Genomic DNA, 65,412 nt, shown 5'->3' with positions numbered 1-65,412 from the left:
AAACACGCTGGGCAGTGCAAGCTCCAGTCCGCACTGTCCGCTTCCCGGTCCATAATAAGCTGCGCGCGCAGAGTCTCCGGCGGGGCTTCCGGGGGCGGAGCTGGGCGCCATCCTTCGAGGGGCGGGGCGAAGAGGGAGCCGAGCCCCGTTCAGGGAACGCCGGGCTGCGGGGCTGGTGATGGGGAGGGAGGGGTAGTTCCCCCTGCCTCGAAACTGCTCATTTTCAGTGTCTGTCCGGAGAAGGGACTGCGAGGCGCAGGTTAAAGCTAGAAAAACAATGTTAACTCACGGCTCCCAGTGTGACCTTCGCTCCGCACTATTCGCTTCCCGGTCTGAAAGAAACTGCGCGTGCGCATCCGGGCTACGGCCGGGACCTGAGCGGAGCACCAGCAACAAGGGGCGGGGCGTGAGGAGCCCAGGCCTGCGCAGCGACTGCGAGAGGGAGGGGCGCGTGCCGGCTAGGGGCGTGGTCTGCGCGTCTCTTAGTTTCCCTCCCAAGCTCTTTTCAAAGTTTAGACATGCTTGAGGATCTTTGTGTCGTGTGAGGTAGCATTGCTTCCAGCTTAGTTTAAGTTATTGTCTTTAATAGTTTTACAGTAAAAGCTTACAGTTGTGTGGGCCACTTATTTTGGAAATTAAGATATTTTCTTTTTAATAAGCTGAAAACGGTTTAAGTCAGAACCTATTTCTGCCAGAGGGTTGAACGCCCGTCCTGAACTGAGAGAACTGGGATCTCAGTGAGGGATTGATGTGGGGTGGTGTTTGGAGCCAGGAACATTTCCTGCAGTTAGAATTAATTTAAGCAGTTTAAATAAACAGCAACTGGAGTTCTCTCTGTAGGGATTACACAAACCTCTCCCTGGGTAGAATGGGCTCTTTAATACTAAAACGCTGTGAACAGCATTTTGTTTCTAGTCTCCATTCACCCAGGAGGCCAAATTTAACTGTGTTCAGTTCCAGAGGCTCTGATGGGGACAAGACCTGGATGTGAGGAGTGGAGGGCTAAGCAGTGACAATTTAGGTCCCTAATCTTTGCTTTAAAAAAGAGCAAAAGTTTTTTATGAACTGTATAAATTTGTCGACAAAAAAAAAAATCAATAGTCAATCTAAGGTAGAAATGGAATATTTTATTTAAGCCAATCTGAGGATCATAACCTGGGAGACAGTCTCTCCGAGAGCTCTGAGGACTGCTCAGAAGAGGTACGGGTGAAGGCCAGTATATATGTGATTTTGGGGAAGAGATACAGTGCAATACAAGCACACGTATTGGAAGAAGGTTACTGCTATTGGTGAGGAACAGCTGTCTTAGTTAATGGTTTTAGTGCTTTTTTTTTTTTTTTTTTTTTGCGGTACGAGGGCCTCTCACTGTTGTGGCCTCTCCCGTTGCGGAGCACAGGCTCCGGACGCGCAGGCTCAGCGGCCATGGCTCACGGGCCCAGCCGCTCCGCGGCATGTGGGATCTTCCCGGACCGGGGCACGAACCCACGCCCCCTGCATCGGCAGGCGGACTCTCAACCACTGCGCCACCAGGGAAGCCCCAGTGCTTTTTTAACTATGGGAAGATGCAAGAAACTGGGTTCATAAAATTGTCTCCTAAAAATATCTATCTGTGGGCCAGTTCTGCCAGTTTTCCCGGAGCAGAGAAGAGAGTGCCTCATGCTGATCTTCGCCCTGAATTCCTGTCAGGGTGGCTGTAGTTCAGTGACTGCGGTGGCTAATGTCTTGTTTCTTGCAGAACTGGATGGTGAGCAACATTCTCTATCTTACAACCCCTTCCCTTTCGGTCTTAAATTCAACCAAGTTTTGGGAGGCATTTCGTGACCAATTTGTCCCACGGTGCTAAGAATGCTCATTCCCAGGTCAGGTGAGGATTTCGTGGATGGGCTCCTTGATGTGCTGTAACTGGACTAAGCCCTGTTAACAGTAGACAAAAGCCTCTGGACCGCCTATCTTACCAGTCTGTTATGGTCCAGGTTCCCTCTTGTTGCTTCTTCCCACATCTAGAGTTACACTATTACAATCATTGATCTTATAGGACTATATTTGGTCAACTGTTTCAAGTCACATAGTCACTATTATTTTTATCGGAGGCTCGGTCACACATTTGGTAATGCAAGAAACAATAATCTTGTAAAATAGGCAGAATACAAGTAGTATAGCTATTATCATTAATAAGGTCCTAAGTGTTTAAGTTACGAACTTCCACTAGGTGCGACCCATTATCTCCCAAGGTTGTCAGACCCAGTCTGTTCTGCACCAATTGTTATCTCTTTTTTTTAACCATTTTTAAAAATTGAAGTATAGTTAATTTACAATGTTGTTAGTTTCAGGTGTACAACAAAGTGATTCAGTGTTATATGTGATTATATGTGTTCTATGTTATATGTGATTATAAGTGTTATATGTGATTCACACATATAACATATAATATTTATATATTATATATATCCTAAAGTATATATATAATATATACTTTTTTCAGATTCTTTTTCATTATAGGTTATTACAAGATACTGAATATACTTCCCTGTGCTATGCAGTAGGTCCTTGTTGTTTATCTATATTACATATAGTAGTGTGTATATATTAATCCCAAACTCCTTATTCCCCCCACCCCCCCTTTCCCCTGTGGTAACCATAAGTTTGTTTTCTATGTCTGTGAGTCTATTTCTGTTGTAAATAAGTTCATTTATATCAATTTTTTTAGATTCCACATATAAGTGATATCATATGATATTTGTCTTTCTGTGTCTAACTTCACTTAACATGATAATCTCTAGATCTATCCATGTTGCTGCAAATGGCACTATTTCATTCTTTTTTATGGCCAAGTAATATACCATTGTGTATATATACCATTTCTTAATCTATTCATCTGTTGATGGACACTCAGGTTGCTTCCATGTCTTGGCTATTGTAAATAGTGCTGCTATGAACATTAGGGTGCATGTATCTTTTTGAATTAGAGTTTTCTTCAGCTACGTGCACAGGAGCAGAATTGCAGGATCATATGGTAACTCTATTTTGAGTTTTTAAAGTAACTTCCATACTGTTCTCTCCATAGTGGCTGCCGCAACTTATATTCCCACTAACAGTGTAGGAAGGTTCCATTTTCTCCACACCCTCTCCCTCATTTATTATATGTAGACTTTTTGATGATGGCCATTCTGACAAGTGTGAGGTGATACCTCATTGTAGTTTTGATTTGCATTTCTCTAATGATTAGTGATATTGAGCATCTTTTCATGTGCTGATTGGACATTTGTATGTCTTCTTTGAAGAAATGTCTTTTGATCTTCTGCCTATTTTTTGAACCAATTGTTATCTTTAAGGGAAATAATAGATTGACATTGTACATAAAGTTCACTACAGATGTCTGCATGTATAACACAGGTGGTGAGTCACCATGACCCCTTACAGGAGTGAGAAAGGAATGTTATCTTTTAAGGAGTTATGTAGCTAGTACCAGAAGAATAAAAGTTGATCTTTAATGTCGAGCAGGTATTTTTCTTGTCTTGCCTTTAAAATATGATCTTTAATTCATCAAATTGCATTTTTAATATAATTGTTATTCTATTCCACACTTGAGATAAACTTGTTCACTTCATCATATACATATCAATAATATCTAAATATAATGTAATTTCAAATTCATTATACATTCATTCTGAAAGTACCTGGAAAGTTTATTTTTTATTTTAAAATTGGAAGGCATTTTAGCTCTTTGTTTTCTATTTCTGAATGTTCAGGTATGGATAACGAAGCTTGTAAAATATGTAGTCTCCAGATGACATTGGGATTATTTTGACCTAAAGAATAATCGATTTTGCATTATTTCTATGGATATTTAGTAGGGAGGTATATTCTCTTTAATATGAACACTAGAGAAAGTAAAACTAGATTACCTGAGGTCTGATAACTTCATTTCCACCCTCAACAATATTTAATGGTGTTCAGGAATTAGTAGAATAGAATGCAGTAAGCTAATGAGGGCCCATTTAGGAAAGAAGCTTGTCTTTCTGACAAACACACATTGGTTCTACGCATATTTTTCCTTTGTCTTCTCTAGAATAGTAATGGTGATACTTTCACAAGTAGGAGACTTGAGGAACAAAGCGGTTTGTCTGCCCCTTGCCTACGTTTCCTCCCTCAAGTCTTCCAGCTTCCCGTCTACTGTTCGGTTCAGACACCAGCTTCCTGCTGTTCTACCTTCTACTGTTGGTTTACACAATCTCAACAAACCCAATCAAGTCAGCATTCGAGGCTGTGAATATTTAAGCCAATGTCATTGCAAACAACCAAGAACTTTTCTCCATCGAAGGGTCTAGGCACCCGGAAGGCCTCTCCTTTTTCTGCTGATTTTAGGCTCTTTAATTTCCGAAATGGGTCTTGCTCAGCCTGAGGGCTACCCCTTGGTTGAGGTCACTGCCGTCCCGGTTGAGCTTACACTTGCCCTTTGCACTTGTTGAGGGTAAGGGGCATTGTCTGGATGGAGGACCCTCGGCTAGACCCACTTCTGCTGTTCCTGGTCAGCTCCTTCCTCACTCTTTCCAAGGCAAAGGATCCCTGCATACATCTGTCCCCCAAAGTGAAGACCATGCCGGAGGGTGTACGAGTTTCACTCTGTGTTCTTCTCATTAATTTGCTGACTACATACGGAGTATGTACTATAGTCCAGGCTTGTTTTCTCTGCATCGAGTAAAATGATAAGCCAGTGGGATACACTCCCCCACCTTATCCAGGCTGTTTTTCCATAATGGAGACAAGCACACCCTGTCACTTACTTAGAGCCGTGCAAGTCAGATGCCCCAAAGCAAAGGACGTGTGCACTCATTCTCCTGTGGCCCTCTACTTCCTTGCCCTCCCTGGCATCCCCATCACATCCAGCTGTGCCTCCTCTGTGCTGTCCCCGTGTGGCTCATCACAGCTGGAGAAAAGCACAGCCCCAGACTGACTGGTCTCACTTCAGATTCCTGGCTCTGTTCCCTCACATCCCCTATGTGTCTGCTCCATGCCCTTCCTTTACAGGCCCTCATAGGTCCAATTCATCCTCTCCCATCTTTTCTCTCAAAGGCCCTGTTTCTTCTTCGTTGAGCCCCTGGAGCGAAGGGAAGAGATCTCCTCTAACTGGCTCACCCATCTGCCTCAGGGTCTGTGTTGTCTCCTCAGTATCGACTGTGAAGAGTCTGTCCCTGCTCCTGGCTGCGGCTGACCCTGCGATTGTGCCCTTGTTGCCAACTTCACTCTGTGTCAGGACCGCATGGCATCCTTCCTCCACTGCATCATGTATTTGACTTTTAGGGGGTTATTTTCATCAGCATACACAAATGGTGGTGTTGCCCATCTTACACACAAGGACCAACACACACACACGCCGAAACCTTTTTATGCACTCTACCATCTTTAAAACAAAGCATTCTTAATTAACTACATTTTCCCACTACTAAGTACCTTTTTTCTATGCTCCATTTCAGAGCACAATATACTACAAACTTGTTTATGTTCTTTGTCTTCAATTCTTGCCTCTAGTTCTCCCGTGAACCCCACCCAATCAAGCTTTCACATCCACCATCCACTGATACTTTCTTTACCAGAGTCACCAATGACCTCCTCTTCTCTCAATCCAATAATTTATTTCCCCTTCTCATCTGGGCATTTCCAGAACACATTGTTTATATTAGGACACCCTGTCACTCTATTATTATACATGTACACCTTCATTCTACTTTTTTTTTTTTTGGCGGTACGCGGGGCTCTCACTGTTGTGGTCTCTCCCGTTGAGGAGCACAGGCTCCGGACGCGCAGGCTCGGCGGCCATGGCTCACGGGCCCAGCCGCTCTGCAGCATGTGGGATCTTCCCGGACCGCGGCACGAACCCACGTCCCCTGCATCGGCAGGCGGACTCTCAACCACCGCAGCCCCTGCATTTGAAGCGTGGAGTCTTAACCACTGGACTGCCAGGGAAGTCCCAGAATCACTTCTTACTGATAGCATGAATGAATGCATTTTATCAGTGCAAAGAAAGTTTCTGTAATGGGTACAATCACAGATTAGTAGGTCAAACGGTCAAGTAAAATATATTTGTGACACTGAATTCCTCACTTCCATAACTTTCCAACATAGTGTACTAAGCATCTGTCGTAAACGGTCACGCTGCGTTTTGTTCACACATTGTGAATTTTAGGCAACATGGGCTAAACGGATCTAACTCATCAGGGAAGTAATGTTTTCATGGAATTTTTCCAAACCACCAAATATTAATTTCAGGATTCCCTCTCCAATGCTCCACTCTACTCCCAAAACAAAATAATAATCTTATTTGTCACGTAGAACAGGTTTGTGTTTTTGTTTTTGTAAGTGACCGACTGCCTAGAAAACAGTAAATGAAACAAGTAGGAGGTTTATCATTCTTGCCTAACAGGAAGTCCAGAGGGTGCCGTGGGTGGTGTGATAGGTCCTCTACCCTTCTACCACCATGAGCACTTAAGTCTTCGGTGTCCTAATAGCAACCTGGCCGAGGGATGACAAAGAAGGGTGAAGGCTGAGGGGTAAAACCCTTTTCATTATTAGATTTTATCCTGTTTTCATGGAAACAATAATCCCAGACATTTTTTCACCCAAATATTATTAGCTAGTTGTGTTAAATGGCCACCATAATTGATAAGGGATTGGAATTTTGGAATTTCATATTCCCACCTCCAAAACAGAGGAAGGTAAAGGAAAAAGATGTTCAAGAAAACATTTTTCAAAGTAAAATACCCCTTTTATTAATGATATTAAATGACAAGGTAGCCAAGGATAATTGTGGGAAGAGATATATCAACTGACTTTGTTCTAAGGCCTGAGAGTATAATATTCCATGCAACTCATGGCCAGTCTATGAGGTGTTCCAAATGAGGCAAAAGTTATTAGAGGGCTTAGTGTTGTCTAAATTACAGATTTATTTCCTTTCAGCTTCATCTCAATCTAAACAAACTAAAATAATTCTTCAGGGACTCCCCGGGTGGCGCAGTGGTTAAGAACCTGCCTGCCAATGCAGGGGACACAGATTCGAGCCCTGGTCCGAGAAGATCCCACATGCCACGGAGCAACTAAGCCCGTGCGCCACAACTACTGAGTCTGCGCTCTAGAGCCTGCGAACCACAACTACTGAGCCCGTGTGCCACAACTACTGAAGCCCGAGCGCCTAGAGCCTGTGCTCCGCAACAAGAGAAGCCACCGCTATGAGAAGCCCGCACACCACAACGAAGAGTAGACCCCACTCAGCACAACTAGAGAAAGCCCGCGCACAACGAAGACCCAACGCAGCCAACAATAAATTAAAAAATAAAATAATAATTCTTCAAGTTTTAATACAGATATTCTGATTCTAGTTTAGAATAGTTATAGTTTAATGTCATCTCTAAATGTATTTTCATATTGGACTACAACTTAATGGAAATATAACTGTTATATCATAACTCAGTGATGTTCAGAATTGGGAAAGCTACAATAAATATTTCCCATGAAGCAGCAGAGATGTCAACAGGATTTCCCTGGAAATGGTAAACATACTCAATTGAGGGTGAACTTAAAATGTTATTTTAAAGTTATGTTTGTTCTGAAAGACATGAAATAATTCTTACATTATACTTCTCAATTATATTTTTCACTTTTATTCATTTTAATTTCCACATATAGTTGCATGGTAATTACACCAACATAATGACTTTCTTCACTCTTTTAATTGCTCCACATCAAGAGCTACGCGTTCCCCTAATTTCTCAGCCACTGTGCAGCTAGGCAAGACCGTGAGAACAGTTTCACCAAATAGAGTGTGAGTGGAAGTAATGCATTACTCATCTGAATGACCAAATCTATATGTCATAAATTACAATATCACAATCAGAGCTTCCTCTTATACAAATATACCTGAGAGAAGGGAAAGCACATATCCACAAAGACTTCCTGTAAAAGATGTCCATAGAAGCATTTTTCTTAACAGCCAAAATGTGTAAAGAACCCCTCCAATGAGTGACGACTGGGTAATCAAACTGTGGATATTACTACTCAGCAATAAAAAGTTATGAGGCACTAATAAATGTTACAATATGGATGACGCTTGTAGAGAGTAAACTAACTGAAAGAAGGGAGAAATAAGGCCACGTTATATGACTTAATTTATATGAAATGCCCCAAAGAGCCACATTCAGACCGAAGGTAACTTAATGTTTCCTTGTGGCTGGGGATGGAATATGGAATAACTGCTAATGTGTGCAGGTTTGTTTGTTTTTTTTTAAAGGGGAGTGATGAATGACGAAAATACTGTGGCTGGACATTGTAAATATACAAGTCCTACCATACTGTGCACTTAAAAATTGTGAATTTTATCATATGCAAATTACACCTCAACAAAACAAACATAATCTGGTATCTCCATAGCAAACTCAGGAAAGCAATCTGCTCTATCATACTAACCACGGCCTACAAGGTGCTGGGGACATGAGTTCCAGTTTCCATTGTACTAATGGAAGGAAAAGACGATGACAGGAATAAGGGCAAGACGGGGAGGAACTGAAGAGATACACTGTGAGATAAAATTAACATATCGAGTTTCCAAAAATTCCAGTGATGCACCTGCACATTAGCAACAAGTCTCCTGCTTCCACATTCTGAGACTTTGGTTCATTATCTCGTATCATTTCAATTCTCTCAACCTAAATGAAAAAAGGGAGAGGCCTCTTTGTGTTTAATATAACACGTGCTTTGTACCTGTCATTGCTCTACGTACACTTTCATACCACACAAAACTGACAATAACTTTGATTTATGCATCCTCCAGATTCTTCACTGAATCCATAAAAAGGAAATACAAATTAAATATACAAATTGGGCTAAACAGTGTTTTAAAAAGACGATAAATATGACTAACAAAATGGAATGTTACTACAGTTTAGAAACTATGAAACATATTACTTATTACTGTAACTTCAGATAGACTTTTATAGCCTTTCAAAATGGCTATTATGGGGCTTCCCTGGTGGTGCAGTGGTTGAGAGTCCGCCTGCTGATGCAGGGGACACGGGTTCGTGCCCCGGTCCGGGAAGACCCCACATGCCGCGGAGCGGCTGGGCCCGTAAGCCATGGCCGCTGAGCCTGTGCATCCGGAGCCTGTGCTCCGCAACGGGAGAGGCCACAATGGTGAGAGGCCTGTGTACCGCAAAAAAAAAAAAAAAAAAAAAGGAAACTCATGAACACCGATCCTTTCAAATTATTTCCCTGAGTGCTCCAATTACAAAAAATAGGCTGTTATATTTCTTTACTTCTGAAATTTCTTCTATTTTCTTATATTTTTCGTATCCTTACTATATTTCTATTTTCACTTCATGTAAAGGTGCAATCCATGGGTCTAATTTTGGCCTCCATGCACAAAAAGGCAGGCAAAACTATAATCATATCGTGTATACCCATGAATGTTGGGAGGCAGGTATTAGGGTGTGAGAATCTGAAATTTCACTGTATTTTTATTATAGGCACAGAAATAATCTAGGATACACCATGGAGTGAATAGCTAAATGCAAATTATGAATATACATTTTCAAAACTGTAAGTTGTTTGAGTCTAACATGGAAAGAGATTGTTATATATGCCATTCAACCCAAACAGCCAAATAGTGTGTTATTAGTGTTCATCTATTCTGTCACTCCCCAGGCTCTCAAATTTATATCATATTGTATCTTAAAATTGTGTCCTAGTTTTTCTAGGTTACACGGATATGAATAAACCCCGCCTAAAGAAGTAGGTTCTTTTTTTTTTTTTTTTTGGGCCGTGCAGCGCAGCTTGTGGGATCTTAGTTCCCTGACCAGGGACTGAACCTGGGTCCCTGGCAGCGGGAGTGCGGAGTCCTAACCACTGGACTGCCAGGGAATTCCCAAGGAGTAGGTCCTTTCATCTTACTGATCCCTTTCCTGAGACCATCATGGTGACAAATGAAAAGCATGTAATGAAACTATGACATCAACAGGTTTCTAACTTCAGGTTGCAGGTCATCAACAATAATGCAGCCTTTTCAAGAAACCTCAAATAACTAAATAAAAAAATTTCACAAACTGAAGATAATTAAACTTTCCCACAGATGTCCTTTCTCCACTGGCAGATTTAGTTTCCCCAGTATAAATTCTCTTATGTGTAAGTCGATTGACAGCGCTGGCTGAACACTTTATCACCTTTGTTACATTCGTAATGTTTCTTTCCGGTATGAATTCTTTGTGGTGGATCCTGAGGTCACTGCTTAAAGGCCTTGACACACTTGTACAGCTTCTATCTTATGTGAATTCATTCATGACCACAAAGGTCCACATTTCTGACAAAGCTGGTCACTGTCATTACGTTTGGAAGGTTTCTCTCTGGTAAGAATTCTGTTATGTTCCACAAGCCTGGTTGCAAGCTTTGCCACATACTTAAGGTTTTATATGATTTCTCTCCTTGATGGAGTCTCTGATCTTAAGGCTTGACCACCTGCATAAGTTTTATCTCAATCCTTATATTCTTTCTACTATGAATTCTCCAATGATCCCCAAAGCTTCAGCTTTTAATAAAAGCACTGCCACGCGTATCAGCTTTATGATGTTTCTTTTCCGTATGTATTTTCTGATGCCTAGCGAGGTTTGTAAATTGGGTAAATGCTCTGCCACACTCACGACACTCGTAAGGCTTCTCACCAGTGTGTATTATCTTATGTCGATTAAGATGTGAGCTATCTGTAAAGGCTTTGCCACACTCATTACATTTATGAGATTTCTCTCCAATATGAGTTCTCTTGTGACGCCAAAGCTGTGAATTCTGGACAAAAGCCTTATCGCATTTATTACATTTATAAGGTCTTTCTCCCCTATGGATCCTCTGATGTGCCGCAAGGTTTGAGTGCTGGGTGAAAGCCTTGCCACATAAGTTGCACTGGAGTTCTCCAGCGTGAGTTCTCTCGTGACCCCAAAGCTGGGAACGCTGCATCGAAGCCTTGACGCACACACTACATTTACTGGTCTCCTTCCCGGTGTGCCTTCTCTGGTGCCTACTAAGACTTGAAATTTGGGTAAAAGCTCTGCCACACTCCTCACATTTGTACGGTTTCTCTCCAGTATGGATTGTCTTATGCTGAGTAAGGTTTGAATGTTTTGTAAAGGCTTTGCCGCACTCAACACATATATAAGGTTTCTCTCCAGTATGGATTCTCATGTGCTGGGTGAGGATTGACCGCACGGGAAAGGCTTTGCCGCACTCATTACATTTGTAAGGTTTCTCGCCAGTGTGAATTTTCTCATGAATCCAAAGGAGTGAACGTTGAATGAATGACCTCCCACACTCTTGACACTTGTAAGGCTTCTCCCCAGTGTGCAGCCTCTGATGACTTGCAAGGACTGAATTGCGACTAAAGACCTTGCCACACACATCACATTTGTATGGTTTCTCTCCTGTGTGGATTATCCGATGGTTCCTCAGGGCTGAGTGCACACTGAAGGCTTTGCCACACTCATTACATCTGTAAGGTTTCTCTCCAGTGTGGATTGTCTTATGTTGCGTAAGATTTGAATGCTTCCTAAAGGCCTTTCCACACTCAACGCATAGGTAAGGCTTCTCTCCAGTGTGGATCCTCTTATGCTGAGTAAGGCTTGAATGCTTCCTAAAGGCTTTGCCACACTCATTACATGTGTAAGATTTCTCTCCAAAATGCACCGTCTGATGACTTCCAAGGATTGATTTTCGACTGAAGACCTTGCCACACACGTCACATTCATATGCCTTCTCTCTTGTATGGATGACCTGATGTCGAGTGAGGTTTGAGCGCTGATTAAAGGCTTTGCCACACTCTTTACATGTGTAAGGTCTCTCTCCAGTATGAATTCTCTGATGACACGCAAGGTGCGAATTTCGACTAAACACCTTACCACATACATCACAATTATATGGTTTCTCTCCTGTGTGGATTAACTGATGTCTACTGAGGTTTGAGCCATAAGGAAAGGTTTTGCCGCACTCATTACATTTGTAAGGTTTTTCCTTGTATGCTTTCTGGTCTTGTGTCAGTACTGAAGGATGCATAAAGTCACTCTTATATGTACTAGAAATGTTGGTTTGGACAATAGAAGAAATTGTCTGAAGTGGTAAAAATGAGGTACTACTGTTGATACTCTTGTCAGCCTGATTAAATTGATCAAATTTCTCTTCACTTTTAAATATATGCAGTTCATCCCGAAAGCTTAATGTAAGCTTGTTTTCAATAAGTTTGTTTCCAGTATCCCTTCCACCATGTTGATTTTTTCTGTCAGTGAGATTTTCACTATGGGTTATAGGCATTCCTTTGTAATTTCTTTCATCATCTCTCCACTGACACTCAAACACATGCATGTCTTCCTGGATCTCCCTGAAGTAAAAATCTCTGATTTCATGGCTTTCATGTCTTCCCAACATCACTGTTTGGAATACTTCTCCTGTGTCACTGTTCGCTTTTGGTTTTAATTTCTTGATCACATGTATATGAGAGACAGCTACAAGATATAAAGAAACATAGGTATCCTATTAATTACAGATCGTAAATAAATGTTTCATGTTGAAAACGTGATATGACGCCAAAGGTAATACTTATCCTGAACAGAGTTATAAAACTTCCCAACCATGATCTTCAAAATTTTTGACACACTGAAGAAATAGGATCCTTTATTAATGAAAGAATAATCACATGTAATTCAAAGCCTAGTCAAACACCCTATGACAAAAACACTCACATTGTGGAAACTTAGCTCTCAAAGAAAGGTATTTTCCACCATGACCACAAAGATCACATACCTGTTGGCAGTAAACATACTGCTGTCTCATAACTGAGGAGAAAAAACCATAATATATATTTTATGCATAATTGTTGTACATAAATAAGTACTAAAGGACAATGTACTGTAATGGTAAATAATCCAAAACAAGCTTATCTAATGAATAATCTAAATAACTCGCCGTTTAGAATCACAAAACCATTGCAGCATTGAGAAAATAAATCAATAAAACAATTTATAAGAAAACAAAATATTTATCTTAATACACATTATAAATCCACATGTCCCCATTGAGAATAGGCATTTTACAGCATTAATAAGTGGTGCGTGTCAAATATATTGCATAATACAGGCTGAAAAAACATCATCTATAAATCACAATATAAATTGATAAATATTCTAGTAAATCATGATAAAGCCAGCATAAATAATAAGTCACCATTTTATAGAAAATTTTACTCTGTGGAACTCTTTTTTTTTTTTTTTTGCAGTACTCGGGCCCCTCACTGTTGTGGCCTCTCCTGTTGCGGAGCACAGGCTCTGGATGCGCAGGCCCAGTGGCCATGGCTCATGGGCCCAGCCGCTCCGCGGCATGTGGGATTCCCCCGGACTGGGGCATGAACCTGCGTCCCCTGCATCGGCAGGCGGACTCCCAACCGCTGCGCCACCAGGGAAGCCCTACTCTGTGGAACTCTTAACATTCCCCCTTTAGAATAAAGAAAGGACTTCTATTCTAGAAGGAGCACACAATATGAGAACTGGGAGTTATGTTGAAATCACCTACTCATGCAATATCATGTCAGGAAAATACATAACATTATAAAGAAGAGCTGGAGAAAGAAGTCAGAAGTCACAGTTATGATTTCATGACTGCAGTTATATCAGTCAATTAATAGAGGAATTCCCTCTCTATGCAGTGCCCTTTAATTGTCCTGTTCACTGGCACCAAATTGTATGTGATACAGAGTAATGTGCTTTGAAAATTTACTAATTAAGGTCAGAGACAACATTGTTGAGAATATACTGCAAAATAAAAACATACAAGGTGCATTGCAGACAAAGGGATATCTCATAATAAATATGACAGAAAGTTGACATACCTTGTTACAGAAAAGTAACTTTTGAGTCTTTACTGTAAAACATACAATATTCTAAGCCATCTAAAAACACTAATTTGGGGACTTCCCTGGTGGCTCAGTGGATAAGACTTCACGCTCCCAGTGCAGGGGGCCTGGGTTCAACCCCTGGTCAGGGAACTAGATCCCACATGCATGCTGCAACTAAGAGTTCACATGCCACAACTAAGGAGCTGGCGAGCTGCAACTAAGGAGCCTGCCTGCTGCAACTAAGACCCCACACAACCTAATAAAAAAAACCAAAAACCAAAAAACCACTAATTTGTTTTAAGGCTTGAGGTAAAACACCACTATTTTTAAAATAAGGACAGCAGATTCACAGGGTTTATGTACATAACACAAATCTACACAGAAAGTGAGAGAAGCAAGATTTGAACCTGTACCTACAGAATCAGACATGTTCCTAAGCATGACTGGCCACTCAGGCAGTACAGATTACAGAATATTACAATGAATACCAGGAGCTTAGAAAGAAATACTTCAAGGGAGATATAAGAACTCAGCTGTGTCACTGTAACAGTGTGACTCGGCCACTCCTCCTGGAATTTGCTTTTGAGTCCTCAGCCCTGTGCATTCTGATTCAGGTCCTGTCTGGAGAAAGTTGTTCAGTGGATAAATAGGGGTCATTTTTTACAGTGTAAGTAGTGCAGGGGTAGGGTGGGTGGGTAAAGGAGTGTTGTGGAAATCGGGGAGTTCCAGAGTACAGACTTAATAACTCTAGGAAATAACAGTGTATTCCATCCAAGTCAAGATACCTGGTGAGAAAGGTCAGGTCTGAGGAAGGGCAAGAGTGGAGGGCAGGGAGTAGCAAACACGTGGGTGCACAGCTTGTGTTTGCATGTCTGTGGGTCTACAACCGTACGAGGGTGACTAAAATACTGAGCTCGGAGGAAAAGAAGAACTGGCAAGGAGCACAGTGCTGTCCCAGTTTTAACTAATGTAATTATATACAGACTATGGGGCAAAAATGGAAGAGCAGGTTTACACCTATATCAATACATGCCTTGAAATTTGTTAAACTGAGTATCTCATGTGTTCCATCTCCAGGCATGTATTCAACACACAATGATATTCCAGGATATGTGCAAGAATGGGAGAAGAATAAGGAAATGGCCATCAAGAGGAGATGGATGTGTTTACTCTGTACACGCACATGCAGGTACAATAAAATGTTATCAATGGTACAGCAAAATAGGGGGATTTTGATTTCAAAATGATGATCTCCTGGCTGGGTGGGCAGAGAGTTTGTCTGGAGAAACCAAGATAGCAGGAGGTGTTTGCTAAGGTCTGAGCATTTTAAGATGTGATAATGTTAGTTTTTTTTTTTAAAAAAAAGAATTTTATTAAATAAAACACTACTTATATAAAATCTTTTAAAAAAGAAATCTAAGACTCTTTGTTTGGTATTAAAAATAATAGTGTCCCTTTTCCTGGGGTCTCTAATTACTTGAACTCATATCCTGGATCTCTTAACACAATCTCCGCCATATAAAAGGCATGAGTGATGTCAGCAAGATGGTAAGACCAATAAACTCAAGGCAATGATTACCCCATGGAGACACCCAGTTAATAACAATATACAACCAAAGGGGGAAAAAATCCTTTGGGAAAACTCTGGAAACCAGTAATAAAGCTGCAGCACTCAAACAAATGACTACCCCCAAAACACTGAACCAAAAAGTGTCCGAAAGATCATGACGATTTGCTAGCCTTTGACTCACTCACTCCCCAGCACACTGCTGTGAGAATGAACACGAGAAGCCTCCCAAAACCCAGATCTGCCCTCAGGAGGAAATGCAAATCAAAACCCCAGTGAGATATCACCTCCCACCCCTCAGATGGGTTACCATCAAAAAAGACAAGAGATAACAAGTGTTGAGCAGAACGTGGAAAAAAGGGATCGCTGCTGGGAAGAATGTAAACTGGTGCAGCCACTATGGAAAACCGTATATAATTTCCTCAAAATATTAAAAAAAAAAACACCCCACTATCATATAATGCAGCAATTCCACTGCTGGGTATATATCGAACAAAATAAGATCACTGTCTTAAAAAGATACCTGCATTCCCATATTCATTACAGCAGTATTCACTACAGCCAACACATAGAAACAACCTAAGTGTCCAAAAGATGAATGGATAAAAAAAATCTAGTAGACAGACACAATGCAATATTATTTAGCCACAGAAAAGAAGGAAATTCTGCTATTTGTACCAACATGGATGGACGTTGAGAGTATATGCTCAGTAAAATAAGTCACACATAAAAACTAATACTGATGATCTCACTTATAGGTGGAATATATATATATATTCCACCTATAAGTATAATATATATATATAGGTGGAATATATATATATATATATATATATATATATATATATATATATAAGAACAAAAAAGACCAAAGCTAGCAGAAGTAGAAAAAAGTAGATCAGAGATAAATGAAATAGAGAATAAAAACTACAGAAAACCACAACTGGGAGGAAGCTTCCCAAATTCCAGCTCCTTCCTTAGGAGGAAATGCAAATCAAAACCACAGTGAGCTATCATCTCACACCTGGTAGAATGGCTATCATCAAAATGTCAAGAGATAATAAGGGGAGGTGAGGATGTGTTGAAAAGGGAACCCAGTGCAATGCTGGTGGGAATGTAAATTGGTGCAGCCACCATGGAAAAGAGTATGGAGCGTTTCTCAAAATATTAAAAAACAAACAAAAAAAGAATGAAACAGGAGGGAAGGAGGCAGGGCACAACCTTTGAAAGAATGACAAAGCCTGAGGACATGACATAAACTGATTAGAACCAAATGGATCCAAGATGACTGACAAGTCAACTTTTTCCACTAGACCTTGAGCCTCAGTATACGCTCACATCAGCAAGCTAAATGACACACCCACAAGCGCCATGACAGTTCCAACACCGACCATAAGGATCAAAAAGTGGGCAGTGGCCCAATTCCTGGAAATCCCCGCCTCTTCCTAAAATAGCTGGAATACTCCTCCCACTCATTAGCCTATGAAATTACCCACCACTATAAAAACTGACCACCCCAGACCCTGGTGCCTTTTCTCACCTTCTGAGATGGCCCACACTCCGTCTGCAGAGTGTGTTTCTCTCTAAATAAATCCACTTCTTACCAATCACTTTGTCTCTCACTGAATTCTTTCTGCCATGAGACATCAAGAACCTGAGCTTCATTAAGTCCTGAAACCAGGTGTGTGATCTCAGTTGGAAGACTGTGGGTTTTGGCCGGGTTCGAGTCCTGGCACGTGGGTTCAAGTCCCAATCTGAGGTGCATGGTTTCACTCCCATAGGATATAGCAATCCCACTTCTGGATACATACTGAAAGGAAATGAAATCACTACCTCAGATATCTGCCCCCCATGCTGCTGCAGCATGATTTACAATAGCCAAGACATGGAAATAACCTAAGTGTCCAACGGTATGTAAATAAACTTTAAAATGGTACACACACAATGGAATATTATTCAGCAATAAAAAAATTAAGTAGTAAATCCTGCTACCTGTACAGCATGGACAGACCTTCAGGGCATTATTCCAAGTGAAGTAAGTCAGGAGAGAAACACAAATACAGTATGACCTCAATTATATCACACGTAGTGGAATTTTAAAACAAAAACAAAAGCGAAATGATTAGAAAAAGAGTAGAATAGTGGTTGCAGGGGCTGCGGACTGGCAGTTTCAGTTATAAGGCGAGTCAGTTCAGGGGATCTAATACACAGCATGGTGACTGTTGTTAACAATACTGTAATTATATACTTGAATTTGATAAGACAGTAGATGTTGAATGTTCTCACCACACATACACACAAAACTGTAATTATGTGAATTGATGTATGTGTTAACTAAGCTGTGGTAATTATTTAGCAATATATTATATGTATATCAAATCATCACTCTGTACACTTTAAATTTACACCATGTTATGTTTGATTATCTGTCAACAGACCTGGGGAAAAAGAAAATACAAAGGAGTACACAGAAGAGATCCTGGCTTATCATGTGAATAAGTATTTCAAAAAAAAAAAAAAAAAAAGCAGAGAGAGAGAAAGGAAGAAAAGATGGGAAAGAAAAAAAGATCTCAAAAGACCAAAACAGAGCCAAAGCTCCAGAAGGAAAGAAATAAGAGTAAGATTAGAGATAAAGGAACTAGAAAATTTAAAGAACACAATCACAAAAACTAAAAGTTGGTTCTTTGAGAGACAAAATTTACACTCAGCAAGATTAAGAAAAAATCAGAAGACTCATAGCTAAAATCAGAAATGAAAGAGGGAACATTACAACTGATTACAACTGATGCTACAGAAATCGAAAGGATTCTAAGAGAATAGTATACGCAATTCTATGTGTAAATAAAGAGTGGTAAACCAAGGAGAAATGGCTAAATTTTTAGCAACACAACCTCTGAAGACTGAACAATTCAGAAATACAAAAACTGAACAGACCTATACCTAGTAAGGAGACTGAATCACTAATCAAAAAGCATTCAACAAAGGAAAGTCAGATAGCTTCACTGCAGAATTCTACCCAACATTTAAAAACAATGAAAGCAAAAAAAAACAAAAAAAACAAAAAAAAACAATGAATGCCAATCTTCCTCAAACACTTGCAAAAAAACATGAAGTGGAGGAAATACTTCCAAACTCATTCTATGAGGACAGAATTACTCTAATACTAAAACAGACAAAGACACTGCTAGAAAACCACAGACCAATACCTCTGATGAATACTGATGCAAAAATCACAAATAAAACGATAGTAAACCAAATGCAACACCGCATTAAAAGAATTATACACCACGACCAAGGGGGATATATTTTTGGAATGCAAGGGTGGTTCAACATATAAAAACTTTTCCATGTAAACCTGCACATTAAAAGAGTAAAAGGATAAAAAAAAGCTACACAATCATCTCAATTGATGCAGGAAAACTATTTGAAAAAAGTTAACATGATAAAAAACACTCAGTAAAGTGGAATACAAAACAGCTACCTCAACACAGGAAAGGACATGTATTAAATGGCCAAAACATCATACTCCATGTTGAAAGACTGAAAGCTTTTCCTGGAAGATCACGAACAAGACAACGATACATGCTCTCACTATCTGTATAAAACATATTACTGAAAAAAAATTACTAGAAGTCCTAGCCAGAATAGGAAGAAAAAGAAATAAAAGGTATCCAGATAGAAAAAGGGAAGAAAATTATCTGTTTCCAGCCGATATGATCAATTGTGGAGAAAGACCTGAAGATTCTGCAAAAATCCTGCTAGAACTAATGAATGAATTCAGAAAAGTTGCAAGATATATTACCAACATGTAAAAATCAAGTGTGTTTTTATACATTAACGATGAACAATCTGAATGAAAATTGAGAAAACAATTCCACTGACAATAACATCAAAGAATAAAACACACATAACCTTAGCAAAGAAGATTTGTACACTGTAAACTAAAAACATTGCTGAAAAATATTAGGAAAGATACAAATAAATGCAAAAATATTCCAAGTTCATGGACTGGAATAAAATATTGTCAAGATGTCAATATTAACCAAAACAATCAACATCTTCAATGCAAATACCTAGCAAAAATCCCAAGTGTTTCTTGTAGAAATAGATAATTTCATCCTAAAATGCATATAAAATCTCAAGAGACAAAGAACAGCAAAAACAAGCTTGAAGAGAATAAAGTTGGAGGTCTCCCACTTCCTTATTTCAATACTTAACACTGGGTTTCCCTGGTGGCACAGTGGTTAAGAATCTGCCTGTCAAGGCAGGGGACATGGGTTCGAGCCCTGGTCTGAGAAGATCCCACGTGCCGCAAAGCAACAAAGCCCGTGCGCCACAACTACTGAAGCCCATGCACCCTAGAGCCCGTGCTCTGCAACGGGAGAAGCCACTGCAATGAGAAGCCCGCACACTGCAACGAAGAGTAGCCCTTGCTCACTGCAACTAGAGAAAGCCCGCACACAGCAACGAAGACCCAACACAACCAAAAATAGATAAAAATAAAATAAATAAACTTATAAAAAAATACTTAACACAAAGGTACACTCATCAAAAACAGTGTGGTACTGGCATAAGGACAGAGAGACCAGTGGAACAGAATAGAGAAATAAATGTCAGAAAGAAACAATGTGTATATGGTCAAGTGATGTTCCACAAGGGTGTCAAGACCAGTCAGTGGGGGAATGATAGTGTATTCCACAAAAGATGTTGAGAAAACTGAATATCCACATGCAGAAGAATGTAGCTGGACCACTGGCTTACACCACATACGTCTAAACATGAGCTCCAAAAGTATAAGACTCATAGCAGAAAACAGGAGGAAACCTTCATGACATTGAATTCAGCAATGATCTATCAGACATGACATCAAAAGCACAGGCAACAGAAGTAAAAACGGATAAACTGGACTGCATCAAAATTTACCAGGTATTGTGCATTAAAGCACACTCAGTAGAGTGAAAAGACAATCTACGGCATGGGAAGAATATTTGCAAATCATGTATCTGATAATAGGTTAATATTGGGAATATAGCAAGAATTCTAAAAGGGTCTGATCAGCAATTCCATCATGGGGGTGGGGGTGGATCCCCACACCAACAAGCAATGTCCAGGCAGCAGCTGGGTGTCCTACAGTTGAACTCAGTTGGGACACTATCTACCTGGAGATAGTCATATCCGACAGGTTAAGGGCTTGGTGTTATAAAGCTGCCCCCTTCACCTCACACTTTAGATGCCAACCTCAAGTCCAGATGCCACCAGGGCTTCTGACCAGCAGCCTACAGATCAGAGGTTCCAACGATTTATTTGTTAAGAATGTTTCATAGAACTCAGAGAAACATGTTACTTATTAGATCATCAGTTTATTATAAAGGATATAACTCAAGAACAGCCAGCTGGAAGAGATGCATAGGGCAAGGTATGGGGAAAGGGTTCGGGGTTTCCACGCCTTCCCCCAGACCACCATTCTCCCCAAATCTCCACGTGTTCACCAACCTGAAACCTCTCAGAACCCTCTCCTTCTGGGTTTTCATGGAGGCTTCATCACGCAGGCATGACTGATTAAATCAGTGGCTATTGGCAGGCAAACTCAATTTCTAGCCCCTCTCCCCAACCCCTCCAATCAGGGGTGAGACTGAAAGTTCCAACCTTCTAATCACATGGCTGGTTCCCCTGGTGACAGCCCCCCATCTTGAGGGAATTTCCAAAAGTCACCTTATTACCATAAACTCAGCTGTGACTTAAGGGGGTTTGTTATGAATAACAAGACACCCATTCTACCTTCATGGCTCTGAAGTAGTTTTAGAAACTGAGGACAAGACACCTAATATTATACCAAAAGATGCTCCCATTGCTGTTATCACTCAGGAAATTCCAGGAGTTTGGGGAGCTCTGTGCTAGACATGGGGAAGAGGGTCCTCCTCAGAACTGAACCGTGTTGGCATCCAAATCTCAGACTTCCAGCCTCCAGAACGGTGAGAACTAAATTTCTGTTGTTAACAAGCCACCCGGTCTATGGGACTTTGTTAGAGGAGCCAAAACCGACTAAGAGACCTTTGATCTAGCAATTTCATCTCCCTGTATATGTAACAAAGAAACTGAAAGCAGGATCTGGAAGAGATATTTGCATACCCGTGTTCACAGAGGCATTATTCACAATAGCCAAGAGGTGGAAGCAACCCAAGTGTCCACTGACAGATGAATGCACAAAAAGGTGATTATTCAGGCAAAACAACGAAAGACTCAGATCCCGGCATGTGCTACAACATGGATGAACCCTGAGGATGTTACGAAATAAGCCAGTCACAAAAAATACGAGTCCACTTATGAGAGGTTATCAAACACAGTCAACTTCATGGAAACAGAAAGCAGAATGGTGTTTGCTAGGGGCTGCTGAGGGGGGATAATGGGGAGAAATCAAGTGAGTTTAAATACTCATGGTCATCAACTGAATCTATAGTCAAACAACAAGAAAAACGTGGTATATGTTAACTCTTCTAAGCTCAAATGATGTAAAACATTATGAAAGTTATTTGACACAATAAAAAAAAGAACATGTATTAGAAGACACATAATTATTTCGAATCAATCAATAATATGCAATGTGTCTAAAATTAATCAATTAGACTTCATAAATATCATCAGGAGAACAGAAGTAACCTTATGGAGACAACAGTTGAATGGCCCTCATGGGGGAGGACTTGCATTAATGGGCGCTGTAGTAACAGCAGTTCCGTGCAGAAACATTTTCTGGCCGTGGCGTGGAGACTGATGGAAGAGACCCATGTGCACAGAGGTGGTGACCAACACACACAGCAGATAAGCTGGAGGACAAGGGCACAGCACCAGTAGGAGGGACAACGGGGACCAGGTGCACTTTATATGAAGCTAATGAAAGGAAAATGGGGAACAAGACGGTCTTCTAGTGTTCACTCAAGAATGCAATTTCCAGAAGAGGGACTGGGAGTTTGGGATTAGCAGATGCAAACTATTACATATGTGTATGAATGAATCACTTTGCTGTACACCAGAAACTAACACAACATTGTAAATCAATTATACTCCAATATAAAATAAACTAAAAAAAGAAAAGGAATGGAGTTTCCAGAACGTTAGAAGTTTTGCAGGAAATACAGGTGTCAGAAACAACAGTGGAGAAGTTCATAAAGTGCAAGAAATGGGCTAAATTTTCTATAAAACACAACGCATATATAAGCATTAATTCACTATATCAACATGGACATTATGAACCTAGACAGGGAGCATGATTATTAGAATATCACAGTCATGCCCCAAAATAAAAACTCAGTGAAATTTATATAAAATTCAACAAATTATGTACAGAAAATTGAAAACATACAATAGAAAAAGCAATGCATTTTATATAACAAATTATGGCAAGGCAATCAAATGGTATTCCCGGGATTAAGAGAGTGACAATAAAAATACACATATTCTCAAGATATTAAAAATCTCAACTTAAAAATTGTAATAAATTTAATATTTGGTACTCAGGTGAAAAGAAGTAGAAGGAATTAATGAGACTATGTTTTCAAAATATTCTGGACTAAGTGTAGGATTTAGGGAAACAGCTGCTGAGCCATACCCCCAACTCTAAAGGAGGAAATACTGTAATATATAGAAAACAATATCCACTCCCTAATCCCCCCCTCCCACACACTGCAAATATGAAACAGAGAACACAAAGAGTAGCAGCGGCTTAAACACAACAAATTACGGTACTTCACTGAAGGTATCATTCAGCTTCATAAGTTCCCTCACTAAATTGCTTCAAAATAACGTGTTGAGGTAGAATGAACAATGGCACACACAGAGGATAAAAAATGTGGTATGGACAATAGTTTAGTCAACAGCCTCAGAGATATGAGCATATGATCTTCATAACAAATGTTCCCAGCAGAAATTCGTGTGTTATTTATTGTGGCACAAAGGGGATGGTCATTCGCATATGTGAACACCATTGTCACAGTGTCCTTGAGAGATGCTTTCATGACACTCCTCCAAACTGGAAAGATTCCTGAAAACACTTATCAGTCAGGCTCTCCTGATACTTTCCACCTCAGTATCCTGGGACATGCTGACCACTCTACTGAGTAGCTTCAAGTGGTGCTTCTTATGTAGCAGGATAACGTCGCAAGATATGAGTGACAGTATTCTCCATCAAGAATTTTGTTACCAAGGAAACCCGCTCCACAGGAGAATCCACCAAAAATCGTCCGTTACTTAAAGGTGGATGACCACGGCAAAAAAATAGGATAAAATTTCAGACCCTAGGACTGTGTATTTCAGAAGCAAGTTTCAGGGGCAAATTCATGCAAACTTAAGAGAATATGAAATCTGGAAGAGTCTATATTACCCAACTAGATAGAGTAGTGCAAGAGGCAGGAAGATACAAGATGTGGGGTCAGATATTGTAGGATCTTGAGAAGGGACCATGTGCTCTATCCACAGATGCCAAGCTAAGAGCCTGAAAGACTGGCATATGCTCCTCATGTAGGACTGGGGATTAAAAAGATATCTCTGTCCACCGTCTTTACAGTATTCCTAAGTAACAATCACAGATGATCCAACCCACCTCCCGTTACACACCCCCAAGCTGTGTGACAAAAATAGAACAGGGGCTTCCCTGGTGGTGCAGTGGTTGAGAATCTGCCTGCCAATGCAGGGGACACAGGTTCGAGCCCTGGTCTGGGAAGATCCCACACGCCGCGGAGCAACTGGGCCCGTGAGCCACAGCTACTGAGCCTGCGCGTCTGGAGCCTGTGCTCCGCAACAAGAGAGGCCGCGACAGTGAGAGGCCCGCGCACCGCAATGAAGAGTGGCCCCCGCTCACCGCAACTAGAGAAAGCCCTCGCACAGAAATGAAGACCCAACACAGCCAAAATAAATTTAAAAAAAAAAGAACAGGAGGAAGGGTGGAGGGATTTGAACAGGCAGGCAGGGCTTGAGACAGCCCCATGCAGGTTCTGGGGTGACAGATGGAATCGAAGAGCAGCCAGTGTTTTCTCATCTCTTGATTAGGTCTCCTAAGTACAGCAAATGGAGATGGAACTGGGAAAGGTCCAGGGGTTAGGACTGTGGAGGTGTCAGCTCTGATCCATATGGACTAAGAACTAAGCGTCTGATGGAATCAAGAACAGAACGAGAGACCAAGGGGAAAAGAGACCCCTTTCAAACATCCCGTCCCACGCTCCTCAAGGAGCCAAAGAGTTCACAGGAGCCAGATGACGGGGTGTAGATCATGGTAAAAATCTGCCTTTGTCTGTTTTGGAGCTGCAGCACCCCTGAAGGATGAAAAGACACATTTTACATGTTGAAGGACAGAGTGGTAAGTTAGGGAGGAGAAAAATTTCCTCTGAGAGTTCACAAGAAATAAACTTCTGTTTTCCCATAGAACTCTCCCACTTAAGGAAAGTTTCCCAAACACTATTAATGGTGAGGTTTCCTCTCTGCTCTTCTGAGCTCCGACCTGTGTTGGCACCTCTGATACGTTCCCATTCATTTGATTTTTTGCTATTTTTCACTTCACTCTGCAGAGCCCAGAGCTCTTTCCCTTGCTCCAAAATGGAGACAATATTCACAACAGAAACAGAAATTCGTACTCATAAAAAGAACGGAACATGGTGTCCTGTGGTGTTTCCAGAATCCCAGTTCCTTGTTCAGCTGAGGAGTGAGGACATTACACATGGGTCTGGAGAAACATTTCACAAATTCATCCACCGCCTCCTTCTGAATACACAGGCAACAGTATAATATGCAGACATCTAGCTCTCTTCCTAGAACTACTGAATCAAAAGCACAGGGGTAGAAAACAAGAAATTTGATATATTAAGGGTTTGCCATTGGGCTTTGTAAATACTGAAGCTCTGGAACAACTAGTATATCATGAAATGGGCAGATTCCTGAAGAAAAGCAATTTTAAACTCCTGATGTCGAATCATAAAGCTTTTCATGTCTGAGTCAACGGGGCTTTCAGGTCAGTCAAGCAAAACAGGGCCTCCCAAGAGGCACACAAGGGAAAATGCAAATATACACAAGGGCAGATCCCAACTTCTAGAGAGAAGTTATCCTCACCCAGGGAGAGCAGGTTCCCGTAGGTCTCCAACATCACGTCCCTGTACAAGGCCCTCTGAGCAGGGTCCAGGCATTCCCACTCTTCCCGAGAGAACGTGATGGCCACATCCTCAAAGGTCACCTGTCCCTGAAACAAAAGATACATCTCACCAAGGGGCCACGAGGAGAGTTCTTACCGTCACATAAAAGGAGAAGAGAGAGGATCAAGCGGGTTGAAGACTGCGTTCTGACAGATGTGAGTAAAGGCATTTTGAGCAAGTTATATGCCTGAAATTTTAGTTTCTTTGCTTCCACAAAAGATTACGATATCCTCCGAGTCAGTGTGGATTACTGGTTTTTGTGGATGATACACGAAATATACAAGTAAAAATGCAACACGGGTTGTCTACACAGGAGTGTCAGATGTTACGTTCCACACATTGAGGGTATTTGGTATGCAGATGAGCTAGGACATGAGTGGTGTCTTCAGAGGCGACTCCACAGTGGCTTTACCGAGAGATCAGGATCTTAAAATTGTGATGAGGATAACAAAGAACAATGATGAAACGCATGTGAACACGTCCTATGTGCTAAGCATCACGCTTGAGACTTGACATATATTAACTTGTTATCGACATAATAGCTCATTAGAGAAAGACCTGTTCTCACTTTACAGAGGAGAAAACTGTGTCACAGACACTCTAAGAAACTCGCCTCAGATCAAATAGCTAAGAAATGACACAGCGAGCACCTGAACTCAGGTGGTCGGCCCCTAATCAAACCTAAACAATCAAACAGTTAAGTACAGCATGAAAAGTACCCTGACAGAGGGCTCCCTGAAAAACCCTGAAACGTAAAAGGAGAACAACGTGCAAATGCATAAAAAACCATATATAAATACATACGTGTCTACACATAATGTTACCATTTTTGCTACTATTTAAATTATTAATGGGATAGTGTAAAAGAGGATTAGCATGTAATTTCAACTGCTAAAAAAATATAAAATTTATAAAATGACATTTTATAAAAGCCATGGACTTTCACATCCATGCACTAATGCACACACATGTAGACACACCATTCACTAAAATGAGAGCAGCTGTCTCAACATATTTTGGATGGTTTTTTAAATGATCATTTTGATCAATGTATTTCAACATCTCTGGGACAATGAAAATGTACTAAGTGTACTTAATTTAGTTTGTCAACATTATTCTATAGTAGGTTAGTAAAAAACAGATACAAACATGAAGAAATATATAATGCTTTAATGTCTGTAAAATACATATACTCAAAAATACAAATATAATTTTATCCATTTAAATTTAGATATGTAGCTATTAAAAAAAGCCAAACCAAGTTTGTTTATTCCAGTAATAAAATACTGATTCAAAATTGGAAGGGTTATTAGTGGTGCACATTAATTTAACAGATTAAGGAAAGAAATTATCAAAATAGTAGAGTTGAAAAATTCTTGGATAATTAAAAATCATGACAAAAAGAATGCTAAAAAAAAAACAACCAAACTTTTATTGAGCAAACTGAAGCATCAGAGAAGACTGGCAAGTCCGAAGAAGGGCATTTTGGAAGGACAGACAAAATAAGCAATTGACAATACGACTTTACCTGATTCACAGCCATTCCTGACTCCTTTTCTTTCCTCTCCCTCCTCTTCTGGGCTTCTTCCTCAGACAACATGAGTCTTTAGAGGTTGACCTTGAAAGTTGGAAAGATGCTGTTTAATGCTTAGAATCAACACACCCCCTTCCTGAGTCACCACCACACACACAGGGAAGCCCTCAGCATGTGGAACAGACGGTCCTCTGCTGCCCACTGTCCCAGGAGGGACTCAGGACAGTAACTCCCACACAGAGTCCAACAGGTGAGTTTCCCACCCTTTCTTCAGATCAGGCTCCCCTCCTGGTGAGGCCCTCACGTACCCAGCAGCAGCGGGCACCTCAGCTGGACCCGACGATCCCCTGCAGGTCACAGACCAGCCCTGATCCATCCCCACGCAGAGCAGAGCCCTCACCCTCAGCCCAGATCTCAGCCCTCAGGAACGGGGGGACCCAGAGTCCTGATGCTCAGTGACGCATCCAGATTGGAATCACCTGGGGCAACATAAATATTATCGAGCTTTGGTCCCACACTGACTACATGAAGAGGGTACCTGGTCAGAGGGTACCTGGAGCAACATAAATATTATCGAGCTTTGGTCCCACACTGACTACATGAAGAGGGTACCTGGTCAGAGGGTACCTGGAGCAACATAAATATTATCGAGCTTTGGTCCCACACTGACTACATGAAGAGGGCACCTGGTCAGAGGGTACAAAGCACGTCTATGCATAAAGCCGCATCGATCTGATGGGGAGCCTGGGTTGAGCACCACTCACAGGAGGCAGGCCCAGCACAGCCCCCACTTTCTTATTCTTTCCCAGCTTTACTGAGGTGTAACTGACGAATTAAAATGATGTAAATGTAAGGTATACAAAGTGATCCTCTGACAGATGTGTATACTGTGAATAATTATCACAATCAAGTAATTACAGTTCCATCAACCCACAATTACCATTTTGTGTCTGTGTGGTGAGAACACTTATTTATATTTATTTATATTTATTCTCTCTGCAAAGTTCAAGCATATAGAAATACACTACAATTAACTACAGTCAGCATGCTGCACACTAGCTCCCCAGAACTTACTCATTTTACAACTGCAAGTTTACCCCTTTGACCAAAATCTCCCCATTTTCACCAACTCCCAGACCTCGGTAACCACCATTCTACTCTCTGGTTCTATGAGTTTAACTTTTTCAGTTTCCACACATTAGCGAGATCAGACAGTATGTCTTTCTAGGTCTGGCTTAGTTTACTCAGCAGAATGTTCTCCATGTTCATCCACGGTGTCGTAAACGGCAGGACCCTTCATTTTTACGGCTGAATAATAATAGTTCACGGTATGTATGTAACACATTTTTGTTACGCATTTGTCTGCCACCAGACCTTTGTGTTGTTTCTACATCTTAGCTGCTATGACTAATGCAGGAATGCTCACAGGAGTGCAGCTATCTCCTTCCAAATACTGATTTTGTCTCCTTTGCATCAACAGCCAGAATGGCCTTGCTAGGCGGTCTGCCTGACCTATTTTCAAGTTTTGAAGAAACCTCCACACTGAGTTCCACAACTGCTGTACCATTTACATTCCCACCAACAGTGTAGGAGGGTTCCCTTTTATCCTCACCCTTGCCAATACTTGTTATCTCTTATCCACTGGCTAACAGCCATTCTGAAAGGTGTGACACCTCCTTGTGGGTCTGCTCTCCCCTGAGGCCTGGTTCTCACCAGGACTCAGCCAGTGGAAGGGGAAGAAGCAGAAGGAAACATGCAGGGCAGGCGTTATGGACCAGAGGTGGGGGTGAGGGAGTGGCTGGCATGTTAAATGGGAGGGGGGTGGTCAGAGAAGGCTCCACTCAGACGCTGACATCAGACCACAGACCTGGCGGAGGAAGCGTGTTTGCCACCTGGGTCTGAGGGACAGCCCCTGTGAGGGCCCTGGGACAGCAGGAACCTTGACCCCAGGAAAAGGAAGGAGCCTTGGGTGGCTACAGCAGGGTGAGGAGGTGGGCAGGAGGGGAGGTCAGAGAGGCACCGGGGGAAGCTGATGATGAAGGGCCTTGGTCTCCAAGCATTTTTCTTCCATAAGAAAAAAAGAATTTTAGCAACCACGTATTCCATCACTCGTTTTAAGTAAACATCTGATAGTTTTGTATCTTACATTTTAGAACAATTACACATAATGTAGTGTTTTATATATTTTATATACATACCAAAATGTTCATCAGAGCCCCAGGAAGGATGGTGTCGCCCTTAAGCAAGATGTGTTAGACGGCAGGGGGAACACGGTCAGGGATCTCAAGGAGTCAGTTTCAGACAAATTAAGGCGGAGATGCCTGTTAGATGTCCCAGCAGAGATGTCGAGGAGACAGCTGGACACAGGATTCCAGACTTTAAGGGAGAGATGTGGGCTTGAGAGGGCAAACTGGGAGACGGGCAAGTGGTGTTGAAAACTCATGAGAAGAGATGATGGGGAAAGGCAGCGGATGTAGACAAGAGAAGAGGTTCAACGACTAAAACTTTTGGAGGCTGCCACGTTCAGAAACCAGGGTGTTCAGAAAAATTCATCAGAGGACAGAAAGAAGGGAACAGGGAAGTGAGAAGAAAATTGAAGCAAACGGACTTTTAAAGGTTAAATCAGTCTTTCAAGAAAATCAGTCTTTCAAGGAAGAAGGAGTGATCCAGTGCGCAACATGCTGCCGATACAACAAGCAAGATGAGAAGAGGAAATAAATTATTCGATTGAGCGATGAGGTCATTGGTGACTCTGGAAAAGAAAGTATCAGTAGATGGTGGATGTGAAAGCTTGATTGGGTGGGGTTCACAGGGTAACTAGAGGCAAGAATTGAAGACAAAGAACATAAATAAGTTTGTAGTATATTGTGCTCTGAAATGGAGCATAGAGAAAAGGTACTTAGTAGTGGGGAAAATGTAGTTAATTAAGAATGTTTTGTTTTTTTGTGGTTTTTTTTGCGGTACACGGGCCCCTCACTGTTGTGGCCTCTCCCGTTGTGGAGCACAGGCTCCGGACACGCAGGCTCAGCGGCCATGGCTCACGGGCCCAGCCGCTCCGCGGCATGTGGGATCTTCCCAGACCGGGGCACGAACCCGTGTCCCCTGCATCGGCAGGCGGACTCTCAACCACTGCACCACCAGGGAAGCCCAAGAATGCTTTGTTTTAAAGATGGTAGAGTGAGCTTCCCTGGTGGCACAGTGGTTGAGAATCCGCCTGCCAATGCAGGGGACACAGGTTCCAGCCCTGGTCCGGGAGGATCCCACATGCCACGAAGCAACTAAGCCTGTGCGCCACAACTACTGAGCCTGCGCTCTAGAGCCCTCGAGCCACAACTATTGAGCCTGCGTGCCGCAACTACTGAAACCCACATGCCTAGAGCCCGTGCTCTGCAACAAGAGAAGCCACTGCAATGAGAAGCCCGAGCATTGCAACAAAGAGTAGCCCCCGCTTGCTGCAACTAGAGAAAGTCTGTGTGCAGCAACGAAGACCCAACACAGCCAAAATAAATAAATTAATTAATTTTTTTAAAAAAAAGAAAGAGTGCTACTTCCAATCGAACATCTTTAAAAAAATAAAGATGGTAGAGTGCATAAAAAGGTTTTGGCGTGTGTGTGTGTGTTGGTCCTCGTGTGTAAGATGGGCAACACCACCATTTGTGTATGCTGATGAAAATAAACCCCTTAAAGTCAAATACATGATGCAGTGGAGGAAGGATGCCATGCGGTCCTGACACAGAGTGAAGTTGGCAACAAGGGCACAATCGCAGGGTCAGCCGCAGCCAGGAGCAGGGACAGACTCTTCACAGTCGACACTGAGGAGACAACACAGGCCCTGAGGCAGATGGGTGAGCCAGTTAGAGGAGATCTCTTCCCTTCGCTCCAGGGGCTCAATGAAGAAGAAACAGGGCCTTTGAGAGAAAAGATGGGAGAGGATGTATTGGACTTATGAGGGCCTGTAAAGGAACGGCATGGAGCAGACACATAGGGGATGTGAGGGAACAGAGCCAGGAATCTGTTGAGTGAGACCAGTCAGTCTGGGGGTGTGCTTTTCTCCAGCTGTGATGAGCCACACGGGGACAGCACAGAGGAGGCACAGCTGGATGTGATGGGGATGCCAGGGAGGGCAAGGAAGTAGAGGGCCACAGGAGAATGAGTGCACACGTCCTTTGCTTTGGGGCATCTGACTTGCACGGCTGTAAGTAAGTGACAGGGTGTGCTTGTCTCCATTATGGAAAAACAGCCTGGATAAGGTGGGGGAGTGTATCCCACTGGCTTATCATTTTACTCGATGCAGACAAAACAAGCCTGGACTATGGTACATACTCCATATGTAGTCAGAAAATTAATGAGAAGAACACAGAGTGAAACTCGTACACCCTCCGGCATGGTCTTCACTTTGGGGGACAGATGTGTGCAGGGATCCTTTGCCCTGGAAAGAGTGAGGAAGGAGCTGACCAGGAACAGCAGAAATGGGTCTAGCCGAGGGTCCTCCATCCAGACAATGCCCCTTACCCTCAACAAGTGCAAAGGGCAAGTGTAAGCTCAACCGGGACCGCAGTGACCTCAACCAAGGGGTAGCTGCCTCAGGCTGAGCAAGACCCATTTCGGAAATTAAAGAGCCTAAAATCAGCAGAAAAAGGAGAGGCCTCCCGGCTGCCTAGACCCCTCGATGGAGAAAAGGTCTCAGTGTCTAGGATTTCTCACTCTGCAATGACATTGGCTTAAAAAAAAAATCACAACCTGGGACTTCCCTGGCAGCCCAGTGGTTAAGACTCTGTCCTTCCAACGCAGGGGGCACAGGTTCGATCCCTGGTCAGGGAAGTAAGATCCCATATGCTGCGGTGGGGCCGGGGGGTGGGAGGGTCACAGCCTGAAATCCTGACTTGATTGGGTTGGTTGGGATTGTGCAAAGCAACAGCAGAAGCACAGCAGGAAGTGGGTGTCTGAACCGAACAGTAGAGGGGAAGCTGGAAGACTTGAGGGAGGCAAGGCACAAAGAGAGAAAACACGTTTCTTCCTCAAGTCACCTACCTGGGAAACCACCAGCACTGCCATTCTAGCGAACACAACAGAGAAACGTGTATGAAGGGCGAGTGTGTGTTGGGTAGGAACACAAGTTCCTTTCTGTCATCTGACCTCATCAGCTCACCCCATTCTACACTCTACTAACTGCTGAGCCCCAGATCCACTGGTGAGTATGAACAGAGCTTTTCCTTCATCCCACTCCTGAGTTTTCCCGCAAATACCAGGGCTGTAACTCCCCAAATGAGGCTCCCCTTCCTGTCTCCAAATTCCCTTCTCAGACCATAGCAGCCCTTCTCATTGGTTCCGCATTTAGTTTAAAATATCTTGCTCATCTGCTCCCCAGCTGCCTTGTGACTGGTGTGTGTGTGTGTGTGTGTGGTGTTTGGGACAGATGTGCAGAGGACAGCAGAGAACCCACCACTGGCCTGGTAGGAGGAAAGTAGAAGCTGCATTTTTCCCAACAATGAGCCTTTGTACTTCAATTCACCTTGGTGTTGACTGCCCCCGATTCCTGGAACAATCCTTCCCCGAGTCATAGGGCGTTATGGCCCCTCTCAAGTTGTGTCCATAGACACATCCCCCACAGGTCCTCCGTATGAAACTTTTCTGCCATCTGCAGCTTAAGACCCAATGTTTCCCTTCTGGAGTCATACAGACTTACGAAGTCTCATGTGGCCCAAGACACTCCCAAGACACCCCATAATGATCCCTTATCCTACTATGAAACCCCACAAAACATTCCAAACCCTAATAACTCATGCATTTAGATGGAACAGTACACATGAAGACCCTCGAGGACCCACTAGACTGAAGACACCACATTTTCATTCAGTGACCTCAGCACAAACACTGTCATCTCCAAAAACTACTACTAAGAGAGGTCTCTCCAGTGATGCACATGTCCCAACAAGACCCCAGCATCTTTGAAGAAAACACTCCAAATTCTCTTACGTATCTTCCAAAATGCTACTGGAACTTTCTTCACCTGCAACTCAAAATATCTCAAAACACAAAAGGTAACCCAGAAAATGATCTCTGAAGGTTTTCCCTGTAATTACTATATGGGATGCATGATGATTCTTGCCTTCCCAAAAGATCCCACAGACGTCACTGAGTGGCGTGGATTCTGTGGGACACCCTCTAGGCACCCGTTAGGACCAACACCCCATCCTCCTACATACAGAGCTCTCCCTGTGGGCTCAGCTCAGGCCTTGATTCTAACAACATCGCAGGAATACATTTCTCTCTGCCAAATCCACTGCCTTCATTCCTCCACAGGTGTGATCATGAGTTACTCGATTAAACCCATGCGTGCAAATCTCAGTCTCCGCATCTGTGTCCCAGGAAACGGGAGCTAAGACACTAGAGCACCCCAAACCATTCCATGCAGCCTGCAACCACCCATCAACCCACTTGCAGATGCTCCAGCCAGAACTGCGGCATCCCTTGGCCAACAGTTCCACACACCCCACGATCCCACAACTCTGCTTGGGACAGGTGCACACACCATTCATTGGGCTCATCTAGAGGCCCACACTTACTTCCGTATCCCTCCGGCAGACACCTACAGGCTCCTCTCCACTTTCTCCATTTTTCCTCCTCTCCTTCACGCATGCCTGAGCAAACAGGGCTGAAAGGCACAGAGACCTATGGGCACAGGATCGCGAGAGGAACACACACAAGCTGCAAACTGAAGGCCACTGGGCATTCAGTATGGAGCTCAAGAAGGTGGTCCTCCTGGAAAAACGCTGAAAGGGGTCAGCTTAGAAATAAGCTCTGGGCAAACGTCTTCATCATGAATAGAGGGGCTCTGTTGGAAGAAGGTTCCAGGTCAATCCAGCCCATTCTTCATCACTTGCAGAGCACAGACAAGAGGTACTTGAGAGGCACATCTACTTAGTAGCTCACAGATCACATAAAAGGGAAGAAAACGCAATACTAGATTGACTGACGGAACTCACTTTCAACTGTTAAAAGATCACTGATATCCTTACCAAGTACTCATTGAAACAGGCCCTCACCCATCCTCTACGTTGCCATCTGTTCTCCCTCATTCTTATTTTCACCTTAGTTTTCCTATTTCTCTGTCAACCGCTCTGTCTCTGCTTCTCCTGATCCCCCTCGCCCACATATTTACCGTGATGTCGACTGAATTAAGATGCCCGCCCAGCGGAAGTGCACATTTTCCAGCGGGGTGGACTTTGAGACCGAAGAACACTGAGCGTCACACGGCTGGTCCAGGTCACCTCCCCCTCTGCGGGGTGAGGGGAAGGGCTGACTAAGAAGCGGAGGCCGGAGGAGCAGAAGGACCGGCCTGAGGAAGACACGAAAAAAGACGGGCGTGGAGGAAGGGGGGTGTCAGGAGAGGGGCGGGCTCTCCAGAATCCCGGGACGGGGGAGAGGACGCGGGCTCTACGGGAGCGGGGCGGCCAGGGCTGCCCTCCAGGGGCCGAGAGGACGAGGCTGTGGTGGAGCGAATCCACCTCAAAGAAGAGGACTTCACAGGGGGGGCGGAGGTCAGTAAAGGATTTTAACCAGGAAAACGCAGCGAAAAGAAAAGCCAAAGGAACGAACTAGCCTCAAAGCCATTTCAAACCCAGAGGGAAACGACCCCTGCCCTGTGACGGCGACGTCTGTACTCACTTGGGGCGGAGGGGCAGGTGCGGTAATTTTAAGGTCCGTAGTGACTCCCACACCCAGAGGATGGGTTGAGGTGGGGGTTGTTAAGCGCAAATTTACACTAGAAAGAAGAAACTTACGCTCCGCCTGTGACCTTCGCTCCGCGCTCTCCGCTTCCGGGTCCGTTGACAACTGCGCACGCGCAGAGTTGAGCGGCGGGGGCGGGGCCTGGGCGGAGCGCTACCGCGAGCGGCGGGGCGTGGGGCCCGGGTCTGCACCGCCCCAGGAGAAGGCGGGGAAGGGTGCGTCCCTCCGCCTAGCTGCGAAGGCGTAGCTTTCGGCTTTAGGAATACTTGGGTGTCTTTTGCGTTTTATGATGCAGCGTTGTTCCCTGCCTGGATTAAGTTACTGTCTCTAACCGTAAAGCTTACTGTTGTGTGAAACACTTATGATGTTAATAAGATGTTTTCCTCATAACAAGTTGAAAACGGTTTAAGTCAAAAGCTATTTGTGCCAGTGAGTTGCGCCCCAGTCCTGCTAGTGAGGCTGAAGCAATTCAGTGGTGAGGGATCGCTGGTTGGATCCAGGAACATTTCCTGCAATTGGATTTAATTTAAGCAGTTTAAGTAAACCAGAGCTGGAGTTGTCTGTGTAGCGATGCTGACTAGAATGTGACATACAAAACTCTGCCTCTGAATAATGCCATTTGCAGTAACATGGATGGACCTAAAGATTATCATACTAAGTGAAGTAAGTCAGAAACAAAGACAAATTTCATATGATATCAATTATATGTGGAATCTTAAAAAAAAATGATACAAATGAACTTATTTACAAAACAGAAACAGACTCACAGACTTAGAGAAAGAACTTATGGTTACCGGGGAGAAAGGGTAGGGGGAGTTTGGGGTTGACATGTACATACTGCTATATATAAAATAGATAACCAACAAGGACCTACTGTATAGCACAGGAAACTCTGCTCAATATTCTGTATTAACTTAATGGGAAAATAATTTTAAAAAGAATAGATACATGTATTTGTATAACTGAATCACTTTGCTGTACACCTGAAACTAACAACATTGTTAATCAACTACACTCCAATATAAAATAAAAATTTTTTAAAATTTAAAAATAAAAATACTTGTTTCAGAAAAAAACCCCAACAAAAACCAAAACCAAAACCAAAACTCTGCCTCTGTAGATTCAGCCACTTCATACTGACACCCTACTTGACAGCATTTCCGTTTCTATTCCCTGTTCTCGCAGGAGGCCAACTGGACACTGTGCTCAGTTCCAGAGATTCATAGGGACAAGACTGATAAAAGCAGTTTTCACATATTGAGATATAGGGAAGTCATTCTGGCTTATACATGAGTTAGCTTGAATTTAACATTAAATAAAATAGCCTGTTTGTGGCCTAGCAAACATACATTGTACATCTGCTTTAATTATTAAAGAAAAGGGCACATTGACCAGAACTAAAGAGTGTTCATGCTAAAAATAAAGATTAAATGCCTCTCTTCTTGGGATGCAGATGCTGGCTCTCCTTTGATGATAAGACTCCTTGGTCTTCCCTGGTGGCACAGTGGTTGGGAGTCCGCCTGCCAATGCAGGGGACACGGGTTCGTGCCCCGGTCCAGGAAGATCCCACATGCCGCAGAGCGGCTGGGCACGTGAGCCATGGCCACTGAGCCTGCGCGTCCGGAGCCTGTGCTCTGCAACGGGAGAGGCCACAACAGTGAGAGGCCCGCGTACCGCAAAAAAAAAAAAAAAAGACTCCTTTCCCAAGTGCCAAGGCTATGCTTGCTGACTTGCTGGAGTACTGCTGATTTGTTCTTTTTTTTTTTTTTTTTTTTGAAACCCGTAGAAATGTAACCCTGACTTTTTTAATGTTCTTTGTCCTGACAAGATGTAAAAGTGTGGCAGAAAACCCTGCTTCTCTGAAGCAGTTTCTGAGTAATCTGGGAAGCAGGCTCTGGGCTAGTCCTCAGTTTGGCTCAAATAAACGTCATTTCTATTCTTATTATTGATTGTTTACTGATTATTTTCGTCGACAAGATTTTCCAGTCTGAGACTGGAGGCCTGAGGCATGTGATAATTTAGGTTGGTAACCATTGCTTTTAAAATAGGGATATTTTGTTACAATTAAATTATAAATTGCATTGTTTTCTTTTTGCTAAAGTGTTTTAATTATTTGCCTTTTTAAAACCAACTCTTGGGGACTCTCCTGGCGGTCCAGTGGTTAAGACTCTGCGGTTCCACTGCAGGGGCGTGGGTTTGATCCCTGGTCGGGGAACTGAGATCTTGCATGCCGCGTGGCGTAGCCAAAACAAACAAATAAAACAAACTCTTTCCCCGAGTTTTATTGAGATATAATTGATATACTTCATTGTATAAGGTTAAGGTGTATAGCATAACGGTTTGACTTACATATATTGTGACATAATTATTGCAATAAGTTTAATCAGCACCCGTCATCTCATATAGATACAATAAAAAGAGAAGGCACAAAAGAAATGTCTTTTTCATTTTTTTTTTTTTGCGATACGCGGGCCTCTCACTGTTGTGGCCTCTCCCGTTGCGGAGCACAGGCTCTGGACGCGCAGGCTCAGTGGCCATGGCTCACGGGCCCAGCCGCTCCGCGGCATGTGGGATCTTCCCAGACCGGGGCACGAACCCGTGTCCCCTGCATCGGCAGGCGGACTCTCAACCACTGTGCCACCAGGGAAGCCCTCTTTTTCATTTTTGATGGGAACTGCATTTGTCTTTATAACAGTTATAAATATTGTGATGGATTACCTTCAAATATCTTTCAGAAAAACTTGTTTACATCCTAATATGCTTAAGTCAATAATATCTAAATGTAATTTCATAGTATCTGTATGTTCATTTTGAGAATATTAGAAAGTTTACTTTTAATTTTAAAATTGTGATATATGTTAGCTCTTTTCCGTGTTTTCCATTTCTGCACGTTCTGTCAGGTGTGGATGACAAACCCTGTAAATATATAGTCTTGAGAAGACTTTGGGATTTATTTTCACCTAAAGAATAATCAATTTTGCAATATATGTAAGGCATTTAGTAAGGAGGTATAGTCTTTTTAATATGAACCCTAAAGAAAGTAAACATGAAATAATTCATTTCTATTATGGTTTATCACAGGGTATGAATATATTTCCCTGAGTTATACAGTAGGACCTTGTTGTTTATCCATTCTATATATAATAGTTCGCATCTGCTAATCCCAAACTCCCACTCCATCCCTCCCCTAATCCCCTCCCCCTTGACAAACACAAGTCTGTCCTCTATGTCTGTGAGTCTGTTAGAAATACTCTATGTGAGTAAAACTATAAAACATTCCTGAAATATATGAAAGTAGGTATAAACAAATGAAAATTGGCATCTTGTTCTTGGTTGGAAAAACTCAATATTACAAAAAGATCAATTCTCCTTAAGCTAATTAAAAACTACTGCCTCCCTGTATAGACAACTTTAGCTAGTTTTGGAGCTAGCAACGTTATTGCAAAAATCTTACAGAATGAAGAGCAAATAAGAAGAGCCACAAAAACTCTAGAAATGAATCAAAATGAGGGAGGCTATCTCTAGGGGATATGATTATTCATGAGTAGACTGACAGATCAGTGCAGCTAAAATTTATGCCAAAATGCATAAGAAAAGTTAATAAGCAGCAAAACTACAGCGGGGCTATCATTAATACTTTATATTTGGGAAATGGAGATTCCTACAAAAATGACAATAGGTTGGGACTTCCCTGGTGGCGCAGTGGTTAACAATCCGCCTGCCAGTGCAGGGGACACGGGTTCGAGCCCTGGTTCGGGAAAATGCCACATGCCACGGAGCAACTAAGCCTGTGCACCACAGCTACTGAGCCTGCGTTCTAGAGCCCGAGAGCCACACCTACTAAGCCCACGTGCCACAACTACTGAAGCCCGCACGCCTAGAGCCCGTGCTCCACAACAAAAGAAGCCACGGCAATGAGAAGCCCGCTCACCGCAACTAAAGAAAGCCCACATGCAGCAACGAAGACCCAACGCAGCCAAAAATAAATAAATAAAATAAATAAATGAAAAAGAATTTTTTTTTGAAAAAGAAATTTTGAGCTAGTTTGTTACATTTACAAATATTTGATTTGTAAGCACTTACTTGTAAGTCAATTCAGTAGAGCTCCTTTAGAAGTTAATTTTAATAACACGATCTGGAGTTAGGGACATATCACATTTATTATGTATAGATAGACATACATTCATCCAGATAGACGCAGAGATCTTTTTGTTTTTTTTGTTTTTGTTTTGGCCACGCTGCACAACATGTGGGATCTTAGTTCCCCGACCAGGGATTGAACCGGGGCCCATTGCAGTGGAAGCACAGGGTCTTAACCATTGGACTGCCAAGAAAGTCCCCTACACTGAGATCTGAGTTTTCCTGCTTCAGTTTAAAAGTCCTTCCCCCTCCCCACTCCTTTGTTCTTTTCCAGCTTTAAATTCTACTAACTGACCCAAGGCTGTAGGTCAGGCAACGTGGGCTACATTTCAAGGATATGGTAAGAGTTGTAAATTTTAAGCTTTCTCCTGGGAATACTTGTTCTCCCAAGGTCAGAATTGAAAAGATTAAACCAGCTTTCTCTACAGTTTTGGAGTGTCAGTAGAGTGCCATCCTGGCCCTTTAAAAGTTAAATGCTTGCAAGTATTGGCTTTGTTCCAACTGCACACGAAGCTGGCCAGAGTTCCAGTGAGTGGCTGTTGACTAGGGAGCTGTTCAGCCTTTGAAGTGCAGTTTCTCTTCATTACTTTGGGAGCCTAATTCAGATATAATCTGAACAACTTTCTGAGGGCACTGTGATGGATCGCATGCGTGCTGCTCCTGAGTCCAGCTCCCCAAGAGGTTACTCTTGGGTCGGTTCGAGCCTCTTACATGTCTCGGTTTCTCCCTCCAGCAAAAACTGCTGTGCCCCTCGGCGGCGAGCAGAATTTACTTACTGGTTGTAGTGGGGTCCCTTGTAGGACCCCAGCACATCTAAAGGATTGATCCTCAGATATGTCCACTAGGTTCTCAATCACCTGAGAAGGCCTTGTGGCTGGAAGGAGTAAGCGTTCCTTTCTCTGTCTCTCATTCTACTATCAAATGGTTTGTTCAGATTATATATAATCTTTTTAATTTAAGCCAAATTAAAAAAAAGACCAGCCAACCCAATTCACTCCAAAGTTCCCCCTCCAGGTCCCTGCCTAGGGAATGTACCATACTCCCTCTTAGGACTTCAAGTCCCAAGAAAAAAACAGCTTGAATAAAATTCAGGATATCATGTAAAGCAATGATGTCTGAATATCAGGAGAAATCACCAAAGCAGCTGAGGAGTACCGAGAAGTGGATGCGTCTCAAAGGACCCATGCTGGTACCAAGCATCGGTTTGGGGTAGACTCCAGGTGTCCTCTGATAGGTGTCTCTGGTATCATACTGAGTACAACAAGAAAATGTCAACAAAAATTCAATTAAGAATCAAGGAGAGGGCTTCCCTGGCGGCGCATGGGTTGAGAGTCCGCCTGCCGATGCAGGGGACACGGGTTCGTGCCCCGGTCTGGGAAGATCCCACATGCCGCGGAGCGGCTGGGCCCGTGAGCCATGGCCGCTGAGCCTGCGCGTCCGGAGCCTGTGCTCTGCAACGGGAGAGGCCGCAACAGTGAGAGGCCCGCGTACCGCAAAAAAAAAAAAAAAAAAAAAAATCAAGGAGAAAAAAGGGAATTTTATTTGAGCCAAACTGAGGATTCTAACTTGGGAGACACACTCTCATAAAGCTCTGAGAACTGTTCTGCCTGTTGGAAATCAAAGGCACAGTTGGATTCATTTTCAAGACAAAGGATCGTTCATCAAAATGACATACTGATAATTTTTCAAAAAGTTCACCAAGGATACATATCCAGGTTAGTACATACAGAGCGAGCAGCAAGTCACCATGACCTCCTACAGAGTTGGGAAAGAACTGTATTCTTTTAAGAAGTTAAATCACCAGTGTCAGAAGAAAAAAATAAATTGATCTTCATGGTCGAGCAGGCACTCCCACGTTTGAGGAGCTGTGGTTGATGTGTAATGCAGATGCACACTGCACTTTAGGGAGGGAGGAGGTCCAAACAAACACAGAGAGAATTTTATGTTTAATTTTTTCTTGTCTTTCCTTAAAATACAAATTTTATTTCATCAACTCCAAGCACAAAAAAGAGATTATTTTTATCCCTATTTCTGAAATTTTATTTCCTAATATTTTTTATATGCTTACTGTATCTTCATCTCCCGTAAAGGTGCAACCCAGGGGTCTTGTTTTGGCGCACACAAAAAAAGGTATGTAGAAATCTGATCACGTGGTGCATATTTACAAATGGGGAGGTAGGTTTCAGGGGGTTTGAGTCTGAAATTGTACTGCTATGGTATTTTCATTATAGTTACAGAAATAATCTGGGTTACACTATGGAGTTCATAGCTCACATGCAAATTATGAATATACATATATTTCAAAAACTGTTGTTTGAATCTAACATAGAAAGAAATTGTTACAGATGTCATTCAACTTAGAAAGCATGATGATGTGTAATTACTGACCATTTATTATAAAGTGCCCCAATGCAGTGGGATATGCTTGGGTTAACATGATTAAGGGTTGTAAATAAGATTACATTTTACTTATTTGTTGTTGTTTTCCTATTTTTTGGCCACGCCCCAAGAAATGTGGGATCTTAGCTCCCCGACCAGGGATCGAACCCATGCCCCCTGCAGTGTCTTAACCACTGGACCTCCAGGGAAGTCCCAACATGTTACTTATTTGGATGAGTATGATACATTCCAAATAAAATGGTGTCAAAATGCAATTCCAGAGGCCAAATCTGCAGCCTTCACAAGCACACTCTACTCTGGTTCTTTTGATTACTGTCCTCTATAATACTGTGTCTTCAGTCTTCAGTTTCCAAAAATAAGTCTCATTTTTATTATTTTATATATACAGCAGCCATTCCCTTTCAAAAGACAGGGAGACCATTGTTCCCCCTCCCCATTTTTCCTCCCACGTATGCCATCTCTAGTAACCCATCATTCTACTCACATGAAAACCTCGTTCTCACAACATCCTGTCCTGCTCTCGTTCATGATCAGCTGGTAGAGTAGGCCCTTCCTATAATAATCAAGAGAGGCCCTGAGTCCTGTCAACAAATCCAGAGAAGGGGCTGTGACCCCCAAAAGCACAGTAATTTAGAAAACAGTTTTACATTTATATTCTGTCACTCCATACATTTGTGTAGTTTTTCCTCAAAGATGTATAATCTGATATCAAGTGAGGTATGAGTCCTGGCTACAGGCTTTGCCATACTCATTGGTTTTACACGGTATCTCTCCATGATGGAGTCTTTTTTTCCCTTCACTGAAACACAGTTGATACACAATATTTTGTTTCAGGTGTACTACATAATGGTTTAACAATTGCATACATTACAAAATAATCACTTCGGTAAGTCTAGTAGCCATCTGTCCCCATACAGTTATTATTACTGACTATATTATGCTGTATATTACACCCCCGCGCTTTATTATGTAACTGCAGATCTGTACTTCTTAAAGCCCTTCTCCTGTTTCACACACACCTCGAACCCTCCCTCCTACCTTCTGGCAACCATTTATTTGTTCTATGTACGAGTCTATTTTCCTTGTATTTTGTTTTCTAAATTCCACATATAAGTGAAGTCATGTGCTATGCCATTCTCTGACATTTCACCTAGCAAAATACCCTGCAGAGCTATTCATGTTGTTACAAATGCTAAGACTTCATTTTTTCATGGCTAATATTCCATCATGTGTGTGTGTGTGTGTATGTGTATATATGTATCACATTTTCTTTATCCATTCACCTATCAGTGGATATTTAGGTGGCTTTCTTAACTTGGCTATTATAAATAATGATACAACAAACAACAAAGTGCATATATTTTTTTGAATTAGTATTTTTGTTTTCCCTGGAGCAATGGCTGGATCATATATGGCAGTTCTATTTTTAATTTTTTGAGGACCCACCATATAGTTTTCCATAGTAGCTGCACCAATTTACAATCCTACCAACAGTGCACAAGGGTTCCCTTTTCTCCTCATTTTCACCGACACTTGTGGTTTGTTGTCTTTTTGATGACAGCCATCCTGAGAGATGTGAGGTGGTAGCTCACTGTGGTTTCGATTTGGATTTCCCTGATGATTAGGGATGTGCCTCTTTTCACGCACCTGTTGGCCATCTGTGTGTCTTCCTTTTCCATGATGGGAGTCTCTCAGCCTGAGCAAGGCTTGGATACTTGCACAAGTTATGTGTCAATCATTACCTTTTAAGGTTTCTTTTTGCTGTGAATTGTCTGATGATCCCCAAAGCCTGAGCTTTGAATAAAAGCATTGCCACATATGTTAGGTTTATGTTTGTTTTCAGTGTGTATTTTCTGATGCCTAGTAAGGCTTGCAAACTGGGTATAAGCTTTGCCACACTGACTACATTTGTAAGGTTTCTCTCCAGTGTGGATTGTTTTATGTTGAGTAAGATATGAACGCATTGTAAAAGCTTTGCCACACTCATTACATTTGTAAGGTTTCTCTCCAGTGTGAGTTCTCTCGTGACCCCAAAGTTGTGAACGTTGGATGAAAGCCTTATCACAGTCTTTACATTTGTAAGATTTTTCCCCTGTATGAATTCTCTGATGTGCCATAAGGCTTGAACGTTGGGTAAATCCCTTGCCACACACGTTACATTTGTGTGGTTTCTCACCAGTATGAATTCTCTCATGACCCCAAAGTTGTGAAAGTTCAATAAAAGCCTTGCCGCACACATTACATTTGTGGGGTTTCTCCCCAGCATGCATTTTCTGATGCCTAGTAAGGCGTGAAAACTGGGTAAAAGCTCTGCCACACTCATTGCATTTGTAAGGTTTCTCTCCAGTATGGATTGTCTCGTGTTGAGTAAGATTTGATCGCATGGTAAAGGCTCTGCCACACACGATACATTTGTAAGGTTTCTCTCCAGTATGGATCTTCTGATGTTTGTTAAGGCTTGACCGCTCAGCAAAGGCTTTGCCACACTCATTACAATTGTAAGGTTTCTCACCAGTATGCAATTTCTCATGACTCCAAAGGAGTGAATGTTGGATAAAGGCCTTACCACACTCATGACATTTATATGGTTTCTCCCCAGTGTGCATTCTCTGATGATTTGCAAGGTGTGAATTTCGACTAAAGACCTTGCCACATACATGACATTTGTAAGGTTTCTCTCCTGTATGCACTCTCTGATGTGTAGTGAGATTAGAACACTGGTTAAAGGCTTTGCCACACACATTACATCTGTAAGGTTTCTGTCCAGAATGAATTCTCCTGTGATTCCTGAGGTTTGAGCTTTTGCTAAAAGCCTTCCCACAGTCATTACAGCTGTAAGATTTTTCTCGAGTGTGTGTTCTCCTGTGCTGCGCAGGTGGCAACGTGTTTTCCACACTAGGAAGAACTCTGTGAAGTGGTGAAACTGAGGAACCACTGCTGACTGGCTTCTCACCTTGACCGCACGCATACACTTTCTCCTCAGCTGCACATCTCTGCAGCTGAGCCGCCTGAGCCTGCAGCCTCACTCCAGGTCTACTTTCCAAACACTTGAGATCTCTGTTTCTAGCAGCACTGACGTTATTTTTCGTTGTTAACGAACTTCGTATGAATGGCTTGTCGTGCGTGAAATATTCACGTGCATTACTTCTTACAGAAACACTCTGAGGAAAATTAATTAAGGACTTATTATCGTGATCTTCTCCATGAGTGAGATTTTTGTTATGGGTCAAAAGTACTTCTTTGTCATTTCTTGCATCACATCCCCACTCACTCTCACACTCCTGCACATCTGCACAGACTTCCTTGAAGTCAAAATCCTTGATGCCATGGTTGTCATTTCTGTCCAGTATCACTAGATGGTATAATTCTCCTTTAGTAATGTCCTCTCTTGGTGATAACTCCTTGATTGCAAATCCAGCAGAAAGGCTTCCTATTAAATCAGTTGGAAAATAAATATTTTATATTGAATTACATAATTATACAAAAAATGTGTTTAATAACATATGGAAATATATAAGAAAAAAGCTATTTTAAAAAGTCTGTATATCACAATAATAATTAATAAAATGTTTTAGTAACCCATGATAAATCTAGCAGGTAAGTTAATAAGTAACCACAATTATACAAAATAATAGTCTCTGGCATTCTAACGGATTTTTCCATAAAAATCAAAGAAAGAATTTACATTCTAGAAGGAACATATAAAAGGAAAAGTGAAATATATGTTGAGAATCACTGAACTCTGTCTACCTCCTGAGTTCTTCCAAGGATATTAAATATGAAAGGAAACTAAATAGGTCCTGCAGTCAGGACTACAGAGGACTTAGCCCTGATATGTATTAAATGAAAACCAAAAGAGATCAAGGGGAAAGAGGACTCCAGAGAGAGCCATCTCAGTCCCTCTCAAACCAAGGCACCAAAATGGTCAATGGTGTCAGAAAATAGAGTATTGTAGGTCATGACAAAGCTTCTCCTCAGCTCTGAATGAGCTGGAGCATCACGGTGGAGGGGGAGCTTAAGCTTTTATATATCTGAATAACAGAGTGACAAGTTTTAGTGTGGGGGAGGGATTTCCTTTGAGCACCCAAAAGAAACAAACTTGTATTCTTCCACAGATCCTTCCCATTTGAGGAGAATTTCCTAAACAATATTTAATGGAGCAGTTTACTTTGTGCCCACCTGAGCTCACATCTCGATATATTCCCACTTGCCTGGATTTTTCCCTATTTTCACTTTACCCTCCGAAGTCCAGGGCTCTTTCCCTTGTTCTAAAATGGAGGTAATATTCAGCTTAAGAGAGATTTCCATTCATAAAGTAAAATGGAGTATGACATGCTATGCTGTTCCAGAGCACATGCCCAGCTCTTTGTTCAGCAAGAAGAAAGAAAATTATAGTTGGGTCTAGAAATGTATTATAAAAATTAGTCAACTGTGCCTCCTGAATGCTTAGATTATTTGAAGTATGCAGATATCTAGCCCTCTTCCACGAACTACAGAATCAAAAGCACAAGAGTGAAACCACAGAATGACATATTTTTAAAAATCTGCCATAAGGCTTTCTGACTGCTGATGTTCTGCAACCCCCACTAATCGAGCATGAATACAGGACATCTGAAGAAGCGAGAAGTTATAGAGTCATGAGACGCATTATGAAGGCTTTTCATTCTGAATCCAAACAGCTTCAATCACTCTCTCAAGAACAGAGGAGATCTGAAACTCTCACAAGCATGCTAGGGGCTCATAAAAGACTCAGAAGGGAAAATGCAAAGATATACAGTAGTTACCAACTTCCGGAGAGGAGATATCCTCACCCAGGGAGAGCAGGTTCCTGTAGGTCTCCAACATCACGTCCCTGTACAAGGCCCTCTGAGCAGGGTCCAGGCATTCCCACTCCTCCTGAGAGAACGTGATGGCCACATCCTTGAATGTCAACAGTCCCTGAAAGGAAAGCACATTTCACCAAGTGGACAAGGACAGAGTTCTGAGTTTGACACAAAATTACAGAAGCAGCTCTGGCTAGAGCAAATGTTCTGACTGATCCATAAGATAATTGTAAGCAAGTTACATTTCTCGGTTTTTTTTCAACTGAGGTGAAATTCATGTAACATAAGGTTCGCTGTTTTAAGGTATCACTCAGAGGCATTTAGTACATTCACAATGTTGCACAAACACCACCTGTTTAGTTCAAAAACATTTTTATCGTTGCTAAAGGAAATTTACCCATTAAGCGATCGCTTCCCATTCTCCTTTGCCCCCATCCCTGTACACCACTAATGCCTACTGTCATTACACATTTACCTATTTGTGATATTTCCGTATAAATGGTATGAAATGAGCTTTTCCGTGTGGCTTCTTTCACTTAGAATGGTGTTTTTGGTTCATCCATGATGTAGTATCAGTACTACACGCCTTTTTTAGGGCTGAAGAATATTTAATTCTATGACTACACCACATTTTACTTATTCACTCATCCCTTGATGGCCATTTAGCGTGTTACCACTTCTTGCCTAGTGTTAACAGTGCTGCTGGGACTTTCATATACAAATATGTGTGTGAATACCTGTTTTCAATGTTTTTTTGGTATACAGCTAGAGAGGAATTAGAATCACGTTGTTTAAACTTTTTAAGGTCTGCCACACTGTTTTCCACAGCAGTACATTTTACCAGCAATGTGTCAGGATTCTCATTTCTCCACATTTTTACTAATACTTGCTATTTTGCATTTTATTATACTCATCCTAGTTGGTGTGAAATGATATCTCTTTTTTTAAATTTTATTTATTATTTTTGGCTGCGTCAGGTCTTAGTTGCGGCATGCAGGATCTTTTGTTGCCATGCGTAGGTTTCTCTCTAGCTGTGGTGTGCAGGCTCAGTAGTTGCAGCGTGTGGTCTTAGTTGCCCAGAGGCATGTGGGATCTTAGTTCCCCAACCAGGGATGGAACCCGTGTCCGCTGCACTGGAAGGTGGATTCTTAACCACTGGACCACCAGGGAAGTCCCAAATGATGTCTCATGGTGGTTTTAATTTTGCATTTTCCTAATGACTAACTTCGTTGAACATCTTTTCATGTGCTTCTTGGCTGTTTCTATATCTTCTATTCTTCAATTTTAGGATCAGAGAAATGTCTACTAGAAGTCTTTTGACCAACTTATAATTGGGTTCTTTGTATTTTTGTTGCTGATGTGTAGGCGCTCATATACTCTATAGAGAGTAGACCCTTACCAGATACGTGATTTGCAAATATTTCCTCCCATTTGGTAGATTATGTTTTCACTTACATGACAGTGTCATTCAGTGCACAACCATTATTAATTCTGTTGAAGACAAATTTTTGTATTTTGTCTTTCTGCTTTTCGCTTTTGGTGTCGTATCAAAAAAATCCACTGCCAAGCCCAAGGTCATGAAGATTTACCCCTATGCATTCATCTAACGGTTTTATAGTTTTAGCTCTTATATTTAGTTTTTGATTCATTTTGAATTATTTATATGGAGAAAGGCAGAGGTTCAATTTCATTCTCTTTCACATGGATATCCAGTTGTCCCAGCACCACTTAAGAGACTATTCTTTCTCCATTGTATATTCTTGGCACCCTGGCAAAAAAGGAATTAACCACAGATGTATGGGTTTATTTGTGGACTCTCATTCTACTGCTTTGATCTGTATTTCTATCCTCATGCTAGAACCCCAGTCTTGATTACTCTAGGTTTGTAGTAAGGTTTGATGTTGGGAACAGTAAGTCCTTCAACTTTGTTGTTTTTTTTCAATTTATTTTGGTTATCTGGGGTCTGTTCAAATTTAATATGAATTTTATTTTAATTTATTTCTTTGATTTATTTATTTTTGGCAGTGTTAGGTCTTTGTTGTTGCATGCGGGCTTTCTCTAGTTGCGGAAAGTGGGGGCTACTCTTCGTCGCGGTGCACGGGCTTCTCGTTGCGGTGGCTTCTCTTGTTGCACAGCACGGGCTCTAGGTGCGTAGGCTTCAGTAGTTGTGGCACACGGGCTCAGTAGTTGTGGCTCACGGACTCTAGAGTGCAGGATCAGTAGTTGTGGCGCATGGGCTTAGTTGCTCCTCAGCATGTAGGATCTTCCTGGACCAGGGCTCGAACCCATGACCCCTACATTAGCAGGTGGATTCTTAACCACTGCGCCACCAGGGAAGTCCCCAATATGAATTTTAGGATCAACTTTTCCATTTGTGCAATAGAGACTGCTGGGATTTGATGGGGATTGCATTGAATCTTCATAACACTTCGGAGAGTATTGCCATCTTAACAACTCTAAGTCTTCCAATCCATGAACAGAGGATATCTTTACATTTATTTAAGTTTTTTTTTCATTTCTTTCAGCAATACTTGTAGTATTCATTATATAAATCTTCCATTTCCTTGGTTAAATTCTTATTCTTTTTGATGCTGTTGTAAATGGAATTGTTTTACTTTGAATTTGTTGATTGCTAGGTACAGAAATACAACTGATAATGAGTACTGATACTGTATTCTGTAACTTCAGTAAATTTGCTTATATCGCTAGTAGTTTTTTGAGGATTCTCTAGGTCTTTCTAAATATGACATCATGTATCCTGTAAATATAGTTTGACTTCTTTTCCAATTTTGATACCTTTTATTTCTTTTCTTTCTAATTTGTATGGCTATAACTTCCAGTACAATACCAAAGTATAGTTGCAAAATGGGGCTCGCTGTCTTCTGCCTAACATTATAAGAAAGTTTTCAGTCTTCTACCAGTGAGTACGATGTTAGCTGTGGGATTTTAACAAATATGCCTTTTCAGATCAAGGATATCCCTTCTATTATTAATTGTGAGTGCACTCTGTTTTTGTTACATGGAGTGTTCTGTACATGTCTGTTATGTCTTGTTGGTTTACAGAGTTGCTCAGTCCTTTATTTCCTTATTGGTCTTCCGTCTGGTTGCTCTACTTATTATAAGGGGAGTACTGAAGTCTCCAACTATTATAGTTGAACTGTCCATCTCTCTCCAAGTTTTGTTTCAAAATATTTGGGGTTTAGTTGTTATGTGCATATTATTTATGATTGTTTCATCATATTGATGGATCGATCCTTTTATTGATATATAATGTCCTTAAAAATCGTTGGTAACAATTTTATGACTTAAAGTCTATTTAGCCTGATATTAGCATAGCTAGGATTGATTACTATTTCCATGGAATATCTTTCTCTATCCTTTCACTTTCAACCTATTTGAAGATCTTAAAGTGAGCATTTTGTAGAAAGATACAGTGGAATCATTTTTTTAAAATTTCTGCAATTGTTGCCTTTTAATGTAGAATTTAATCTTTTTACATTTAAAGTAACTCTAAACAAGGGAAGAATTGCTTCTGCCATTTAGCTATTTGCTTTCTATATGTCCAATATCTTCTTTGTTTTGTAATTCCTCCCTTGCTTCCTTCTTTGTGTCTCTGTCTGCATAACATTTGGATTCCCTTCATATTTACTTTTCTGTATATTTTAAAATTATTTTCTTAGTGGTTACCCTGGAAATCACAGTTTATTACTTTATATTAAACTAATATCTGAGTTCCAGTTGATACTCACTTAGCTTTAATAGCATATAACAATTGCTCCTATACTGTCCCCCTTTATATTGTTATTGTCAAAAATTACTTCTTTATACATTTTGCACTCAGTAACAGATTTACAATTACTGTCTTACACATTTGTCTCTTAAGTTGCATAGGAAAAACTGAGTTAAAAATCAAAAATACAATAATACTGGCTTTTAGGTATGCCTATGTAGTTACATTACCACTGTTCTTTATTTGTTCCCACAGCTTTGAGGTACTGCTGTTATCCTTTCATTTCAATCTAAAGAACTCCATTTAATATTTCATGTAGGATAAGTGAGTCAGCATGAACTCCTTCAGTTTTTGTTTATGAAGGCATCTCTAAATTTCACTATCAGTTTTAAGGCATACTTTCCCTGATAATGAATTCCTGGTAGTTTTTTTATTTTAACCTTTCAAACTTTAAATATATCATCAGACTCCTTCCTGGCCTCCAGTTTCTGATGAGTAATAGGCTGTTAATCTTATTGAGGATCCCTGTACACGAGAAGTTGTTTCTGCTTGCTACTTTCCCCATTCTCTTTTTGTCTTTTAACAGTTGGTTATGTGTGTTGCCCAGGCTCTCTATGTGTTTATCCACTTGAAATTTGTTGAGTTTCCTACATTTGTAGTTTTTAAATAAATTTATTAGGTTTTCAGCTCTTATTTCCTCAAATATTCTTTCTGCCCATTCTCCTTTCCTTCTGTGACCCCTATTATATGTATACTGGTATTCTTTTTTTTTTTTTTTTTAAACAAATGTTTATCGAGTTCTCATTTTGTGCCCACATTGTTTAACTAAGAATCACCATGTGCATCTTCTTTCATTTTTTTATTTTTTGGCTGTGCCACACAGCATTTGGGGATCTAGTTCCCTGACCAGGGATCAAACCTGTGTCCCCTGTATTGGAAGTGTGGAGTCTTAACCACTGGACCACCAGGGAAGTCCCCTATACTAGTATTCTTGAGAGTGCCCCAAAGGTTTCTTAGTCTCTGTTCATTGTTTTTCTTTTTTCTACCTTTCGTCTGCTCAGAGTGGATAATTCCAAGTAATGTATGTTTAAGTTCACTGACTCTTTATTCTGATGGTCAATCTTCTGTCAAAACCCTGTAATAAATTTTCAATCTCAGCTATGGTAGTTTTGGGCTCCAGAATTTCTTTTTCTTCTCTTTTCTATAATTTCTGTCTCTTTATTGATATTTTCTATTTGTTGAAACACTGTTCTCCCACTTTGCTTTAGTTCTTTGTCCATGGTTTCCTGTAGCTCTCGGAGTATGTTTAAAACAGTTGATTTAAAATCTTTACTTAGGAGCCGGCGGTGGTCTCGAGGGGCGGCGCCGCACTGCTCCCTGAGAGCTGGTCCCGTGGCCAGGCGGGTAGCCAGCCTGAGGGCACGGCGCCATGAAGCTGTACAGCCTCAGCGTCCTGTACAAAGGCTATGCCAAGGTGGTGCTGCTCAAAGCCGCGTACGACGTGTCCTCCTTCAGCTTCTTCCAGAGGTCCAGCGTTCAGGAATTCATGACCTTCACAAGTCAACTGACTGTGGAGTGCTCCTCAAAAGGCAGCAGAGCTTCTATCAAAGAATATCTGGGCCATGTCTATGTGAGAAACGACAGTCTGGCGGGAGTAGTCATTGCTGACAGTGAATACTCATCCCAGGTGGTGTTTACCTTGCTGGAGAAAGTACTAGATGAATTCTCCAAGCAGGTCGACAGGATAGACTGGCCAGTTGGATCCCTGGTACCATCCAGTAAGCAGGCCTGGATGGTCGCCTCAGTAGATACCAGAACACCTGAGAAGCTGACCCCATGACTAAAGTGCAGGCTGAACTAGATGAGACCAAAATCATCCTGCACAACACCACGAAGTCTTTGTTAGAGCGAGGCAGAAAGCTAGATGACCTGGTGTCCAAGTCCGAAGTGCTGGGAATACAGTCTAAAGCCTTCTATAAAACGGCCTGGAAGCAAAATTCATGCTGTGCGATCATGTGACAGCAGCTGGCAGAGGCCCCTGCGCTGGAACGTCACCATCATTCACATCACAACTGCAGCCACCAGGGAGCAGAGCTGCTGTGGAACAACCCGAGTGGGACAGACTCAACTTTGGCTTTAGAGCTCATGGGAGGAACCGAAGGGTGGAAGGGACCTGGGGGTGGGGAGGGAACGTTCAGATTCACATGTCTAGTAATTTGAGGTCCCCTAAAAGTGTATTTTGGGGCCGAATGAAACCATAAAGCTCAGTGACTCCCGTAAAAAAAATTAAAAAAAAAAAATCTTTACTTAGTACGCAATGTCTGTTCTTCCTTGGAAACACCATCATTAATGCAGTAATCATGGTTAAGCTGCCCAATCTGGAGAAATCCTTAGACATCTGTACTGAAGTTGGCCTGCACAAAAGCAGCCACTATGGCATTTGTTTTTAACAGTAAAATGTGTGAAAACCCTTGTGTTTTCATTTAGAGAATAGTCCAATGAGGAAATAAATGAGAAAGTCATCTCTATGTTTACTAACATGAAAATAACTCCAACACATATGGCGTGTAAATATTTAAATTTGCAGAATGGGGGGGAGGGATAAATTGGGAGATTGGGATTAACATATACACGCTACTATGTATAAAACAGACAGCTAATAAGAGCCTGCGGTATAGCACAGGGAACTCTACTTAATACTCTGTAATGGCCTGTATGGGAAAAGAATCTAAAAATAAGAAGAGTGGACATATGTATATGTACAATGATTCAGTTTGCATACGCCTGAAACTAACATAACATTGTAAAGCAACTCCAATTAAAATTTTTTAAAAATTTGCAGAATAAAATACCATAACAAAACATTTACCAAAAAATATTTTCTAAAGTCACTTTAGATTATAAAATGTATTTTTATAAGATTTGGGCTAAGAGCTAACAGTTGTACCTAATGGAGACAGTAAGTGATGGTGGAAGACATGACAGAGAAGGGGATGTTTTACTTCTCAGTCTCTAAACCGCATCACTACGTGGAGCTGAACCACAAATATACATACATGAGATGTCTAATTAAAAAAAATATAACCCTGAACAACAGTTAGTAGAATCAGAATGTGGCTCCAGGCTCTCTGATGGTAGAAAGTTCTGCTCCTATGTCTTGGCTAAATTATAATCATTTTAATCTAAAACACCTGCTGCATGAGAGTCTTTACCGGAACACCTGGGCCTTTGTGAAATGAATGTGGTGTGAATAATTTATAGAGCCTTTCCAGTTAGACAATTAACTTGATTCCACTTTTTAAAACAAATTATGTACTAAAACACCCTCTCTATACCTTATTTCTATTTTGGAACTTTCCATTCTATTCTAAAGTACTGATAATTTGGAGTCAGAAACACACTGATTCACTTAACTTCAAAGGAACTTATAATATCCGACAAAGCAAGTTTCCCCATATCAGTCTTCCTGCCCAGACCTCCTCAGGTATCTGTGCACAGTAGTACATCACTTACATATGTAGTCGCTTTCATCCTGGTTTACGTGGAGATGAAGGGACACTCCGAAGGGTGCACTACACGATCCTCACTGCTCTACCTCATTGACACCACAGAGCCGACTCCCCATCTCCAATCCACACCTGAGTATAAAACCTTTCACGGGGTGACCACCTGAAAGGGGGCTCTTCCCAAGTTCCCCGTCACTGGGTCACAGTGACATGGAATCTGCAGGGAGGTGACAGGAGACTGAGGGAAGGCCCTGTGTGTGAGTAAATATTTTAGACAGGAACCTTCAGAGACCGAGAAGCTCAGCGCGTCCAAAACGTGTCATTTTAGGAAGGAGAGAACAGTCCACAAAGAGTATGACCTTCACCTGGGAAAGGGCCATTCCTTCTCCTTTCTCTCCTCTTCCTCTGAGCTTCTTTCTCAGGTAGGATTATTCTGTGTGACAAAAACACGTTCTTAAATGCTTAGAATCAACATACCCACCCCCCCCCGCGCCACAAGTATACACACAGGGAGAACCTTAATTCGGGGGAGAGAAGGGCCGCAGCAACAGGAGGGATGCAGGCAAACAACCTCCTGTAAGGAGCCCAGTCGGTGAGCCCGTCACCCACTTCTTCAGGAAGCCCTCCCTGCTGCTGCTGGAACGCCCAGCGCTGCAACGGCACCGTCCTTGTCCACTTGGCCCTCAGCCAGAGGCAAGTGCCTCGTCCCAGCCCCTGGCTCCTCCCGAGGAAGCCGGCATCCAGTGACTGCTGATGCAGGATAGGATGCTTGCCCCATCCCACAAGTGGGAGCAACTCCGAAGGGCCACCCCAGCTCCAGAGCTCCCTGAAGCTATACTGAAGACTTCAGATTTTTGTCCTGAAGGCGATGGGAAACCCTAAGAGGGTTTAATGCCAACAGATGACACAATTAAACTTAAGATTTACCCTAAAACCTGTAACTATACTTGTTTCTTCAACTTAATTAGTGGCACAGTATCTATTCTTCCAGGGAACAATGTATCATCTTCAATTACTCCATCCTTTCCTCTTACCTACATCTAGTAAATCATCAAACGACACAGACTCTACCTTCTCAATAGGCTTCAAATTCATCCTTTCCTTTCACATGACGCTTTCTACCCCACACGCATCCTCACGTGTCACTCAGATAATTTCAAAGATCTGCGAAGTTTCCCTTGCCTGTGATTTCTTCTTCCTTCAATCCATAATCCACCTACTTATGAGAGTTCACTATTTAAAATGCAACACTGACCTATTAGTATCTTGTTTTAGCCTCTCAATGACCTCTTTGTGTCAACAGGATCAAATCAAGCTCCTTAGGAGAGACTATGTTGTGAGTCCCCTGGTGACAGGACCCCTGCTTTGCCTGCATTTCTTTCACTCTCTGCGTCACGCTCTGCATCCAAGCAACATTGCAGGATGCTAATATCCTCTTCTCCACCCTGACAATACACTTACTTTCTTTATTTTGGAATGCTGCTTCTCCTTCATTAGCTGTTGAATTAATATAAACTATTTAAATCCAACTTGAATAATAAAAATAAACTAAGATGAAATGGCTGTAAGAGCTGCCTCTCCTGATTCTTTCTCTTCCCCTAACGGTCCCATTTAATCCCACCCAGAAAGAATCATTCACCTCTGCAGTTTACGCATGCTTCTGTTATTTCATTTAACAAGGTATGTTTAAAAATATTCACATATCTATTTTCCCTGAAAGAATGTAAGCTCTGTGTAACAGGGAACATGTTTTCCACTCTGGTAGCTTGCATTCGGTTCCACATGCTGGCAGCCACCTCCTGAGATCTCTTCTGAACATAATTTGAAAGCCCACCTTATGGTAACTGACTTACCCAGCTCCTCATCATTCGGTGGGGTCTGCTTATAGGCCATTTGAAACAAGGCGTTTGAGTGGTAAGACGATATCCTTTTTTCAAAATTGTATTTATTTATTTATTTGGCTGCGTCGGGTCTTAGTTGAGGCACGTGGGATCTTTTTAGTTGCGGCATGTGAAAGCTTTAGTTGCAGCATGTGGGATCTAGTTCCCTGACCAGGGATTGAACCCAGGCCCCCTGCACTGGCAGTGCGGGATCTTAGCCACTGGACCACCAGGGAACTCCCGAGACGATATCCTTAATCATGTAACACTCGATGAAAACATAATTATTAAGAAAGAAATATCTGTGTTTCAATGTCTCATTGGAAATAGGTTGTTGAGACTGAATGAGCAGAGGTATAACTGCAGAAGCAGAAGTAAGCATACACCAGTTGGAAGATGTCATTGCGTTTACAGCAATATTATTTCATAGTAATATCATTTTATTATGAATATCATTTTATTACTTTCCTATTGGATTACTAGTGCTAAAATTTGTCTGTATACCAGAAGGTACAAGGATGTGGCTCCCAACACATCCACTGGTGCAACCTCGAGCACTATTTAAAAAGTGGATCTTATGTCAGCTGGGACTGGACCCAGGTCATTGAATATGAGGATATAATAATACCTAAGGAGCTAGGGTAGTCCACACTGATGAGGTATTTTCTATCTTCAACAAGTAGCCTCTTACCCCCTCAATGCAATCAGAGTAGGAACTGTTCTCCATTTGACTGCATTACCTGCCCACTCATACTCTCGTTGATACTGATTAGCGTGGACACACACAGCAACACATCCAACACTACACGTTTCCACATGGTCTAATCTTTTCTTCATAACCTCTGCCTTCAGTAAAACATACTGTGTATTTTTTTATGACAAACATCATAAACCAATAAATACTGTGTTTTTTTGCACTCAGTTATAGTGCTCCAATGTTTATGTGAAGATTGTAATTAAGCAATTATTCAAAAAGTTGTCTCAGGTCCTCTGGCTCAGTTCTGCTTTCTCATATAGGCATCCTACGTTATCAAAGGTTCTTCCTAAAATTTGGCCCAAAGTCTAAAACATAATATTATACTGAAGAGATGGAGGACCAACCATCTGTGTTTATGTTATTGATATTGAATGTTGCACTTATAGCAACATATTCTAAAGTCATATTAGTTTTTTTCCCTGTTTTGTTGAAATACAGTTGATGTACAATATTACATTAATTTTGGATATACTACATAGTGATTTGACATTTGCATACACTATGAAATGTTCATGTTAAGTCTTAAAAAAAGATCTTCCCCATGATACAGAGATAGAGAAAGAAAAGCTGAGAGAAAGGTATGCCTCTGTCTCTGGGTCTATGTCCCTGCCCCTTTCTTAAGAGTTTTTCATACTTGTTGGAGGACTGGGGCACGTTTCAAATTCTAATTATAACTGGTCACTCATTCCAGAAAACTGCCAAATGCAAACACAAGACCAATTTTGAAAATCATTTCAGGGATCTCACTTGCTCAGACCCAGAAAACCTGATCTACTTTAATTTCTCCATGTTATAGGTGATGCATGAGACTCACAGGGGAAGTAATATAACCAAGTTACTTTGAAGAAGCCTGAGTTGAGTGAGCAGAACTGAGTGTAAGTGGTGGCTTGTATAGGTTTAAGTAGAAAGAGTTTGTCCTAATTCCAGATTACTTTTCATATTCCTTAGCGAGAGAAGCTTCTCTTTCAGGGGTTTAATCAAACACAAACATTTAATTTTAATTCCTCTACTCCAGAAAAAAACAGAATCAAAAATTCCAAATTATATTGGGCTTCCCTGGTGGCGCAGCGGTTGAGAGTCCGCCTGCCGATGCAGGGGACACAGGTTCGTGCCCCGGTCTGGGAAGACCCCACATGCCGTGGAGCAGCTGGGCCCGTGAGCCATGGCCGCTGGGCCTGCGCGTCCGGAGCCTCTGCTCTGCAGCGGGAGAGGCCACAACGGTGAGAGGCCCGCGTACCACAAAAAAAAAAAAAAAAAATCCAAATTATAAATAGTTATTACTGCAGGAGAACATGGAAGAGGATCGCCTGTGGAGATGAGCTCTAAGCAGTCTCTTCATCATGAAAACATGGCCTCTGTTGGAACAAAGTTCCACATCAATCCAGCCCATCTTTCAACATCTGCACAGAAAGGACAAAAGAGGACTAGAGGGGAACATCTACTTAGCTGCAGACTTCAGCTCAGAGCTCACTAATTTAGCATTTTTTCTTAAGGGAAGAAAAAAGCTGTTAAATATTAAACTAACTGGTTAAACTAGGATTTGAGTGTTAAAAGATTATTGACATCCTTAACCACATGCATAGTGAAATGCTGTAAAGTTATCTACCAGACCAGACATCAAAGAACAGTTCCAAGTTAGGATATAAAGCATAAAACCCTCATAATCTGAACAATAAAATTTAGAGGGAAAATAATCTGGAAATTTAAAAAATAGCCACTGGGTTCTGAGATTAAAGTTAAAACAAGTGTGAGGATACATCAAATTTAGAAAAGGATGGCATGAGCCACAGTAGAAAAGGGAGAGGGCAACAGTACTGTTAATGATAGCCATTTTAGGAACCTCGCTGGTGGTCCAGTGGTTAAGACTCTGCCTTCCAATGCAGGTTCGATCTCATCCCACATGCCTCGCCGTCAAAAAGTCAAAACATAAAACAGAAGCAATACTGTGAGAAATTCAATAAAGACTTTAAAAATGGTACACATAAAAAAAATCTTTAAAAAACAAAACAAACAAAAGTAGCCATTTTAAAAAAGCACGAAGTGGTGAAAGAAATTCTTCCCCATTTCTTGAAAGGTAAGAGGAGGACCTAGAATTGACTAAGTCTCTGCCTTCTGGATGAATAGGGCTTGCAAATGAAATTATCATCTGATGCAATGATTAGAAAATGCAGACACCTCAAACACCTAGCTTGGCAACTGTCTTCTGCATAATTAAAACAAGTCAATAAATTTTACATAAATTAGATTATAGAGCCACATGTTAGTACTTCAGAACTTAATATCCCACGTCCAATCTACTCAATACTCACCTAGGTTTGGGGACCCCATTTTCTCCACCACTATGTGCTTTTTTCTCTGTGTATGTCTTTCTGTGTCCTTCTGCTTCTCTTTTCTCCTTTGACCATTTCTGTGTTTCCTCCTCTCTCTTCTATGCATCGTTTTCTTTCCCTCTCTCTCTCGATTCCTCCTCCCCCAGACTGTTTGGCCTCACTCTGTTGCAACCTCTGTATCAACACCTGTTGTTCTTTCTCCACAATATTTTTCTTTTTTTTTTTTTAAATCCATCTTCTGACAAAGGCCTTCCTGACAACTTTCCATACAGTTAGTCATAAAATAAAAAAATACAGAACACAGCAGACAGTGTCTCATACACTAGAAACCAACATGACAGGAGTCCCTTCTCATTTTTCTCATCACTGTAATAAAAAAAAAAAAAACCCAAACCTAAGAACTTAGTTTTGGTGAGGCACAGGACGTTGGTCCCCTACCGAATGAACCGAAATAACCCAGCAGAGAATTCAAACCAAGGGAGTAAGATTTGGAGCGGGGCGGGGGGGAGGCGGGGGATGGTGGTCGTGGTCAGTCTCCACAATATTTCTGATGCCTCACTAGCTGCATATATTTCCGCCTCTGTATTCCCTCACTGGTCTCCCGGGAGGGAGGTGAAGTCCTGAGTCAGGACTTTACCCGACGCAGGGTGGGGTGGGGTGGGAATGGGGGTGGGGAAGGGGGCCGGGAGTCAAAGGTTTGAGAAAGGGAGTCAGAGTAGGAAAACATCGCTGCAGGAAGTCAGTGTCTATATGGACCGAAGGCAGAAAGTTGGGGCCGGTACCTGCCTCAGAACGATTTAACCGGAACCAGAACCAGACTCCAGGGACCCGAACCGAGTCTTCTGCCGACGCCGAGACAGGCGAAATATTAGACTCAGAGCAAGAGCGACGAGCGCGTTCAGGGGTTTTAACTTACCGGGAGACCCCGGAAAGCCGGGTGTGGTGGAGCAGTGCCCGAAGACCTCATAGCATAATTTCCAGAAAAACCGAGACTTAACTCTCCTGAGTGCCTGCGACGCTCCGCGGGATCCGCTTCCGGGTCTGCAGGGAACTGCGCGTGCGCACCGGGGCGGGGGCGGGGCCGGAGGCGGGGCGGGGGCCGCCAAGGGGCGCGTCTCAGACGCTCCGGCGGGTGGAGGCGGTGTCTCTGGTGGAGCCTCACCACCCCGCACCCGCCACTGGAAGATTCTGGTCTGTTCCTCTTCCTTGCGGACAGGCTCCGCGTTTCTACTTTGAATCTTTTGAACGTGTCTGTTGTCCTTTGGAGCCAGGCTACGTGCAGGATTAGAGATGCGCGGGCCACTTGTATTGGAAGCGGAGAGTTGAGAACGGTTTACGTGAAAACTGCGAGCAGATGAAGATGAGGAACCACCAAGGGCGGCACGAGCGCTGAGACCTTGGGGGCGGGGCTTGGCGTTGTGGGCGTGATCCCGGAACTTCTGAGGCCCCAGGCAGTTACAGCTTTTTATTTAATTAAGCGAAAGCCTGGGTTTGATTTAGAGGTGATGGAAACTGGAGTGACAGGAAAGGCAAAATTGTGCCTGTGCGGAATGTGCAGTTTTATACTCACTTCCCTCCAGAGCATAATTTAAACTTCTGTACCCCATTCACTTGGAGGCATCAAAAAGATCAGTGAGGAAAAATTTCAACCCCAAACCTGTCATTATCTGAGGTACTCCGTTGGAGACAGTGAACAAGGAGTTGGCTATAGTCAGGAGCTGGAGAAACAAACTTTAGGAAGGAATTCAACCATATATATATATATATATATATATATATATATATAATTTTTTTTTTTTTCTGCGGTACGCGGGCCTCTCACCGTTGTGGCCTCTCCCGTTGCGGAGCACAGGCTCCGGATGCGCAGGCTCAGCGGCCATGGCTCACGGGCCCAGCCGCTCCGCGGCATGTGGGATCTTCCTGGACCGGGGCACGAACCCATGTCCCCTGCATCGGCAGGCGGACTCTCAACCGCTGCGCCACCAGGGAAGCCCTCAACCATATTTTTGTATTTTACTGTATAGATTTTTCTTTCCTTTGAGTTGTATCATGCTGTAGGATGTGAAGAGTAAGACCATTTTGATAGAAATTTCCATTTCCCAAATATCAACTACTAATGATGTTATCTTCAGTGTAGTTCTGCTGCTTATTAACTTTTCTTATGCACTTCGGCATATTTCTGAATTTTTAATGTCACTGATTTATCAGTTGTGAATAAACATATCCCCTTTGTCCCAGGCTCCCGGTGCAAAACTTCAGAAACCCTTGGAATTTCCACTAACTGAATCACTATGCTGTACGCCAGAAACTAACACAACATTGTAAATCAAGTATACCTCAATTGAAAAAAAAAAAACAGAAACACCTTGGAATTTCCTGAATGATAAGAGTGTCTTTGCTATTATACTAAGGCAACTCTGAATGGGGGTTCCGTACAAAGCTATGGAATGGGAGCCTGGACATCAGAAAGACCAACCAGGTGATCAGAGGATTGGAACATGCAGCTACCCAACTTCTGGAGAGAGGAGGGAGGCTGGGGATTGGGTTCAATCACATGGCCGATGATTTAACCAGTCATGCCTGGTAATAAAACCCTGATTAAAAACTCTGGACAGAGAAGCTGGAGGGAGTTTCCTGCTGGGGAACAGAAGCTACTGTGCCAGGAACCCTACCAGAACCTGCTCTATGTATTCCTTCAACTGTTTTTTTTTTTTTTTAGAAAAATGATGTCAAATGACAAAACAATGTAGTAACTAGTTTTTGTTTTTTGTGGTACGCGGCCTCTCACTGTTGTGTTGTGGCCTCTCCCGTTGCGGAGCACAGGCTCCGGACGCGCAGGCTCAGCGGCCATGGCTCACGGGCCCAGCTGTTTCACAGCATGTGGGATCTTCCCGGACCGGGGCATGAACCCGTGTCCTGTGCATCAGCAGGCGGACTCTCAACCACTGCGCCACGAGGGAAGCCCAATGTAGTAACTAGTTTGATGTCCTTTATTCAAGGGAAAACTGGATTTCCCGTCGCCCCTGGCGCCTGGCGCCACGCCCGGGTACCAGCCCGCTGCAGGTTGGTGAACCCACCAGCCTGGGAGACAGTGGCGGCCTTCACACATTTTTATTATTTATTCCTAAGTAGTTTATTTTCTTTCATCATTTTGTAATTGCATCCTCAGTTTCCAAGTGTAACTTGTCAATTCAAATGTTTGTACATATGTAATCACTTATTTCGTATAATTTGAAGCCATGTCATGGGTGCAAACTGATTTGTAATGTAATATCACTGAATTGGCCCCATTTACTGGAATGATAAATTGCTAAGCTTAGGTACAATAATAGCTGGTAGGTGTAGGAAAGTCAAGGTGGAGATGAAGCAGAGGTGAAAAGAACACTGCTTCCCTACCCACACATACAATAAAAGAAATTCCATGTGGGATCTTAATCCCATATGGGATTGTATTCAGGTATACAATACATGAAAAACATTACTATTTCATCACTAAGTGACATGGGAATGATAAGGCAAAGGCTAAAACAGATTGTCAAAGCTTTAATTTTATTTTTCTTACATAAAAATTATATACATTTATATGCTGAGACTGCATGATGCCAGTGTAAAATGCAAATCAAAGAGTATATAGAATTAAATATAACAATATATTAATATAAAGCCAATGACTATATCTATATTATATTTAATATCCTCTAGGAAATATAACAAACTGAAATCTATGAAGTAGGAGAAAATTTAAAAGTAGGTACATACGGTGAAACAGATGAAGAATAAATACACATGGTCAAAAAACATTTCATATATCTTGACTTCCAGTTTATCTAAAGTAAATAAAAAGCAAACAAAAACATGTGGTGGTGTCACCTTCATTTCATCAAACTGAAAAATATAAACATTTCTCAAGGTGGATTGTTATTAAAGGTTTGTGGATATCTGTCCTGCACGGACTGGAGGTGAAGGAGGGAAGAGCTACAGCCTTTTCCAAATAAAAGGGGAAGGATACGAATATATGTTTACTTTGCTACACTTTAAAGTATGCAAATGCATATGAATTACACCCTGATATTTGTTCTCATTATAAAATAGTGCTTGACTTTCCTCACTATAAAATAATGCCAGTGTAGAATGTGCACCTCAGCGCTAGCGCTCCTGAGAGGCAAGAGGCCTGGGGGGTTAATACAGCAACTTGATTGTCCTAAGGCGCATCAATTGTCTAACACGAATGTTAAAAGCGTCGTAATATTCGTCCTCAAGGAAACCCATATTTCACCATTTTGACTCAAGTTTTCAAACTCCTTTCCTACGACCACCCCAGGTTCTAGTGTTTATGAGGAACACCCTGTGTGAAAACTTGGCCCTGCCGGTCACTTTGGAGAATCTGGGCAGTTGCAGGGCTTTGCTCTCTTTCAGAACTGCAGTCTCTGCTGATTAGGCTTGGGTACCCTTAGTTTAAGTCAAGCCTGATCCACTGACAGCCTGTCTAGGGAAGAGGTAGACTGTCCTTGGAGCACGGACCTTCTCCTCCATCCCCGGCTGGACTCGAGGGAGCCGACAGTGGGGTTGGGACGAGCCAGCCCTCAGCAGGGAAGACATAGGCCGCCTGGTTGGCCATGGCGTACGTGGTCAGCACCGCGGTGCACAGAGGCCCCCGCAGCTGGGCCAGCTGCTCCCAGAGCAGCGGGGAATAGCCCTTCTGATTGTACACATTAACTATGTTCTGATAAATGGCCTCAGACATAGAGCGCAGGGCGGTCAAGAGGCTTTTCCGAAGTGGAGGCGGCTGGTCTCCTGGGGACCTGGATCTGGGCCTCTTGCTGCGCCCAGGGCGCCTCCTCTGGGACCTCCTGGGGCGGGCATCCCGGATTTCTTCACTCTTCCTGCTGTGGCCAGAGTCAAGGACCTTCTGTTTCTTCTTTTCCAAAGTCGCACTGCGCTCATCTGGAGAGGCCCCTGCGGAGCAAGCATGTAGGTGAGAGACCTGCCACATCGATTCTCATGGACCCCCATTCCCAGGATCTCACAATGTCCCTTCCGTAAACCCCATCTCTCTCCTGCTCCTGCCCTGCCCCCTCAGCTCTAGAATGAGGTGATGCTATGCCCACCTTGGGCCTTCCAATGCTCCCTGGATCCCAGAGTCTCCAAACGGCTTCAGCCATTGAACACGGCCCTTTGTGCCCACACACTGGATAGGTTCCCTGCTTTTCTCTCTGTACACCTGGGGACCCAAAAGCAAGATCCTACCTGTTCTCTCGCAGGTGCCGTCCCTGGAATTGAGCTTCCTCTTCCTGGAGCTCTCCGGACTGGAGCCGCGTTCTGCATCTGTGGATCAAGTGACAGTTTGAATGACTGCCTGCACCCAGCACGCTGGAAACCTAGCCTATCCCGGACACACAAGGAGCCAGGATCCCAAGCAAAGCTCGTGTCCCAGCTGCACATCCTGCAGTCCAGGATGTGCAAGGCCTGGCTGCCAAAGCTCACCCACTTCCCTGCCCAGGGAGACTGACTTACTCCATATGCCCTGTCCCTCCTCCCCAGAAAAGCGAAATCTTACCTGACAGAGTAGTGCAGCTGTTTCTGTCCTGTGTCTCGTTTTCCTTTGAATTCTCCTCCTCATCTGTCTTGGGCTCTGACCCTGGAGAAAAAGAGGGATTGAGATGACTGTCCTCCCTCGAGGGACACAGAAGCCCTTAGTCCATCCCTAGCCTGTATTTGTGGGCAGTTCTCTCTACCGAGGGCATTCAGACACATGAACTGGAGCAATAATATGGTTCCGGGGGATCATTGCCAGGATACTCAAAGCCCCCATAGGGCTGGGGGACGTCTCCCATCACCGATCTCCAAATAAAATCCCAACAAAACACAAATTCGGTGTCCCTGATTCCATCCCTCCTTCCAGCCTCAGACAAACAGCCCAGGACCCTATCTGGGCTTTGGTCGTGGCTGTCTCTTCACTGGGAAGAGAATGTCTTGCCTTTTTCTTGGGATAGTTTGTCCTCCACATCTGAGCCCCTTTCTTCCATGGAGTCCTGCTGGACGGGAGGCTGGTCAGTGGGGTGTTCCATGGAGGGTCTGTGCGGGTGTAGGTCTTCAGTGCCCGATTCCATCTTGAAGCCCAAACAAAAGGTCCTCTCTCAGAGCGGTTCCGAGTCAGAAGTGTCCACAGGCGCGATGTGCCTGCCTTTTATTAGACCCTCATGGGGCGTGGCTTGTTCCTATTGGCTGATTGGATTCTACAATCCTATCACTTATCCCAGCCTGAGATGGTGCGAGATTATGAACCTTGTTGGTTGTGGTTGTACGGGGGAACCTGACACAGGAAGAGAAAGTGAATCTCTGTTTACCCTTAAGACCTCTTCAAAATGTTCAATGTTTTTCCAGTCTTGAATCATACATCTCAAACTTCTCCTTTGGGTGGGGGTTAGGTGGGACATGGAGATGATAGACTTGAATGCAAATCGTAGAATTATGTATTTGTCTAATAAATAAGTTGGAGGCCATCAAATCAGTTCTAGGAAGTAATCATTTAAGGATATAAAAGACAATAAAAGACTCCCAGGCTTTATAACACAAAATTATTTCAAAAAATTTTAAATATCATTTAATACCCAGTTCATATTCATATTCTTCTAAATCTAAATTACTCAAACACATTTTATTGGTTTTGATTTTTTTTAGCCAGGATTTAAACAAAGTTCCTACATTAAAATTACTTCTCATAACATTAGAACTGGTACATTTTGTCTGAAAATATCATTAAAAGCAGTTACAAAATGGAACCACCTACTTATAATCCCCATCACTCAGAAAGAAATTGTATCCAGATATATAAAGTTTAATTTCTACCAATTCAAAACAAAAGGAAACTATTCACAATAAATTGGAAAACAATTCACAGGTTAGTAAACTCATATGATGAAAACTATGTTA

At 42.3% G+C, this 65,412-nt stretch overlaps 2 protein-coding genes and 1 pseudogene across 2 annotated transcripts; 1 reads left to right on the top strand and 2 right to left on the bottom strand.

Moving 5' to 3' along the window:
• Window positions 1–6,200: 6,200 nt before the first annotated feature.
• On the bottom strand, window positions 6,201–59,464 carry LOC132415977 (zinc finger protein 160-like). Its single transcript, XM_069540259.1, is given in 7 exon segments — window positions 6,201–12,524; window positions 25,569–25,695; window positions 27,177–27,252; window positions 41,938–42,058; window positions 43,201–44,883; window positions 46,238–46,391; window positions 59,396–59,464. Coding segments are annotated over 7 exon segments (4,254 nt in total). The 5' UTR covers window positions 59,447–59,464; the 3' UTR covers window positions 6,201–10,482.
• Window positions 51,383–52,222, top strand: LOC132415981 (synaptobrevin homolog YKT6 pseudogene; annotated as a pseudogene).
• A 3,501-nt stretch (window positions 59,465–62,965) lies between the features above and the next one.
• LOC138413924 (protein FRG2-like-1) lies at window positions 62,966–64,589 on the bottom strand. Its single transcript, XM_069540258.1, has 5 exons — window positions 64,438–64,589; window positions 64,232–64,320; window positions 64,037–64,117; window positions 63,727–63,804; window positions 62,966–63,435 (listed from the first exon to the last, which is right to left on the bottom strand). The coding sequence occupies exons 1-5, from the start codon at window positions 64,587–64,589 to the stop codon at window positions 62,966–62,968; spliced, it is 870 nt and encodes a 289-aa protein (XP_069396359.1).
• Between the last annotated feature and the right edge of the window lie 823 nt (window positions 64,590–65,412).

Source organism: Delphinus delphis, chromosome 20 (assembly GCF_949987515.2).
Source record: "Delphinus delphis chromosome 20, mDelDel1.2, whole genome shotgun sequence".
Classification (NCBI taxonomy): domain Eukaryota; kingdom Metazoa; phylum Chordata; class Mammalia; order Artiodactyla; family Delphinidae; genus Delphinus; species Delphinus delphis.
This window is presented reverse-complemented; position numbering and strand designations above follow the sequence as displayed.

Coding starts and splice junctions, on each gene's coding strand:
- LOC138413924 (XM_069540258.1), bottom strand. CDS start 64,589: ATGGAATCGGGCACTGAAGACCTACACCCGCACAGACCCTCCATGGAA. Junction 64,321..64,437: donor GGCAAGACATTCTCTTCCCA/GTGAAGAGACAG, acceptor TTTTATTTGGAG/ATCGGTGATGGGAGACGTCC. Junction 63,805..64,036: donor CAGCTGCACTACTCTGTCAG/GTAAGATTTCGC, acceptor CTTGATCCACAG/ATGCAGAACGCGGCTCCAGT.